This window comes from Tripterygium wilfordii, chromosome 11 (genome assembly GCF_013401445.1).
Source record: "Tripterygium wilfordii isolate XIE 37 chromosome 11, ASM1340144v1, whole genome shotgun sequence".
Lineage (NCBI taxonomy): Eukaryota > Viridiplantae > Streptophyta > Magnoliopsida > Celastrales > Celastraceae > Tripterygium > Tripterygium wilfordii.
Window position 1 is genome coordinate 11,832,213 of NC_052242.1, and position 58,111 is coordinate 11,890,323.

A 58,111-nucleotide genomic window follows, 5' to 3' on the forward strand; every position below is an offset into this window, starting at 1 on the left:
CTATGATTTTTGCCTTATTCGATCGCCCCTGTGCACCTGGTACTTCATAGGTATTTATTATTTAATGTTGTATTTATGGTTCAGTAAGCAGTGCTTAGGGTTTAGGTTTTTCATTCGAGCAGTGCTTAGGGTTTCGATTTTTCATTCGAGCAGTGTAGGGTTCCAGGGTTTGAGTAGGTAATTTGTGGTTCGAGCAGGTTATTTAAGGTTTGAGTAGGTTATTTGTTGTTTGAGTTCAAACTCTATACAAAGGTTCGAGTATGTTGTTTATGTGTTTCAGTAGTTTGTGTTGTTGTTCGAATATTTAAGTTTAGTTGTTAAAGTATTTAGGTTTGGGGTTCGAGTGGTTGATATGTGTTGTTTATGTGTTCGAGTATTTTGTGTTGTTGTTTGAGTATTTTGTTTTATCTGTTCGAGAATTTCATATTTGTTGTTCGAGTATTTCATATTTGTTGTTCGAGTATTTCGTTTTATTGTTCGAGTATTTCAGATTTGTTGTTCGAGTATTTTGTTTTATATGTTCGAGTATTTCAGTTTTCCAACTTTGACCGTCCGTAACTTTTGATCCGCTTGTGTGTTTCCTTACTATAATATGTTTCCGATGACTGATTTTGAAGACCTAAAAATCAACCTAGTGTTCACCCCAGTTGAGATTCGGAAGGAGATCGAAAATGCATCGTTTTGAAGTCCAACGGAGTTGATAGATGTGAAGAACATTTTTTTGTTATACATTTTCTTGTTCGAGTAATACATTTTTTTCTAAATGGAAATGGTGTATATGTTCGAGTAATACTATATTTGGTTCAAGTAATATAACCAACCGTTTCATATGGAAATGTGTGCTATAGACAAATTTCATGACCTTCTCATTCGAAGTTCGATCAATTCCCGTAATCTTGTATGTCTTCTCCAAAAAATCCCCATAGAAAATTGACTCATTCACTACTAAACATTTCCCAATACCACTAATGAATTTATAAATTCCTCTTAAAAATTCCCAGTCTCCACCGTATATAACAACAATGTCAACAACACCCATTTCTGTAAAAGAAAAGTGTAAAATTCATTCATAAACACTTTATAAATCCAAATACTCGAACATATATAATCAACTACTCGAACAGATATGAACAATTACTCGAATAGATATTTCAAATACTCGAACAGAAATTTCAAATACTCGAACATATATTGTAAAATACTCGAATATTTTATTTTAAAAACTATAACATACTGGATAAAATACTCGAACAATTTATTTAAAATGCTCGATCATATGGCATAGTTTACTCAACTGAATATGCTATGTCTAAGATTCAATGTAAGGTAAGAGTGTTCAAAACAAGCCTATATACAATGCGAATTTAATAGGCACTCACTTCGGGTTATAATTGCTGAAAAAGAGGAGAATGCCGACAGATATTATAATTGCTGAAAAAGATGAGAATGCCGACAATGCCCAAGATATAATGAAAGGCAACTCGACCAGAATGCCGAAGAAACACCTGTAAACTTGGTGTGGCAAAGTCAATAGTGGAATATGTGAGGAATGGAGTTTCGAGAAGTTGGGTTTTGGGTTTTCTCAATAAATCTGTGTATTATGGTATGTGAGGGGCATATGTGTGTATTGTGATATGTGATAAGGGTATTTGAGTAAGAAAAATGATAAAAAGGGTTAGTTTTCCAGATTTTAGAAAGGGAAGCACTATTCAAACCCCCTACCTTCAACCCCCTACCTTAGATCTTTAATCAATTTTGTCAAAAGATTTACTGTCTTTCTAGTCTTTCATTTCAACAGTGCTAGGCGGCGCCGGTTGCCCACCAAAACACAAAAAAAAATGATGACAGAAAAAGAAAAACGAAAGAGAAAGAAAGAGAAAGTAGACAAAAGTCACAGAACAGTCCACTAACTTCACACTAGTCTTAATTTGACACCAATTTAAATTTTTGGTTTATTTATTTATTTATTACCTATGTTAATTTAAGCCCTTCAATTGATCCAACGGCTTGAGTCGAAAGCCCGCATAGTTTGCCAATTACGGGTCTGCGCATAGGAGAACTGCTGTGTGTGTGTATATATATATATATAACTTTTCAATTATATCTATCTATCAATTGTATATGGGTATCCATTGTATATTCTCTGTCCTAATATATTCTATGTATAGGATAGAGAATATATTCTCTGTATAGGACAGAGAATCTATTCTCTGTCTGTACATGTGTACACATATATGTCTATAAATTGAGAAGAGTTCGCAGAGTATTTGAAGAAGCTGCAAGAGATAGCAGTAGTGTGTGAGAGAAAAACGAGAGAGAGTCTTAAAGTAGTCTGTTTTTTAGATAAAGAGAGAGTAAACCTATTGTGGATATGGATTACTTTAGTGATATTTTCGACTACCACAAGTCAAGTTGTTCAAGTGAACAGGTAAATACATATACTGATGTAAATTATATTGTTGTTTTTTTGTAAATACTCAGTGTAAATTATATTGTTCGTAGGGTGATTTTATCTCAGCCGAAATAAAGCAAGAAGACGAACATGCGGACGAGATGGTTGATAATATCAAAGTTAACGATAGACGTGAATTTGAAACTGATCAGGTGTTCAAATCGTGACAATCGATGATCGAGTAGGTTCAACAAACTGGACACAAATTGGGATATATTATCATCATTTATAGATCAGATATTGGTGGGTTCGGCAAAAAACACAAATTACAATTCAAATGTGATCGTGGTGGCAATTACCAGAGCAAGAAACCATCAACGAAACAGACTAGCACCAAAAAAATAGAATGTCCGTTCAAATTGAGAGGGAGGAAAATGAAGCTAGACGATGATTGGATGTTGGAGGTGGTGTGTGCGGAGCATAATCATGATCCTGCATTATATATGGAGGGACATCCATACCCCGGTCGGCTTTCTGAATCTGAAATTCAAATTATGGTTGACATGTCTGCACAAAATGCCAAGTCACGAGACATATTGGCGGAGTTGAAAAAGCGAGACCCGAACAACGTGAGCACCATCAAAACCATACATAATGCACGCAAGAAGCACAGGACATATCAGACCAACGTGAGAGATCGGGTCAATCGCAAATGCAAGTTGTGTTCTCATTCCTCAACGATCAAGAATACTTTTTCGATTATCGAGCAAACCATGCAACCAATGAGCTCGAAGATTTGTTCTTCGCACATCCTGGCTCGCTAGATCGATTGCGTGCATTCCCACACGTATTGTTGATGGATGCGACATATCAGACCAACATGTATGGGTTGCCTCTCCTTGAAATTGTTGGTGTTACCTCAACTAGTCATAGCGGTCGCATATTTACACTCAGAAAAAGAGCTCAGTTATACTTGGGCTTTGGAATGTTTGCGATCTGCAATGCATGGATGTACTAGCCCACGAGTTATCGTTACGGATAGAGAGTTGGGGCTGATGAAAGCCTGTGCTCAGGTATTTCCAGAGGCTTCGAAACTACTCTGTAGATGGCATATCTATCAAAGTATTTTAACCAAATGCAAGCCATCAATGCAAGACAACAGAGTTTGGAATGCATTTTACCGCATGTGGACTACGGTGATCGAGTTTGAAAATGAAAACGCGTACATGAGTAATATGGCACGCCTTCAAGTAGTCTTACAGAAGTTCCCGGCAGTGATGAAATATCTGAAAGATGTGTGGCTGACACCATATAAAGAGATGTTTATATCTGCCTGGACAAACAGATATCTGCATTTCGGGAACCACACAACTAATAGGGTTGAGAGTCAGCATGCCAAGCTGAAAAGATATTTGTGCTCGTCACAGTCAGACTTGGAGAGATCCATGTCATGGATTCATCAGGTTATCTTGTCTCAGGACATAGCTATCAAAGCTAGCTTTGAGAGAAGTCTAACCATCATCCAACACCGATTCAATATACCGCACCTTCGGGATTTATGTGGTTTTGTTTCAATCGAGGCGTTGAATTTGACGTTGATTGAGTTTGAGCGATCAAAAGATGTTGGACAGATTGCTTACAAATGCGGATGTCACCTTCGTAGGAGCTATGGACTACCGTGTGCTCACGAACAAGCCATGTACGTGCGCGAAGGTCATACTGTACCGCTTGATGCCATTGATAAATTTTGGAGAAAGCTTGATCTAATGCAATGTTAGTCGATTGAAGAGGATGACATTGACTGTAACGTTGATGTACAAATGTTCACAGAACATTTCAAGCAACAGCCAAGACATGTAAAAGTCAGTTGGCTAAGGAAATTGAGGGAAATATTCAGACCTTCATCAACTTCTCTTCGTGAACCGGCTGTGAAGACCAACATTAGAGGGCGTCCGTCCACAAAGAAAAAGGTAGCCACCAACACTAGTAACAATCCAACAGCATATGTCATTGATGGGAGTGATTTTATTCAGCCTCTGGAGCCTCACAGACACAGTTCCTCATCCGGACACCCCGAATCGAAGATTTTTTAGTACAATTTTTTCCAATCTTATGAATCAGAGAGACACAGTTGCTCCTCAATTTACAATACTCAGTCTCTCTCTACACAGGAAAGTTCGATGTTAAGAAAGGAAAACTACTCTTTACGATCCTATATTGATCAGTTTCCAGCTATACTGCATCCTTACAATTGGGACGTACAAGATGTAAAAGCTTATGAAAATTGCGGCTTTCGATCGATTGCTGTGTGTCTTGGTCATGGGGAAGATGAATGGCCCAATGTTCGGTATAACCTGATGGCAGAGTTGGACGCATTTTGGAAACAATATGTTGAAATACTTAGCGGTGAAGAGAGGGCATACAGTGTTAAACACTCACTGAACTTTTTTCAAGATGATGTTGCAACACCATTTGAGCACTGGATGACAATGTCAGACATGGGTCTATTGATTGCTTCTGCATACAATGTGATATTGCATGTTCTTCATCATGCAGAGAGTTGGACATATCTACCACTACGTACAGCTCCTCCATCACCCTATCTACGCGTTGCCATCGCTATAGGGCACGTAAATGGTAATCACTACGTCAAAGTTGGTTTGACAAGGAATTATCCAATGCCTCCCATCACACCCGAATGGGTTCACCGTAGGCATACTTGTGCAGCTGCATGGGCGACTCCGTATGCCGAACGATTAGATGCGTACATGCACTCATATGGATTCATCAAATCTTCATCGGAAACTTTTATTCATGTACTTGAATAAATTATTGTCTATGTCTTACAAAATTATGAAATTAATATCAACAAAATATAATTTCTCTTTTCTTTACACAAAAATTAAAAAGAAAAATAATAATTAAAAAAAACCAAATAGAAAATCTTAATCAAAGCATTTAAATTAATAAATGTGTATATATATTCTCTGCCCTATATGTGTGTGTAGATATACACACACGTGTGTATGTATGTGAGATGAGACATGACATATACTAAAAAAAAAATCAATAAATAAAAGATGAGACATGACATGATAAATAATGACAACCTAAGGGAGGGGTTTAAAATAGGGGGTTTATTTATTAATTTCCTTTTAAAAAAGTGTATTAGAGCATCTGCATCAGTTTCTCTTAACAGATTCCCTAAAATACAGACAAAATGTCATTTTCCCCTATTTTACAGATTTCCTATCCAATCAACACTGCATCAGATTACCTATCATATTCTCTATTGCATTAAAATAATATTTATTTCTCTTTCCTTTATTTATTCTATTCATATAAATTACTTCTATTTAAAATAATAAATTAATTACATTTAAAACAATATATTAATTAAACTAATAAATTAATGTTATTAAAAATTAGAGAAAAAAATTGAGGAGAGAGAAAGAAGAGAGAGAAAAAGTGAGGAGAGACAGAGGAGAGAGAAAGGAGTGAAAAAGTGAGGAGAGGAGAGAGAAAGAGATGAGTGATGAGAGAGAAAGAAAGGAGTGAGGAGAGAGTGAGGAGAGAGAAAGAAGAGAGAGAGAGAAAGTGAGGAGAGAGAAAGGAGTCAAAATGTGATGAGAGGAGAGAGAAATATATGAGAGAGAAAGAAGAGAGGGAAAGAAAGGAGTGAGGAGAGAGAGAAAAAGTGAGGAGAGAGTGAGGAGAGAGAAAGAGTGAGGAGAGAGAGAGGAGTGAGAAAAAGAGGAGTGAAGAGAGAGAGGAGGGAAAAAATGAGGAGAGAGGAGAAAGTAAAGTAGTAAAAAATGTTATTTTATGTTTAGGGAAGTGAATAGTGGTTCTCTAGATGTAGGGAACTACTGTTCATATTCCGTAAAATAGGGAATCTCTAGGTAATCTGATGCAGAGCTCTATTTTGACAAAATCTCTATAATCTTTCCCTATTTTACAGACAAATTCATGTTTAGGTAATCTGATATGGATGCTCTTAGATTTCAAAAATGGTTTTTGGAAGTGTTACTTTTCTAAAAAACACTCAGAGATTTATAGAGAGACTGTTGCGCTTCAGATCTAGATTTACAGAGAGAGACGACAACAATACCCATTCAGCCACAAATTTTAGCGATGATCTTTCGGAGCTTAGATTGTAGCGATGGGAAGTTCTCTTTGAGATACATGTACCCATCTGAGTACGTAACAGCTGCATCAAATGGAAGTCTAGGGTTTAAATTTGGGGTTTCCTTCTCTTTTTGTTTGTTATTCGGTGGTGTTGGGTGTTTGCTGGTTTGGTGGAGATGGTTTCCTTATTTTGTTTGCCCTGTCTTGATTTTGTCTTCTGCTGGGTTGTTTATTGCCCATGGATGTTTTGTTTCTCAGTTCTTTATCAATAAAAATAATACAAGCTTATCAAAAAAAAATGAAATGGAAGTCATGGAACTGTCAGAGAACGAGAAAGCCAGAAGTTTAAGCAACAAGAAAATTTTCATCTATCAAGGAGAGAGAATACGAAGATCTGGTTTCCGCCATTGATGAGTAGAAGGCGTTTAGGTCTGATCTATCAAGGAGAGAGACTACTGCAGCTTTTGCTGAGTGGGTTTAAAAAGCCACATGTCGATTAATTAATGGATCATGCGCACCACGTAAGCCAAATGTCTTCATTCCCGTCCTTCAACCGGAGCCCCATTTTTCCGACCGTAAATTCGCCGGATTTTACACATTTGGCTAAGACTTCATGGCCGGAGATAAACTAGTTAAAGCAGAAATTAACGCATATATGTATTGTTTAGAGCATGTGCTTGTAATATCAAGCACTCCAAAACCATTCTCTCTCTTCTCCTTTATCCTGCGTGACATAATTTATCTTCTCCTTTATCCTGCGTGGCATAATTTAATTGGATGAGTGAATCCGACAATATACACTATTCATCAACACTTCATACATTCCAACACTTCATACTCACTTTCTCTATTTTCTCTCTCTTCCTTTTCATCACCTCTCTCTTCCTTTTCATCAGCTCTCTTTACTATTCATCAACTATATCCATACTCCAACTCTCAAGTATCCTTTTTCCACAACTAAATTTTCAAGTGTCATTTTTCACCCATTGTGTGCATATAGCGTTATACTTTTCAAAAAAGTAGCATTTCAAGTACTTAAAATACACTCCATTATACCCATTGTGAACATCTAGCACTTAACTTATCAAGAAAGTATCATCTCAAGTACTTCAAAATCATCCCATTGTGGATGCTCTTACAGTTTATACATATCTTATATGGTTAATGACGTAGTACACTTTGGTTTGTTTTGGTTTGTCGCATTTCATGTAAGTACAGTCCTCAAATCGGATGTCCAATCCTTATGAACTAATCGGAAAGATCCAACATGTAAATCCAGTGCTGAGTGTAGAAGGTTTTGATTCATAAAGTTAATTTTTAAATTTGATACAAAACATCATTTTGGTGATTCGTTTGAATTGAAACTAATCCGTCTTTTAGTGACCAAAAATACAATTTACATACATTACTTAATCTTATATTTATACCAAAAACTTTGACTAACCAACCACCACAAAGTCTGGCATTGGAACTGGAAATGACATGATCACATTTGCAACACCAGGAAGAAAGTGGTACATTTGTGCTGTAGGAGACCATTGAAAGGCTGGTAGTCAAAAGTTTGCAATATATGTGAAGCTTCATATGGTTTAAGCTCCATACATAGCTGTGTCACCAACTCATGCAGACCATGACATGTTTTATAATCCTCTGGTGCTCATGTTGTGGACTCCGCTGTTTTTTGAACAAGTGGAGTCCAAACCAATGAACCCTACTTGTTATTTCATTTTCAGAACAGCTCAAAATGCGGTGTCCGCACCTAAGTATTATATATGTATATATATTTGCATGCCAGCTCTAATTGATTATGATAGTCACATTAGTGACTTTAATAAATTGGACACCAAGTCCTATGGATGAGTCGGCTATTGGTGACAAGTCTAAGATGTATTGTAATCAATGAAATTAATAACCTTATCTTTCCTATCTTAAGTCAAGGGTTCGATTTTACTAATGTGAATATTTCATACAAGATGGCGAGGCACAGGCAAGATCCAAAAAACAGTTTTTGTTCTTCAAGAAAGTCTCGCACATCTTGTTTGAAAATTTCGCATGGTATTAGAGCCATTCGTTGTTCTACACGCTGCAACTCTGTTCAGTCAATTACACCATAAATTTCTGACAGTAAAATTGAGTCATTACATCGTTAAGTTCAGTCACCGGGAAGATCATCGGGGGGAACGGGAACGGGAACGGGAACCACTTGACTGCCTCCGAGCAGTTGCAGTGGCTACTTAATAGGGAATGTAAGAAATAAGAATCATACGATTATATATCAAGTACTGCACTTGGTGATTGAAAAAGGAACTTTATTCAACTTAACCAGTCATTACAAGTTGTACATATCTATTACCTATATATATATTATCCTTTTCTTTTTATCTGTTGAAAAAACAAATTCCGAAAAAATGTCATGTTGCTCCATCCGATATCATAGAAGCGAAGACAACTTCTGATTGAGTCCAATATCAAGGCCATTATAAGCAATAGGTGCATACATCCATAGATCATCATGGCTCAAGAGCTGCAAAAGACAGAGTTCAAGAATTAGAAAACATGTTTTATGCAAAAAATTTCTGCAGCATTTTTGTACTAATCAATGCAACATTAACTTTGTTATTACCTTGATTTGGACCTGCAAGAACTTGACATACTGGACTGCCTCTTCAAGCATTGTGCTAATGTCGACCTTTGTTCCGTTAGGAACGAGGTTCTGTAAAATTCTCAGTCGCTCGTTAATTTTCTCTCTCCTTTTCTGTAAGATATGGTAAAACATGTCAAGTTATTGAATCTAATAGGTCGAATATGATTGAACAAGCCATGTGAATCTCAGAACATTCTTGTGCATGCTGAATGAAGCTATCTTACCCTTGCATAAAGGCTTTGAGGATCTGTTGCTGACCCTCTACTGGCCCTTTTTCTCCCGCTAGAATTGGGAGCTTTTGATTCTTTCGCCTCGGAATTCATCCCTTCATTGGACTCCTGAGAAGCATTATCATCCTCAGAATTGTAGCTAGTTCCAGAATTGCTGTCTAATTCATCCTTGTTATTTGGTGAGGGGTTCTGGTTCTTCTTGGACCTTACATTCCTCCTATTCTTCTGCACCTGTATTTAGACATTAAAATAAGAACTATGCCCAGGCCAAAAATAATTCATTTTCAGTTTCAAGCTTCAGAAATTTTCACTTACATCTCTTGATACTCGTGGCTTTTTCTGCAGGTTCTCGTGCAAATTTGTGTTGAAATTGTTTCCTGCATTAATGTGCAAATCTGCATCAATTTTTCTCTTGAGTTGCAATGCCTCGACCGAAACGGCAATAGCTGCAGGGTCACTACCATCCATATGCATACTCATATCTTCATTGTCATAAGATGTTTCTTCAATTACCATGTCAGGGAATGAGAAGACCATTTTTTCCTCATCCATGAAACAGGCATTCGTGGACATCAAAACATCATTAGTAGCCGATGTAATGGAATCCCCAAGAAGAAAGGTTTCATTACTTGAATTGGGAATACTGCTCTGACCAACACTCTGAAAATTGGAGTAAAGAATATTGCAAAAATAGAACAAACTCTCATTAGCATCACCCACACTCACATCAGCATCTGTAGTTGTGGGGCAAAAACTTAACGGGGTCGTCAAGTTCAGTTCCTTATCATGCTCGATAAAATTCGAACAATGACCGAGAAACTGTGACGTGAAATCTTCACAAAGATCTTCTGAGGAGAACATTTTGGTAAAGAATTCCCATTCTCCATCAGGAAAAGCACCTACAGACTCCATTGTGACTTTTCTACGAACAGTTAGAAGGCTTAGAGAAGGAAAATGTGCTTCTGTGTATTGCTTGAAGACAAACACAAAAACTAACATATATATATACCCAATCCCTCCAAAGAATGTTAGTGATGATGCTAAACAGAATTGAATTGTTAACTCCTAATCATTGCTCATTCTGTAGGTCCCAAGTACCAGACCAAGAACAACTCATAGTAGGACCAAGTTCATGCAAATGATTGATTAAAATAAAACCAGAAAATTCAATGGCTTTTAAATATCTGAGACTACTAACACTACGAGAGGGTATAAGGAAAATGTATGTTTAAGAGAAGAAGATGACAAAATGTAGTTTGGTAGTTAGACTAACGAAAGCGAAAGCATGAGGAGGAAGTAATTGAAAATGTCAAGAACGTGGAGAGAGTCTTGTATGTGATCATTATAATAATAAACAAAGAATGAAGCAGCAGGACGGCCGGCTAGAGATCGTGGCGATGAGTCTTTTGGAGATTAGACAGAACTTCGACACGGCGGCCACTGTACTGGTTCTTTGTCTGCCCAGATGGATCCAACTCGAGCTCTTCCTCAGTTTCAAACTCCAAAATATTGTACAACGAAATGAACTGTTAATCTATTTCACTGCTAGCTGCTTCTACTTGTATATCGCCTATCTCTGCTATAAAATGTTTATACATAAAGACGAGTTGTTTGATACAGAAGCCAGCCTTGTAACATGGACACTCAAATGACTTAAATTGTTCTCTTAAATTGTGTCGAATTTCTTTGTCCTTGGTTTTTCCTTGAGATTGTATTTTCTTCTTTGGTAATTAGTACGGATGTAACCATGTATGATAACCTAATGGCTAATTGGTGAATCTTTGGGATCTAGGTCAAATCATCTTATGAATTTGGGATATCATAGGTTTGATTCCCACTAGGAACTAGGAGTTTACCCTTGTGGCGCGTTATGTTTTGACCTAATTATTTATTATTATCACATAAAAAATTTACATGTGTGTAAACCTAACAGTCCGAATTTAGGTATGTTGAGAGAGTGAAGCTATTTTAGTATCAAAAAAGTTACTCTAAGCGAAAAGTATGTGATTAAAAACATTGGAAAATATCGGATGATCGTGGAATGAAGAATATTAGGGATGCAAACGGTCGGTTTTTTGGCATGAATTAATCCGCTATGATTATTTTGGTTATTTCTTAACCGCCCAAAAGAATATGTAAAAGTTACGATCTAAGCGAATAAACAAAGTGAAAAGAGATTTAGGAACAGACACGTACAGATTACCCATGTCAGAAGCAAGAGACCCAGCTGTGAAGATCTTCATCAGAAAAAGAAAACAAGATTAATGATTTAAAGATCCATCTAGATTGCCTGAACTGAGCCACAAACACATACACAACAAAAGAACTCAGCCCCCCCAGATACTCCGCCGATCCTGACGCGGTTTTATTTTATTCCACGACAAGTTCCAACTTCCAACTTTTGATTGTTAAAACAGAGATTCAAATAAAAAAGATGGTTCTTCTTTCTGGAATTTGCGCCGGCCATTGCACGACCCTTTCAAAAGAAGCTTAGAGCCACTCAAAATCCCAAACTATAAGGATCGTAGAAGAGAATATTATCTGCCCAAACCAAACCTCTACAATATTGTGAGGATCAAAATCTCCATAATGTTATTTTTATTATTATTCATTAGTTTCTCCCATGCTTGCACGATTTAAGTTCAAAGAGTTGTCTTTCGCTGTAATTGTGGAAACCTTAACATCATGACCTAGAATGACACCTCTTTTTGTCTTTTTGTCTTTTTGTCTTGGGTCTCTTTTTATTTTTATTTTATATCTAACATCTTTCGACATTTTTACGCCGGACTATATATTCTTATGAGTAGTGCAGTGACAAGAAATCGTATGCCCCATTTCTGCAGGCCCATCACCCTTCGACATGTACGATTCTCCTAACCATGACCTTATTGTATTTCTCGGTTTATGACCTCTTGACTCACCTTGACGTCGACATTCCCGTAACCTCGACCGAGACCTTGGGCTTGTTTGGGAATGCTATGAGGTGCTGTGAGGTGTGGTGTGGTGCTGTGAGTTATAAAACTGTGGTGCTGTGAGGTGAGTTGAAACGTAAAAAACTGTTTAGCGCATCACTTTTAAAACTGTGGTGCGGTGTTGTGAGGTGCGTTTGGCGTATCTAAATTACGGTTATATTAGATGACTAATAATATTAATATAAAATCACTTAAGGTTTACATTGTACATTAATCTAAAATAAAATAATTGACCTAATTTGATTACGTAAGACAATTCAACATATATTGTAAGCGTTTGGGAGTGCTGTGAGGTGTGGTGAGCTGCTGTGAGGTAAAAAGCTGTGGTACTGTGAGGTGAGTTGGAACGCAAAAGCTGTTTGACGTGTCACAAAAAACTGTGGTGCTGTGAGGTGTGTTGTAACTGAACACAGTTGCAACACACTGCCAAACTCATACCTTGACTCTCGGTGTCTCATCACCTCAACCCTAGGTCCTATGTCAGTCCTTTCATATTGATATGACATTCACATTACCTAGTATATCCCCGAAAGTAATCTCGATACTCGAGTCAATCTCGCTCCTGACAGCAAAAGCCTTTATCACAGATATCTCTCCACCATACTTGTTGCATCAGACTTTACTTTTGACACCCCACTGGTAGTGACGAATCCATGATCTAAAGTCTAAACTCACTAGGGGCACAATTAAATAGCGGGGGTCCGGGGGTGGCGCCCTTGAATTTTTTTTGGTTAAACATTAAACAGGCAAATACAAAATACATTTGTAGACATATCTGAGCGGCTTGCCACCTAAGCTAGTCTCAGTTATAAAGATTCATTGATGAATGATGACCAATTCAATCATCTCATCTTGCAAGTGAGCCGTTGGTTGAACGGTAATCACATTACATGTAAAGGATCATCCACCCAGTTGGTAGTGGGTTCGAATCCTAACTCTCCTCAAATCCTTGTTTCAAAAAAAAAACCATCATCTCATCTTTAACTGAAAGATTATTCTCCTTCTCCTTTAAACTCATTTTCCTTCGATCTTTGATTTCTTAGTTCAATTTTTTTTTTTTTTGATAATCTTAGCTCAAGTTGAAGAAGTTATTTTTGTCAATCATTATCAGATTTATTACAAATTTTATGTGGGTAAGGATCCTACTAAACCGCCTCTTCTAATATGTCTAGTGTCTTTAAACCTTATCTCTATCATCATTTTCAACGAGTTCTTAATAAAGTGAAATAAATGTGCACATGCGTTTTTTCGGTCCTCAATTTGTTTTTGGCGTGAATTTCGAAGACGACTTTTATTTAGTCAACGATATTGTACATGCACCTTAGCAGCTAATTAGCTCGTGATTGGATCAAATTTTATTAAGAAATTGATTATGTAAAAGTCTTAATTATACGAAATTTAATACTCCCTCCGTCCCGTTTTAATTGTCCCCTTCAATTTTACACACAGTTTAAGAAAGTGGATTACTCCTCTTCAATTTGACATTTATACCCTCATTTATTGAGTTGGTTGTTAAGCTCTTCTAGCTTTTCAATTTAAGGATAAATAAGGGTAAGATGAGAAAAATGGATGAAATTAGTTTTAATTAATGGAAATGGGCAATTCATTTTGGGACATCCCAAAAAGTAATAGAGAACAATTAAAATAGGACGGAGGGAGTACTAAGAAAGTAATTATTGTTAGAAGACTTCTTTCCTTTAAAAATGAAGGAAAATGATAATGAATGATCTTAGGGCACTCGATAAGGATGAAAAAAAGAAGTGTATTGAATCTGAAAATATATTTATTTTAAATTTAAAAAAAATTAAGAGAGTATTCATGATACCCGTTATCAATATCAAAATACATATTGTGATATGTTGTTGTAGCTAATCCTTAACAAAGCGTCCTTAAGACGACACCCGTTATCAATATCCAAAAATAAATAACGTATCTCGTATTACAGTTGTAATGCCATAAATATTCACAAGCCTAAAACCTCCTATACAATACAATATAGATGTGAAAGGTATATATTGAAATCTCTACACTAAAATTTATACATGTTAATTTATCTACATTATTTGTTGTGGTTTTGTTATGCTTATTATATAATGAAATTTATCTACAGTGCTTATAATATATAATAACCATAACAAAACCACAATAGATGATACAAATAAATGTAGTGCAAATAAATTTCAATATATACTAACCATAATAAAACTACAACAGATAATGCATATAAATTAATGCAAATAAGTTTAGTGCAGAATTGTATCTATACGATTCACAACTCCGATGTGTAAACTTTGAGTCTTGATTTGACATTTAAAATATTCGAATCTCTAAAAATATATTAGATGTAATTCTATGGATCTTAGAGTCTTGTTTTGAATGCCTTGAAAATCGTCTCAATTGGAGCTATAATAAGTGAGTTATGACTATCTGAACACACTAAAGTCAATAACACAGTTCTGATGCGCAAACTTTGAGCCTTGATTTGACATCTAAAATATTTGAATCTCTAAATATGTATTAGATACAATTATGTGGGTTTCAGAGTATTCTTTCGAACATCATAAAAATTATCTTAATCAAAACTCAAACGAGTGAGTTAGCCATCTGAACACATTGATATCAGAAATACATCTCTGATATGCAAACTTTGAGCCTTGATTTAACTTTTAAAATGTTTGAATCTCCATAAATGTATTAGACATAATTCTTTGGGTATTCGAGTCCTCTTTCGAATGCCATAAAAATCATCTCAATCAGAGCTCACAAGTGAGTTATGACTGTCTGATCACACTAACGTCAAAAAGATATTTGATCGTTAAAATTTGGAAGTAAAATAAAGATTGAGGGTACTTTGGTTAATAAAAAAAGATATTCTAAATAATTTGTTCCCAATGGAATAAATCTTATCTGCTTGTAAACTATTTGTTATAAAATTAAAATGGATCTATTGGAATAGAAGTTTGTTTTGAGGCATTAAAACATTTATATAGCAAAGCAAAGTTAAATTATGTCAACAAATATATTCTTACTCAAATTAATCCAAGTTTAGTTATTCTATTGAATTGAATTAAACCTACGAATTAACTTAACTCATTAACATAGAATAACATAATAAAAAATATTGCCAATCATAAAAGTATTCATTTGACCATATTTTTGGAGAATATAGAAGAGCCCGAGTCAATAAATGACACATTTGAATTTTACACGAGTGGAGGATCATTATTCCTACTAAAAGAGACTATACTGTCTATACCACGCAAAATATATATTTATATATTATAAACCATTTACACTAAAATCTAAGCTTCTAAAAATGAGTATTTATTTTTGTGGATGCAGAAATCGAGCTTTCTTACCTTCACATTTCAGTCCAACTAAGGTATTGTGCGCTTTGAACCCTTCTCGAACCCGCAATATTATCTGAAAAATATTCTTATAGCAAAGCAGGCACCACATTAAAGTCATTATTCTATGTACTGGTAGCCATTACCAATGCGCTCCATGTTGCAATAGATAAGGGCGTATAAAATTTTGTGCTCGAGATGGACTTAATTACTGTAGTTATGTACACTTCATTCAACAAGCCAAATTGTTAATGCACACATTGGGGGTGATTTTTTGTCAGTAGGTGCGACGAGATCAGAAAAGTTCGGCAACTCACACTCTCGCCCATTTATCAAAAAACATATGTGGTTTAGGAGTTTGGATACATAAATACCCGGTGAAAATTCACTCTCTAGTGGAGAAAGAATCTATCCAAAGCTGTAACATTTTTTATCAATGAAAATTATTTCTTACTAAAAAAAATGGAAGTAATTAAGTTATAAATAATCTATAATCCCATTATATTTCACACTTATTTTTGATGATTATGTGATAGTGTTGGTTTTCCACATTAATTATTTTGACCAAAAACTATTGGATTCTCTCTAAAAATATCATTAATCAAAAGACAAAAGCGCTTACTGATCATGCATGAAAGTGGATGGATATTGGTGGTAATCAAAACTAATTAATTAATGTAGTATTAGTTAATTAAGTACAACACCAACAACTACAAAAAAAAAGTATTAATTAGGCCCAATCCCTAATAGAATCATTAGGGACTGTTTAAGAGATAAGTACAATAGTCTACTCTTGAAGTCAATGAGGGCTATATTAATATGGACAATATAATATTTAATTCATCCAAATGTCAAATACTAAAAATATTCATTACTTCCTTGAAGTCAATACTATTCTAATTTATTATTAGCATGCCATTTACTTAAATCATTTTTAATTAGAATGAATTATCTACTACAATATTTTAATAAAATGCATAAAAATTAAATTATATTCATTATTGTAAAGAATAAAATAATTAATTAATTAAGGCACTGTCAACTCCACATTCAGTTAGGGAAAAGGCAGTAGTACTCCAAATTAATCTTATTTGGTCTGGTTGATGACTGATAGCCTCATTTATTGTGCAAATTAATTACTATTGATTGTAGGTCCTTCCAACTAGGAAGTCCAAGCATTGTTCATACAATATAGCTGATAAATAGTGACATAATTCTTTTTTATTTATTGACCATAGTTAACTAAATTAATTATTTTATTGATAATTTGTCATTATCAGTCTCTGACGGTGTACATACAAGACAAGTTTTCAACAAAGCATTCTTTAAAAAAGGGAAAATTCTAGCCCGATACCACTTGTGAAACTTTTGAACACTTAAATTCAGTCCAAAAAACTTTATCCCCCAAGGTATCACTAGTATACTAATTACCTTCTTACCCTTGTCTTCTTCCTCTCACAATAACTACATTTCTCTTCTCTTTCTCTCTCCTATCTCCTTACTGTTGTCGATTGGTATCCAACCTAAACTGAAACTCACATCACCATTTGGACTCCCTTCACTGAGATGCACAATGCCCAACCATATTTGGACCAAAACGACCACCAAAAAAAGAGATGAGAGAGAAAACAAATGTAATTATAAGAGAGAGAATGCAATGTGAGAGAGAAAGATGCAAAAATGAGAGAGATGTAGTAGAGAGAAGATGTAGTGAGATGAAAGAGAGATGTAGCATAGAGAGAAAGTAACAAGAGAGAGAAACCATATTAGATTTAAACCATTTGGAAAAAATGACAAAAAAGAAACTAGATAAAATTTAAATGATTTAAATAATTATAAAAAAATACAAAAAATGGACTTATGAGTGATAAAGTTTTTTGGAGTTGACCTAGATATCCAACAATTTTGAAATTGGTATTAATTTGTTATTTTCTATTAAAAACAAAGAAATAAGATAATACAATCGCTTTAAGAAGTGCCCAATGAAGTATGAACGAGCTTGATTAAGAAAATTTAATAATGAATTGGTCTTCAACAAGAGGTATGAATTTGGTCTTATTTATGAAGAAGCAAATTGTGCTACGAAGTAGCATGCATTTGACACTAATATTTGGTTGATTATAATTTTTTTTAAGTCAATTATTTGACTATATTATTAATTTTATTGCGTCTCATAATTCATTTTTTTTTTTCATTTAGCTCTTGGTGCAATATGAAAGGCAAGAAGCCTATGAAACATTGGATATGCTACCCCTCAATATAAAATGTTGATTTTCTCTAATAGATTAAACTTTAGGGGAATTTCACAATAAATTAAGTTAACCCAAAGGAATAGTCGTGCCTAGAAGTGTAATGTGGGCCGGCCTGCCTCAATACGACCCACATGGTGACCCGCTGTCGCGAAGTTGAAAATATTTTTGTACGTTATTAATAGTGTTATAATATAATAAAATTAGTGTTATTAATTGTTGTTACTTAAATAACAATACTAATTAAAATCAAAATATATTAATGTAATATTTTCCTATGACAATTAATATATATTAGATTGAACATTGAACATTTAAGCTTATGACAATTACATTAAATATATTAATTTAAAATACTAATTATTGCAATTGAGTCATTGAGTGGCAATGACTTTGCATGTCCCTGACTTCAGGTTATGGGTTTTAGTCTTACCTCCTCCTAAATATTCATAAAGGAGGTGCGTGGGCTTGGTTTGTGCCTCCTACGTATCATTAGAACAATCATTATTCCGACTTTTTCGTTTATTTCCTCTACGAATGACTCGATCCCATAAATCAATTAATAAAGAGTATTAATATCAATGTCGAGACGCATAAGCTCTTTAAGTACAGTCTAATCACGGACAACTTTTAGTGGAGTAGTGTAGCTTTGTTCAGTAATAACCACATCTTCCAAATCTACAAGCGAACCGTCAGGAATCTAAAGAAGAAAATTGTAATGATGCGCCATTCATATTTCTAAAAATCCAACCTAGTTGAGCAGCTTGGACTCCTCTGGGAAGAAATGTGGTTGCACCTGATATCGGACACCATAACAGATCAACGTATTTGAAGGCATAATGATTGATGATGGAGAGAAATTAGAGAGGTGTGATAGATTATAGAGTTTGTGGTTAAAAATGTTTTAATTGAGTATTAATTGTAGATGTCATGTGGACCATACGTCCTCATAAACTACGCATTTATAGTTGTTATTAATGGTATTTTGATAGTTTAATGTTATTTAATTTTTATTTAAATGAGTTGACAAAATTGCTTCCAAAACTAGAGTTATATTATAGTTGTTATGGGGGCATTGTAGACATTTCAAAACAAAAGAGGCAAGCAAGCTAGCAGTTACTTTACCAGCTGGGCTGGAAATCCCAACCCAGCCCGTGACGCGTAATTCAATTCGGCCGAGCCATCCCAGGCTAACGGGCCTCCGGCCCGTTTGCCACCTCTAGTCTGGCCTTCAGAAATAGGTAGGAAAGACTCCACACACAAGCCGAAAAGTGAGTCTCAGCAAGACAACTCAAGTAAAAGACATTCACGAAATATATATGGTTTATAATTGTTCCCAGCTCAGCTGGCAGTTCTGCATAAATCAGAGACATTCGTTCATATTTCCATGAGGCTGCAACAGCAAAAGATAAGTAGAACCCATATCAAGAAGCATGTTGATCAAGCCATTATGGCTAAAAAGCATTGTGTTCGTCATGGTATAAGTTTATGCTGTAAAGTTTTACATCATACAAATCAGGCGTTAAAATTTGTCATACCCACAAGAAAGAACAGGCACTAGAACTAGTCGCAAACCGGAACCAAATTACAGACACTCGTTTTTGATGGTCACCATTTACAGAACTTCCGCACCAGCAACAAACCATTTATTACCAACAATGCCTCCTTCCTTCAATCAAGCCAAATTGATAGTTCTCTAGCCTTGTGCAAATCTCAAACAACTATTATTACAGTAGGCAAGAAACATGCGGATCTAGCTCACAAGAACAAACAGGGGTTTGTCTCCTAACCTTTCACGACCCTGATATAAGCCAAACAAGCGCATCAGGATATACATTCATACATGTAAATTCAGATGTCAACCTTATTCATGGTTAATGGCCAAACAAAAAATTGCAGAAAAGTTACAATCGATCTAGGCTAAATACGTGAGGTACCAAGAATCTTTAGGAAACAGTATTTACTATGGTTTCAAAAGATTTCTTTTTTCCTTTACCTTGTGCTAAACGTTATATAGTGTGGCTACAAAACACATAAGATTGACACCTTATAAGTTACAGTGTGGCTAAGAGAACAGATGCGATAAGAAATGATTTCATTCTGAAGATAGTCGGGGCAGTTTTGAGGTAGGTGGAAGAGAGAGGCAAAAATAACGTCCCAAGGGCAGTGCAAAAGATATGCCAACCAGAATAGAGGTCATAACTTGAATAATAGCCAATGCAGAGGAGAAATTTTCACTTAACATCAGTGACAGATCCAATGCATGCCCACCCTCAACTTTTGACAAAAAATTATCAAATATACTACTAAATGGTCCAAATTTCAAAATAAGCCCATTTATTTTTAATAAAATCCTAATAGTTTTCTTTTAAAAAAATTATTTAGTAGTTCTTTTGTACATATAGTTGAAGTTTTAGAGATTTGATCTCTTGAACTTGGAAATTAGATAGCAAGATCCTCATATTAATAAGTGAATTTTTTTATTATTTTCTTGTTGACGTGTTAGTAAATAGTCCTAAAAATTTTTCGAACCCCCGTTAACCTCTGCCCTAATTCCTATAAATTCCTAGCACTGCCACTAACCAAGCCCACCCTTAAAACAATTTTCTAGATCCACCCCTGCTTAACATACTCAGTTTGGCTACACAGGAATCATACATTCAATCTCCACTCAACCAATCTTCATAAAAAGAAAAGAAAAGTTATTGAAGCATGAAAAAGAACTAATATAACTGAGATGCTATTAAGTCAGTGGGCACTCTCCCTTAAATGATAACTAGCCACTACAGGGCTAGAAACTAATGTCTCCTAAAAGAAACTTAGACATCCTACATTTCTCAGCTCTATAAAAGCCAAGTGTTAATGAGATCCATTTTTCACTCTCCTTCCGTTTGTAAATCATGGGAATATTATATACAATGCAATATAACAAGCAGAGACTGTGTCACCATTCTTCCCACCACTTTTCCTTTGAAATTTATAACTTCACTTATGACATTTTATTATACATGATATTTTACCATTGTCAAACTTTTACTTAATTTTGTTTTTACATATGTCCTTGATTTTACAGGGATATACGGAGTAGTACACGTCTCCTATTATGAAATTCCTTCATCAAACAATCTTTCATCACTCGAAGACTGAAATACACAGGGTTTTTTTATTCACTGTGGATGGAGATTGAACCCCTACCTAAGTGCAGGATGGGGAGGAGTTTGACCACTTGCTTGGTGGCGCACCACAAGGACTGAAATCCATATTAACATTAGATATAATGCTTAGGACCATAGAACTGCCCGATTGAACATAGTGAGCTATGATAAAGAGAGAATATATTCTCAACAATTTAAAGTTCTAGTCATTAAGTAGGTTACTCGACAAAATTGTCAAGGGCCACACTAAAGCTCAAGGTAAGCCAAAAAAATTGGAGCTATTTCATAACTTAGGTAAAGATTCTCTTAAGATTCAGGACATACCTTGAGCTCTGGTAATTCAATAACACAGGCACACTCGACAACTTCAACCCCAACACGCTCTGCATAAACAAGTGGTATGATGTGAGCAAGCACAGTCTTATAAATCTAACAAGAAAACAAAAGCACTATCTCCATCAAACAGGTAGTGATAACAGAGAAATTGCCCAAGCTGGTAATGTAACAGTGTAAACAACAATGCTTTGTTCAATGTACCCAACGATTGGTACAACCACCCTTATACTTCAGGGGCATGATAGTAACCCTCTTTCCATGTCAATTGATTAAAGCTTCTCCAAATAATAATTCATGCAAAGGAAAACTAAAAAGAATCACCTTCGATACATAATCATATAGACAAGAAAATACATGTGAAAGAGATCATATTTAAGCACTACCGAGTAGCCTGATTGCAGCACACAATGTCCCTCCAGTTGCAATAAGATCATCTATTATCAAAGCACGCTCTCCTGCTTGAACAGCGCCTACATGCATCTCCATTATGTCTGTTCCATACTCCAATGAATATTCTTCCGAAATAACCTCCCCTGACAAGAAATATAAAAACACATGTAAAAATAAGAAACATAAAAAAAAAAGTAGTCAGAAATTGCAGAAAAATATTTACTAAAATGCATATGGCCATTATAGCATTAAGCTCGTTAGAACAGAATACTACTATGTTTCCTTGAGATATATACTAGTGGACATCAGGTTGAGATCAAGAACTTGAAAACTTAAATTTTAATTATGACTGGTCATTAAAAGAATCAACAATTTCCTTTTCCTGGCAAAAGAGATAACATACTTGTGGAGGAACTGCATTCCAGCTTTGTCACTATTTTTCAGAACTATATTCTGGAGTAATACATATGATTAATAGAAATTGTCTTGGAGTCACTATCATTATCTTGAACAATTATAAGTCAGAAAACAGGCATGCTTCAACTAGTAAAGACACAAAGTTACAATTTGAAGGGCTGAATTCTATAAGATTTGAGGATTGTAAAAATAATGGAGTTTATCTTTTATTCTAACGGAGAAAATAAATCGTTGCATTCTAATAAAGCATGCCTGTTTTCTGACTCATAATTTACACTTTATTGATCATACATGATAAAATTCATGAACTTCTTGATCAAGTTATGGATAAACTCATAAAAACAGAAGCACCTGAATCATCATCAAGTTACTGCAACTTATAAAAGAGCTGGAGCTAAGAATAAATTACAATTGCAATTGTGCTCCCAGATTAACTACCACTATCGCATGCTATGCAAACTTCCAAGAACTTAAAAAGAGTAGACAACTTATGAATAGAAATCAGAAAAAGGTACAATGATATACCAGGCAACTTTTTGGGTTTCCTCATGGGGACAAATTTTGCCCCAATAGCCATTGCAATAGGAGGTCCAAATATAAAACCTCTTGCTTCAATACCTGCATCATGCCATCAATGTCAGACAAATGGAAATTTATCCTACTTTCACTATAATTTAAAGGAAAATATGTGGATAGTTAAAAAGTCAACTGAATGATGAATCAGCATAAGTGCATAACTACCATGTCACAATCTTGTATCCTTACTCCATCATCATAATATTATTTAATTAATCTCTTATTATCGTTGTCATGATCACCATCAAACTGACCAAACTCAAACTCGAGGTAGTGGAATTATGGAATTTACCCACAGAACATAAAAAATGTAGATAAAATCAGTTCACAAAAAAATCAATAAGTTTAATATGCATGAATCAGCACACGCCACACACAGTTAAGAAAATTGATAGTACGGTTAGAATTAAACTGAACTACAAATTAATACTTTCTCAGTGTTTTGAAAAATTTTCTTCCCATTCACAAAGAACTACTGAACCTACTTGGGCAAGAGAACTGGACCAACTGGTTCTTCTTTTCAAACAATGGCAAGCTATTGAAACAGAGAAACTGAGCCATGGGGCTCTCTTACACCAGAATTATACAGTAAAAAAAACTAATAAAATTGAAGCAAATCAAGAGGCACAATCAATTTCCATCCGCTACAATATTTTTCTTACTCACTAAAATATGCTCCTAAAGCCATAATATAAGGCTTCCTATAAATGCATGGTTGATTTTAGTTTCGCTGGTTTCCGAACTCTTGAAGCATTGTTTGTTTCTTTTTCTCTAGATAGTCCAGAAAACAGCGTACAGCCACCACCCAACCTTTTCCTTTTTCCTTGCACAGCCTAAACTCCAGCATATGAGCAGCTCTAACACTCTTGGCATTACCTAATAGAACCCTGAACCAGTTGTACAGTAACCCAAAGACATAAGGCTACTTCATCAAAGGAAAAGAATGTTCTCCGTTTCATTTTTATCGTTTTTGCAGTTAGGGAAAAGTATTCAAGTTCAGGTATCTTTTACGCCCTTTCAACTAATACAATATTCAAAGGACAGAGTAAGGACTCTAGGAGATGCTACAAGAAACAAATCTAATTATAGTTCGCCAATTGCTTTATCTGTGAAACAAAAATGTCTTATCTGTGAGAGAACATGGATCACCTGCAACCACAGAGATATCTTTCCCCTTGTACCTCTCAACAAACAAATCAACAGTGTCCTTGAATGCCTTCGGGTCAAGCAGCAAAGTCGTTATATCTTGAAACAGAATCCCTGCCAAAACAAATTTTCACACAAACATTCTCACATAAGCGTTCCGATTAGCCCTATAAACTAAATAATAACTAAAACGCAAAAGCAGAGAGAGAAAGAGCACCCGGTTTAGGGAAATCTGGGATCACGCGAATTGCAGAGGCGATTCCTGCTACACGAGGATCCTTCCCATCTGTGGCACTTCCAGCCATTTTTCGATCTCCCATGGAGTCCCCACTCACTGCTCAGAAGTCGCACACACGCAGAGAGTGAGGGGAGTACAAGAGAGGCGAAGGTTCATATAATGACTAAATCACCCTTTCCTAAATATCTTTGCCTGAACGTCTTTATTACAATAATTACCACTCTTGACCTTAGTATAATTAATGGCGATAAAATATTGAATATGTAAGCAAAGAAAAAAGACAAAACGCAAGTTACCGGAGCACTGTATAGGGACGAGTACGCGGCGGAGACTCCGCGGGAGAGTCAACGGTAAATGAAGACGAAGAGGAGGAGCAACGGTCAGACCGGAAAGTCGGTTTGGCGACGGAGCAGGGAGTCGCTGTGAGTCGAGTAACGGAGGAGAGACAGAAATTGAGGAGTGTAGAAGCACATTTCTCAGCATCGCTTTGGAGTTTACCGGTGACCGGATCGCAAAAAGAATGCGTATACCCAAATCTTTGTTTTTTCTTTTTCTGCTTTCGTTTATCTTATTGCGTGACTACTGACTATGGTATCCGGGTCAGTTTTTTTTACGTAAATTTATTTGAGGTTAAGTCAACTTTTGATCACTAAAAAATATTCAAAGTTTCATTTTGATCACTCAAATAAAACGTTTCAAGTTGATTATCTAAAGATTTTTTTTATACAGTTTGATTCGGACAGATTTGATGAAATTTAGGACAATCAAAAATTGATGGGACACTTTGACAAAATTCTGGAAATTTCAATTGAATAGTAAATAATTATATAAAATAGAAGAAAAAAATAGAAAAATCTTCGAGATCTCTCAACTTACAAACCCAGACAAATCCGCATAATAACAATTTATTAAAAAATAATAACAATTTAAAAATATTTTTGTCACATCAGCATTGTGAACTGAATCATCATGCCGCGTAAGTAAAATTACAGTTTCATTTAACGTTCAAAGTGTCAAATTAGCATTTGACTACCCTAAATTTCATCAAATTTGTCCGAAAGACCAAATTATATCAAAAAAAAATATTTGGATGACCAACTTGAAACGTTTTATCTTTGGGTGATCAAAGTGAAATTTTGAGTATCTTTCAATGATCAAAAGTTTACTTGACTCAATTTATTTGGTTGGTTCTTGGTGGTTCGATCAATTTTTCCATCGATCCTCCCTCATTGATATACATTTGATAATAACCAATTAAACGGATGGTTTGATGATCGATTTAATTTGGTCCCATTTTTTTTTTTTTTTTGGAGAATCCTGCTACCGACTAATAAGTGACTATGAACGTAACATCAACATGAGTCATGCTGATGTGTTTGTCTCTATCAACTCCAAAGTTGAAACCATCAAAGGCGGGGTTCATGGGGGCTGCTGTAGTTCTGTAGGTCTTTTGGGCTTCAAAACATTTTTTATTTATTTTTTAAAAATTATATATGTGTAGTATTTGGTCTAACGATTCCAACGACATATTTTTTGTTCGAAACAAAAATCAAATTCATCGCGATCGAAACATCGAATGTTTTGAGTTTATATTCGACGGTTCAGAATTGTTATGCATTTTTCACATTAAATTTGATTTTTGTTTCGAACAAAAAATATGTCGTTGGAATCGTTACTCCGAATACTACACTTATATAATTTTTTAAAATAAAAATAAAAATATTTTGCAGCTCAAAAAGAGTTACAGCTGGTGCTGCTGTAGTTATTACTACAGCAGCCCCGAGAACTCTCAAAGGCGTATGTAGTCTCGGAATTTCTTGTCTCTCTTGCTTCTTCGAACTGTCTGAACTGTCTGATTCACACGCGGTTATGATTCGGTGAACTTGTTAATTGGCATATAGAGACATCTTTGGTTTCAATACAGACTTCCATTTGTCCAATTCTCTTGTATTATTGGCGGACTATCAAACAACTCAATCATCGATATAGTAACACACTTACATAATGCACATGTAAAAGCTGTGCGCGTCTGTTTGGTTTCAACGCTATTGACATCCTAGACGTAGGCAGCCTTTTATAGAAGAGTAAGTTAGAAGTACCACATCAATAAGATGTGGAATTACTTTCACTTTATAAGGACAATACCTTCCTCATTACACTAAGAAGACATTTTCTTAATTCTAAGTGAGTTGAATTTTGACTTATGGACTTCGACTTGTAGTAGTTAGGCTAAAAATGAATAAAATCGTGCGGATTCAATGTATCTTCAGAAACTAGACAATCCAAAATGAACAATATTGTTGGAGTCTTCACATTAATTAGGGTGTTAAATGGAAACTCCAATTTTAGTTTGGGGAATTGTAGCAAGAAATTGTTGGGGTATTGGCTGATCAATGATCATGCATGCACTCGAATGGGCCTATATATGGGCTGACAACAAAGGAAATGAAACTATGAGGCTGACTAGACCACTGTACTTGATCTTACCCAAAACCCAAAAACCAGAGAAACGTGCCTAATTGGACCACTAAATTTGAAGACACCTAGCATGAATTTCTACTCGTGCAACTTCCCGAAGTAGAGAATTCAAACATGACAACACCATTTTGCTTGCCAAACAAAAAGAAATCTAAATCTTCTATCTTTGAATCTTTACCCAATTGTCAACCCAACCTCTTACAACACTTTTTTTTTCTTCCCTTATCTAATAAACATGGTAAAAGTGATTCTTTGAACATGTCCTACTAATTTTCATGAAATTAATAACCTTAATTCAACGCAAACCCCCCATTCTTGCTTACCAACTCTCCTGCCTTAAAAGGGCATTCAATTAAACGTGTTGAAATGTAAATGGATAAATTATTTAAAAAGTTGAAAATTTGCTTAACAATATTAATTATTAATTGTCCACATCTTTCTAGAACTACAAAAAAATATTAAGGACGTATCCGATACGTACCATTGCTTGATTCCACCAACAACCCACTAATTAACTTCAATTTTATTTCATATTTTTCGGAAGGGTGCAATGCAATACTGCTCTATTCACAGAGATATATATATAATTACTTTGATTATAAATAAATTCTCAACATGTGACTGACTGACTCTGAAAGAAACAGTGAAACTGTGACCCAAAAAAGCACGTGTTTTTCGTTTTTCATTTTTCATGTAGCTAGTTAATGCTGACGTGACATTATTTGTTTAAATTGGCACCGTAGATATAAATTTTCATGTGATTAAATGCATGTGTTCATCTTTCTGGTGGAACAGCATTCTCATAAACTTTTGTGGACCGAGCTAGTGTGAAGATAGCTTGACAACTAGCAAAAGCAAGACTGGAAAATGGAAACGCCAGCTCCTACTATGCACATAACTTGTGATTCTGGTAGACATGCATGTCATGGAAATTTCCACCTACTTTTTACGTTTATTACTTTGCAAAAAGGAAACGAATATTATAAGATCAGATTCTACCTATTAATTTGTTGATGCAAAATATATACACCTCTAATAAGATGCTAACATATGTCATTATGCAGCTTGGGGAAGAGGAGATCGGGTTGGGGAGCATCTTGGCCAACCCAGATGTCACATCGGCCTAGATTCCTCGATATAACCGAACAGTCATAACCCCTGGAACCCTAGAAGATCAAAATACATTGGGGTACCAAGGAGCACTCATCATCGAACATGAAGGAAATCTACAAGAGATCGATAGTGATTCACCTCTATAAATCTCGCCCACAATCAAGTGCAATCAATAATTCAAAATTCATATAAAATGCTAATTGCACTCAGCTAAATTTCTCTCACATTTTCACCACTACTAACTAAAGAGAGAGCTGAAATCTCAATAGTCTTATTGTCTACAGAGCTAACTTGAGCGTCCCCTGAGTTACAACTCGAAGACTTGAAAACTTACATTTTCTACATGTGCAGATACTATACAATCACTTCCTGATCCCTTGGTCTGATAAACCGATATGTCTGTAGAATGGAGCAGCTGATTATCGAGCAATCAAAGAGTCGGTCCGATTTTTCACGTCATCAATAAATGTTATAATTTATAAATCACGTAAAATCGTTGTCTCTTGTGTTGAATTGATTTTAATTTTGATTATTCTTTTTTTTTCCCGTATCTGTTAATCGTATTGATCGTGACCGTTGATATGTTTCCACACAATACCTTATACAGTGAATGTGACAAAATGGAATCAAGACCCCTACTTTTTTTCGGTGACAAATGGCTGCTTCTTTATTTTCTAAAATATCTAACTTGCTTTTCTTCAGAAATTCAAATCCGGCCCATTGATTTCTTTTTTCTGAGTTTGCTATTGGTTGGATGATATGATGATCAATTTGAGGGGTAGCACTAAGGTCTTAAGCATTTGAGGAACCTGGATGATTCCTGTATCTTCCCTTACCGTTTTGAAGGGATTCTAGATAGAGAGGAAACCCATCGGAACGTGCAAGGTAGTAAACATTTCTCCAAATAAAAACAATTTGAAACCGCCTTTATTTGATGTGTATTTTTATTACTAATAATTCCTACCACGTACGTAGATATTTAGCTAACCAAAGCCATCCAAATGTTAACTATAATTCTTAAAAAAAAATGTCAACTATAATTACAAGTCAATTGTTATGTGCATCATTTAGCGGATTTTATATGTATAGAGCCCACGAATTCCTTTGAATTATATATATTCAACTCAATTGTTGAGATAATAGGAATATCAACTCTCGGAGTCTTTATTATTTACGATTGTTATATATAGAAAATTTGGGTTACCAAAATATCTTAATCCACAAATTGTGACATAATCCATCTTTCTCGTACGATATGTTCCAAATCGTACCATAATCCACCAGCTTAACAATTTTTTCTTAAAAAAACCAACGAACACGTAAGTGGTGGGGACATTTTAATTGGCAATTTGGCAGCCGCTCAGTATGTACCAACATCACACGCCGCGAAGGTCGGCCAAAAACAGAAAAGTCTGCCCGGCTGCTGCTTCGTTCGCGTTTCAACTTTGACTTGGAATCAGTCCCGGAAGACTCAACGTGTTGGGCCCCACATATACACATATACAATATACATCCAGTGTACCACTTCCGACCCTCTCTTAATATTTGACCGACTTCACTCACCCCTTGCCCACCAAGATACCTCACATCCTACTTAAAACGTGCACCACTCCCCTCTTTTTTTACTTATTATAATCCTAACCCCATTCTTACTTTCTCTCCACTTGTCACGCAACTTCCATCTCTTTGCTTCTCCACTCCCCCTTATAAATCCAACCACACCGCCCTTCACACTAACTCAACGCTCACATTCATCTTCAACAACCACACAGCACATCTCCTCTCTCTCTCTCCCTCTCCCTCTCGAGCAAATTACAGTACTCTAAGATCAGATATGGCCTTAGAAGCTCTCAATTCTCCAACAACAGCAGGACCTACCTTCCCCTTCGAAGACCCCAAACTGGGAGAGGCATGGGTGAAGCGCAAGCGCTCCAAGCGTCCACGCCTCGACCATGCTCCCACCGAGGAAGAGTATCTGGCTCTCTGTCTTATTATGCTCGCTCGTGGCACCACTGCCTCGCAGCAGCGTCACTCTTCCCCCGCTCCGCCGCTGCCACCAACTGTGACTCTGGATCAGAAGCTTAGTTACAAGTGTAGTGTTTGTAACAAGGTCTTCTCGTCCTACCAAGCGCTCGGTGGACACAAGGCCAGCCACCGGAAGGGAAGCGATGAGCAATCCAATTCCACCACCACCAGCTCCGCCACCGCGGCGTCTAACGGTAGCGGTAGGGTTCACGAGTGTTCTATTTGCCACAAAAGCTTCCCCACCGGCCAGGCCTTGGGAGGCCACAAGCGGTGTCACTATGAAGGCGGCGACAAAGGCGGCCTAAGGGTTTCTGAAGGTGTCAGTTCCACTGACACTAAATCCAATATCACCAACAGCAGCAGCCACCGCGAGTTCGACCTGAATCTCCCCGCCTTGCCGGATTTTTCATCAGGATTCTTCATCTCTCGTCATGACGACGAGGTCGAGAGCCCACACCCCTCGAAGAAGCCCCGTGTTTTGACGCAGCCCAAGATCGAAGTCTAAATCTAGAAGATTCTAGTAGAGATCGATTAGATTCAAGAACCAATTATTTCTTTCTTCGTCGTTTCAATTCCTTTTGTTAGAACGATTATTTTTTTTTCCTCCGCTGTACATAGCAGCAGCATCTCAGTTTGTACTAGCCAGTGATTATTCAATTAATTTATTCTTTTATTAGAAACAAATTTTATTCTCCTCTATTTTTATCAATTAAGTTAAACTGCGCCGGCACGGCTTGGAAAGCCCATAATCTACGCATATGATGCGCTGGCAGAAACGCGTGATCGGGGAGGGCATGACACATGGATATGAGACTTCGTAAGAACACTTTCAATAGTGCAAATTTAATGGAGCAACAAAAATCAATATTGGGTCCCATCTCTATCACACAAAAAATCAAATCAAACACGTCTCTAAATATAGTCAAATCAACAATACACATTTCCCAATATAACCACATAAACAAAACACAAATCCTTATACATTATTATTTCTCATCCAACATGGAAGCCAATAAAATCTTATGCATTCATGTTGTTCACAATAAAATTACAACAAAACACAAAATCTCAATACAACCAAACCAGCAAAACATGTCTCCTAATACAAACATATCAATAAAACATAACATCTCATATATTTTTATTGGCCCAGCAAAAATAACAACATTACAAATGCTCTAATTGGTTTAAACTTCTAGGGTTCATAATTTGAATAACTTTTAGAGTTCATAATTTGAATTTAATGATTTAGGAGATGTGTTACATTACACAAATTTTTTTTTTATTCTTTTTGCTTTTTTTTCATCATGCAAATAAATTTTAGAGAACTGCAAAACCCCTAATAAATCCGACACTGGCGACAATGACGGTTGTACACTGTTAGCAACCACTGTGTATCCAGCTGCAATACCATGAGGTTTTGTGCATGTTAGCTCATAATTAGTGTGTTAGATTCCCTAACTAATTTGTTTAATTAATTAATTATTTATTTATAATTGAAATAAAGATTTAATGGGGAATTAAGGTGGTGGGTGATGAGGATCAGAACAAACAATGGATAAGAAGGTTAGATGGATTCAGTGTGAAAACTGATTAGGAAGGGTGACAGGTGTACTTACTTGTGAATCTGCTCTTTTTGGTTATGTCAAATTTTACTGCCTTATTATATTCCAAGGAAGATAAGAGAAGTTTTGAATCAGTGATGGTTTGTATAAGGCCAGATACGAGATGGGGTTGCGTACATAAAGTTTTGGTTGTTAAAAATAGGGAAGTGAAAAAAATTTGAGGATGTGTTTTACATGTGCCAAATTAACCTTCTCAACATAATCTATCTATCCTATAGTCAGAAAATATAGAGATTTCTATGAATAGCAATGTCCATTTTCACACTTCTTTTGGGGGTTCAATGGAGGAATACTTCTAGAATTAAATTCAAGTTTGACCATATATGAGAATTGGTCCCGAGTTCAAATGTCAAGGTGTGTTGAGTTTTGGTCAAATTTACCCTTACGACAGGTGAAAAATCTTTATTTGTCATATTGATGCTATGCGAACTTACCAAAGGCAAATTGTCCTCCTCAAAAGAAGGCCATAGTTTTTAGAATTTAGTTTATTTCTTTTATTTATTTTTATTTAATGCTTTGTCCCACCACGCTATGCATCAATTCGTATCGATTGAAGCAGAGCATGGTGGGACAATGCAATTTGATAACAAGGATAGCTTCTACTAGATCAATCCACTAAGAATTGAACAAAGTAGAGTTAGAGAAGAATCTCTTATTTTAATTTAATACAACAAAAGTTGGTCTCTAATGAGAGTTTACAATCTTAAATAGTAGAAGGAAAACAAAACTTAAGGAAACCCTAATTAGATAAAACGAAAATTTTAATTAAATAAAAGCAAATAAAAGAAATAAATTAAAATTTAAAAAAACTCTAACCTTCTTCGAGGAAGGGCAATCTGTCTTTGGCGAATTCGCACTGCCTCACACACATCTAAAATAGATAGTCTCAATTGTGGTCATATATCACACTTCCCTTGAAATTTTAGCCCACATAACGTCTGTTTTGCACTTGAAAACTCAAGTCAATTATAATATAATCTCGATTAAATACTATTTATGTCTGGTCTTGACTTGGGGCCAATGTGATAAATTATGCAATGTGATTGTTGCTTTTGCGTGCATCTTTACGCCAGACGGACTCCAGTACAGAAATGGATAAAATTAATACATCGGATATAATTTTAATTTGTTGCAAAAATGGATAGATCCATGACTTCTGTCAAAGATGCCAATCAAAGGTTTTGTCAATATTAACAATTGTCAAATATACAAATAAATATGTAGGATGCTGTAAGTTCAATGTTTTAGAAAAAAATAATAATACCTTGATTAATTGGTTGTTATTAATTAATGTAGAAATTAATAAATTATTAATTTATCAATTAAATAGTATCTCGATTAATTAATAAATTTTTATGATCCCATGATTTTCGCTAGAATTGGTCAGCGAACCGACTCAAGCACGAAAGAGGTATGTTGAAGTGAAACGAAAATGGCGCATCTACATTAATTGGGATACAACCAATCAATGAGAGTAAGCAAACCTATTAGATATAAAACACATTTACCTTTGAAGATCGATGTACCTGTATTTGATGTGTATACTAACAGGGCTTCTAGATGTTACTTACCCAACTCACTATTCAATATTATCCGAGTTGGGTTGTTCGGTTCCTAAGGATACAAGTGACCCGCACGACTTTGTTCCTCTTTAGTCTAACTACTACAAAGCCGAAGCCCATGAATCAAAGTCCAACTCATTTGAGATAGGAAGAAGCCTCGTTGCTTGTTAAGGGTGGGTTTTGGTTTTATTAACCTATTGGTTGAGCAATGTCCAACCGATGTGGGACTTAACCCATAAGAGATCGATTTACCTGTATTTGATGCGTACACAAACAGAGCTTCTAGATGTTATTGACCCAACTCAGTCTTCACTTATGATAGACGTGATTTCAATGGTATTTTAGTAGGATTTTTAGAGCCTCATAATCACGTAAATTGGATCAACTCTTCATGGAAGCTGCTGCTTGTCTCCAAGTTCTTTGCATCCAATAAGATTGACTTGTACGTATAGTATGACTTTTAAGGGACGGCGTTCTGGTTTGGCAGCCACAGAAACAACAAATTAAACCCAGTAAACTCTTAGATATTTATTATACTAAGTCAACCTGCGACTCATGGGTTAGGTTGCAATGTATATAAACCACTCTCTATCAAAAGGTTTGTTAGAGCTTAATTTTCAACATTCATTCTAAGGGGGTGCCGGACCAGTGGGAGTGGGACCCAGGATGATCGCAGCAGTGATGAGTTTGCTTGTGTGTACAGGTGTATATTATTAACATCTCCACATTGGATGGAATCGGATCCACTAGATGATACGTGGCATTCACAGCCACCATTGAGAATGCTATGCCACTCTTCAGTATTTTTAACTTTGTATAAAAATAGATATTATTTTTTCATTTGCCGATTTTGATTAAAATGATATAAAAAAAAAGAAGCAAGAAAAAATGAATCGGATTCAACTTGGTTATTATTATTTCGGCCGAATTTTTGTTTCCTTACATATATTAGTTCTTACATCTCGAATATGGGCCAGCTAGGGAGACTGGGCCAATATTGGGCCAAAAATTTGGGTGTTACACGTGGGAATCCACGTCATAAGGCTGCTAATACATAGGTTTGTCCACTATCTCAAAAGCCAATGACTCATGAGACTAGCTCCATCCAATAACCCTTATAAACCACTCGCAACTCTAACCATTTTCTGTGTGAGAATTTGGTTGGCTTTGGGAATACTTCAACAGGTATGATAATGCAAACCAATAATACTAATGGAATCGAAATAATGATCAGAAGATCCTTTAACTAGAATAAAACAAAATCTTAGTGGAATTATATTTGAATATTTGAGCTAAAAAATCCAATCCTTGTCAGTAGGGGTTTGAAGTTGAAGGGAGGAATCCTAGATTAGAATTGAAACAATTGGGACATAGTGATGTGATCACTATATAAAGTTGAAATACATTGGCAATGGCAAGAGTGAAAGGAAAAAATATATATATATATATATAGTGCAGCTAAACGTTATAGTTAGAAGAAATTGCAGATTTGTTGGATTTGGAGGTCATTGATGCCAAGATTCTAGTTTCAAACTAAGAAAAACAGTATGCTGTCATCAAAATAAAATGCACCACCATCCTCTAAGCCATAATCCTCCAAAACAATTTCAGTAGGCAAACGAATGCACGTAAAAAATTATGCAGAATCCAGTAGGTGGACTTTTGTTGCGCTAGAAAACAGCAAAAAGATCAAGTTTAAAGATGGATTCCCCGGCCTAAACCCAAATGCGAGATCCAACTATGATGGGCTGAGTTCATGAATATGTGCTTCACCAGTCGAATATGATGAAAATGGAATGATTCAAAGAATTATGCAACATATTGTGTGCTTCTGAGGAGAGATTTATAGATATATATATCAATCCGAGGTAGAATAAGTACATGAGTTATTTCAAGGACACAAAATACTACTACTCACGTGGCAAAAACATCGATTGCAAACACAACACATGACACATAAAATAGGTAAGTAACTTAAGTTGCCTGGATGAACACATTACAGAAACAAAGTCCCCGGACAAAGTAACTTGCTACGTGAACTGTCACTGGAACCGGCTGCTAGCAAGCTAAGTTGAACCACCATCTGTAGGATGATTTGGAGGAGGTGAAGGCCTAGGAATAAATGGGTTAATCGGAGTACCATGCTCTATAGGTCCAGGTCTTATGGAAGCCTTCGAACTTGGGACCGGATCAATGGGGTGGTAATCGTCCAGATTCATGCCGTGGTTGATGCTCGTTTCATCATTGCTCAGCTCCTGAAATTTTAGAAGAAGAAATTCATACATCCTGCTTCTAAAAGACTTAACTTGGTATAACAAGTTACTGATTTTTGTTAACAAAATCTGGCATTATCGACAGACGACAGCTTAGTAAAAATAATTTAAGTACTACTTGCTGCATAGCCTGCATTGAGTAATTAAGAGCCAAGAGGGTTATGACTCATGAGCCCAAATTTACTTCATTTTACCTTCAGCTTCCTCCCAGCAATTGTTGTAGTCCTTCTTGAACTATAGCCATTGTTGCCAGTGAATAAAACATCTGAGATAACAAACAAGGGTAACTGTGTCGAGATTTTCGGGAGTTACCAGTAGCAAACTATTACGCTATTAATCCAATCTAAACTACAACATTCAAACAGCTAGGCAGGATTAAATGTGGAAATAAACAATCTAGTTTATGTGATTGATTTCTAAACGGAGATGATTTCAGTTAACCTGAAACAGAAATTTACATCAGAACTGTGTCCACGCTTATCAGAAAACAGAATTGGGTCCACAACTGAAGCCAGAGAACATATCATTTAGCGTCACTGGTAATAGTTTAAACAATGGATCTGATCAATTAAAGAAACTGAAAGACAAAAGCATAAGACATCCATATGTTGTCATCTATAAGACAATATACTAATCATCCTCACATGAAGGGAGGTCCGAATGACAGCAATTCACAACCCATGACAGGAAATATGGTTCAGAATTTAGGACAGCAAATGGTAGAAAGCATACCTTCATAAGTAAAGTTAAGTGAAAATCAACCAGGAAAAAAACATTCTAGCAGGGTCAGAAGAGGAAAAAATGACAAAAAGTCAATAAGGGATCCAATCATATACATAATACGGTCATATTGATGACAAAGATTTCATGTTCAAAAATGAATGAATGCAGTAAAGCCACCACACATTTCAACTAGGCTTGGATTTTACATCAACAAATGATTACAATTGTCCTAATCTGTAAAAACAACCACACTTCAGAAGATGCTGCTGGGTATATAGTGGAAAATTTGCAGCAAAAAGAGATGGCATGCAAGCAAGTATAAGTAAGATCTAAACTTGGGAGACCAATAAGATCAAAAAGAGAAAGAGAAAGTGATTGATTGATTTGTTCATCACATAAATCAGTAAGTTTTGGCTGCAAATTACAAGATCAAACATAGCCACCTAAATTGACCAACAATATCCTTATATATATCCATACTCAATACAAATTACCAAGTGAATCCCAAAACAATATGCATAAGGTCCATTACCTGCAATCGACGAGCTGGTTCTGCTGCTTGATAAATTAAGGAGCATTACAGCTGTCACGATCAGCAAGCACAAAATCCAAGACCCAGAAATCTTCATAATGTTGACCAGAGGAACCCAGAAAATTTCCTCAAGAAAGAAAGTGTATTTGTTGTTGCACTATTCCTTTGTCAAAGAGAAAGAAAGAAAAGGTATTTGAAGAGTATGAACAGTATGCCTTATGTCACCAAGATTGAGCGAACAAGAAAGTCCAGCAGGAAATCCGTGGAGATAAGGAGAGAGTCCACGCGCACCCAATCTTGAAATGTGTATATAAGACAAACATAAATGGGAGGTATAGTAATATTGCAGTATGTGGAATGGAGATCAGTTATGGTGAGTGAGAATAATAAAAGAAAGCATGTGGGATTTCGTTGTCGTACATTGCTGGAGAGAATTCAGACTTCAGAGGAGAGTAAAAAGAAGTAATTGCTTGTTGTAGCAGGAACTGTGGGGAATGAATGAAAAGTCTTTAATGCAGAGAGAAGTGGTGGAATGCGAGCCGTTGGGCATCTGTTTTGAGGTTGCTGACAGCACAGCAATTGCGCCAATTCCTGAACCAACCATCTTTGCGCTTATTTAGTTTTTATGAAACTATTCTGATCACTTCCCACCAAATGGGGCTGTAGCTCATATGGTAGAGCGCTCGCTTCGCATGCGAGAGGCACGGGGTTCGATTCCCCGCAGCTCCATTGTTTTTTTCCACTGCATTAAATGTTGTCAAAGTAGTCTTAATGGGCCAGCACAGTCCAACAACATAAACAGAAAAAGTACCCACAAGAGCAGTCTCGACCCATGTTTTTCTTGTCTGGATTTCCCCAAATTTTGGGTCTTTGCTCCAACTGACTTCGACTTCGCTTCCATGCTTTGAAAGGGCATTTTCCCAGTCAATAATAATGTCATTCATTAAATCATTAGGTTTTTTATAAACCCTTACAATTACATCAATCAAGGACAATATCATTTACTTAAGGACAATATCATTTACTTGAATAATTGATATCCCTCTCTCTTTAGGGGATCCCTATGTTTTTTTTGAAAGGGCGGAAGTACGAAGAACCGTGGAACAAGAACAAATACAAAAAGAGTAGTTTCGTCCATGACATTCCATTTTTGTTTGGCGACACCAACATCAATGGTTCAAATACAGGAGATTCACCAGTGTCACAACCACTAGGCCACCACGAGAATATTTACTCAAAAAAGATTACTGAATTCACACCTTTGCAACTGTAGACGAAGGTAAAGGTGTCGGTTGCAGAAAATCTAATATTTCTATACCGAAGAGCTTTCATGCATCGAATACCTAATTCCAGTGTGCAAGGTACCCGAGAATTTGACTTGAAGACTAGCCAAGTCTAGACAGTTATCATGCAACATAAATATGATCTTTCACTCTGAACAAAATATAAACAGCCGAAGTTACAGCCTTGGCAACATAAAAAAGAAGACACAGCACCTTAAGAAAACACACCATCAAAACCAAGTGACAACGTGTATGATGATTGAACCATTTCGGGGCAAATGGAGATGATCATATCCAGGCATCTAATAAGAGTTAATAGAGAGAAGAAATCAGAACTATGATAAAATTAAGAAATAATTCATACTCCAAACAACTACTACTTTATATCTGGCTCAAATATCAACCAAAAATAATAATAGCAACATTTAGATCTCGTCGATTACATTAGTGGTGGAATGAAAAGGGAACATTGGAAAAAAGAAGAACAGCTAATCCAAGCACTTTCTAGACAATCTCCAACCAACGAAAGATTTCCTCATCATTCAGCGGTACTGGAAAAAAAAAACAACAGAAATGTTAGGAATGGGCTGAACATAACATTACATTGAAACATATCAAATGTTGCTTCAATCATTAAACCAAGTTCTACACCAATTTAATATGCAATTCAGTTACTTATCTAAGAAAACCTTGAGCATTATCGGTTTGGCCATGTGACCAAGAGCATACAACATACAATTTTAGCAAAATACCGAAACCAATAATTTGCTGTAAAAAGTTAGTCAACCAATTTACCTTGATGAAGCCAATTTCCTTGGCATTGCTGCGGAAGCACTGTCTGCAACACATCAGCCCATACTTCCGAATTATCCCATGAGGGTTTCCACACACGCGGCTGAGAAATCAGCAAACATTTTTAAAAAAAATACAAACAGAAAAACAAAAGAACCAATGACCAAATATTCAGCTGCAAAGTGCAAAGAGGAAAACTCAAGAGTTACTTTTTCTTTTGAGGCAGAGAAAAAAAATCAAACAGATAATTGCACACACCATCAAATAAGTAATCATAGAATCTCAAACACTGAGCAAGACAAAACATAAACTGCAAAGATCATCAGAGTCAATAGATTCAAGGAGAATGCAAACTCAACCTATTCATCATAAACAAAACAGCTTCATTACCATGCCTTGACAAAAAAAAAACACCATCCAACTAAAGAAGCATAAAGAACCTAGTAAGAAAACTACAGCAATCGTAGAATAAATCCAACAAATACAAGGGAAAAAAGTAGATACATCAAGATATATGGCCTCCTGAAGTTGTTCTGGAATATACAGGTATATAATAATGAGCAAAAGATCCTTAGAAACAAGTTCATCTATCAGGCTTTATAATTGGATTCCTAAACAGAGTAACATACTCTGGATTAATTCCACAAGATGGCAGCGAAATATTGTAAAAGCTAGCATATGACTATTTTCCAAGTAGACAATCCATACGAAAGGTTAATTGGAGAAATACAGTACGTTAGAGCAAAAACCCAACATACCAAAAAAATTACAAATCAACAAGAAGATTGGCTTCATACAAAGAAAGGAGAAATATCCAAATGAAAATTATTAGATCAAATCATCAAAAACAACGACGTACTCAATAAAAAAAACACGGGTCATATGAAGGTTTAATTCTCAAACAAGATCAAAATCAAGGGCGAATACCAGGCACGAGAACCAGGACCGTAGCTCTTAGGATGCGAATTCCAAACGTTCGAGTGACCCATCGTTGATTTCTCGCTGTTCGAAAGACAGAAAAGAAAACCGTAACTCGCAGCGCCGCAGAGACGAACACAAGAAACTCAAAACCCTAATTGCCTTTTCTTATTTGAAAGAATATTTTATAAGGTAAAGTGAGTCGAGTCGGCAGACACTGCGTTTTGGGCTTGGTCCACGGGCTCACTGCCACATTGTGAGCGTTGTCTTCTGCACGTGGGCCTGTGATGGAATTTTCAAAATCCTTTTTTCTTTAACAAATAAAAGAACTAATCATTATTCTACTCTCTTTTAATTTCTTTGTTTTTTTTAACCAGGGAGGGGCCTTCGAACCCTAGTCACTAAAGTGATACACACTATCCTTATCACTCAACTAATGACTCTGGTGTTCCTTTTATCATTTAATCATGTATATATATATATATATATCAGTGAGTATAAAAACAGTAATACTAGGTAACCCATATAGTGATAGCATATGGGTGCTCAAGTCTCTTAAATGAAATTTTAAAATGTTTAACTCTCAAAATACACGTTAGATTTTTTAAAAAATTACATATTCAGAATCAACGCATAAAACTTTTTCTAACAAGATCTATTATCGATGAGTTTTATCGGGTAAATCTTAATTTCATTATTTTTTTAAATGGAATTTCTTAATTTCATTTTTTTTTGATAAAATTTCAAAAATAAATGAATTCAGAACTAAAACAATGAATTATAGATTATGCTTTAAAAAACAATAGAATCTATATTAAAAAATAAATTTTGGACAATGAATTTTAGGATAAAAGAGTGGAAATAAAAATATTCTATTGATTAAATGAATGGAATAAACTTGTTTGGCTCTCATGGATCACCAAACTAATGGACTACATGTCATTTTTGTAAAATTATTGTTTCATATTTTTCACCTTTTTAATTACAGTATATTCCAAACAAGAAGTTGCAACCTCTGCAGTAATCAAGCTATTCCTCCAATTTTGTAACATGGGATTTCTGCAAAGCCATAGGGAACTTTTGCTTAGAAAACAAGAACTCCAGGTATCAAATGAACAATGGAATTTGTAAAAGGGAAAAGATTCCCCAGAACGTTGCAAGAGCCTTGAAACATTGGACCAATAATGAACTAGATATCAAATGTTTCATTATTTCTTTATGCCATTACTAGTGTCAAAGCAACCTAACTTGTTACAAAAAGCAAGATTTCAAGTCTCAACAGTTTAACACGGGTAAATGATACATTTGATCCCTCATAGATGAGGTGTGTAACAACTCCGTCCTTCACGTTTCAAACATAACAATTTGATCACTAACTCACAAAGACCAATAACACTTTTAACTTAACCCAGCAAATCACAGAGAGAGAACAATTGTCAGGGAATAAAATGACGAGTCACTACCTGAACATTTATCAACTCATTCTCAAGAAAATAGTATGACAAGTTTATTATTCTAGAGCGGAAACATAACCAAAGTTGTTTTCTCCCCATTCTACAATAACAAGAACAACCATCCAAGTTTATCAAAAAAACAAAACAAAAAAAGAACCACCATCCAAACTAGCTTCCATAATCAACAAGCACATCTCTAGAGTATCAACTTCAACTTTTAGATGCTGTTACATAGAAACTTTGATCCTACAAAGACAGACAAGTTTCGACAAGTCGCATGTCAAAGATAGGAACCGTTTTGAACCAACCAATAGAAAAACAGATGATCCAAATAGTATAGTATAATGACAAATGCACTCACCATTACCATCCAAGACGATTGATGTAGACCTTCCACTAGTCACTCAAATTCAAAATACCATTGAATTCATTACAGGAAAACAAAAAAATTAAAGGATGATATTAACATCAGCCAATAATTTGTTCATACTTCAGTTTGTATGGAGAGCACTTTTATTGTCATTTCTGCGGATCAAAATGGATTCTGCAACCGAATCTTTCCAAAATAATTGCGTAAAACTGTGCGAGTCATACTATAAATGGTGGTGGGAACTATGCCCACAAAATAGTCAATAGCATTGAAGTCTAGGGAAGAACATACATCATTTGTTTAACAAAAATAAATACATAAATAAACAGCAAAAGCTATCTATGAATCCAACTTTAAGACTATTATTAAAAACTAGAGTAAGAAATATTTAAGTATGGTGGTGCATATCAGTTCTCTAATAACAAACACTCTTGTCAGAACATATGCTTAGTGATTCAGAGAACCCATTCTAGTGAAAAGGTCATAGCATTTGTACCATAGATGTTCATAGAAATATCATACATAAAAAACCATACGTGAAACAGCACAGCACACCACACCACGATTCAAAACACGGAACACAGTTATACCATACAGGGGTTTTATTTCAATATGAAACAAAGCATGGAAGTACAAGAAGAATCATAACCATTTGGGGGCGGCTAGTATCTACAGATGGTTCATGTGATGATAAAAGGCTCTCATCTATGGAGCCCTTCTTTCTTCTTTATTGTCAAAAAACTTCATCCAAATTTGATTTTTTGGGTACACGGTGACTGGTGTTGTGAACAAAGAGTTTATACAAGACATGGCGCACATGATCAACCGCTGCGACAAATATAAGGAGTGCACCTCGCCCAGCCAAAGAAATCCCAGATGGATCTTTTCTTTTTCCTTCCAAAAGACTGAGACAGCTCTGTTTCGTGTTTTTGCAGCATCTCCCACATTATCTGTATATCCTCATATTCACAAGCCCTCACATCATGCCGCAGCTTCAGTAGCCCTGTTAATTACCCAAAATTTTATGTCATTCATCTGCAACATTTTGAATTACATAAAAAGTAGAGCAAGAAATATTTAAACTACAGTTGAAGGTGGATTGAGGGAAGAGCATATAGAATGACAAACATATTTCAGCAAGGGCATACCGACAGGCCCAAAGAGGAATTATAGGCGAGATGCACTCTTTCTCTATCGAGGACCTACAATTTCCACCAGCATTCCCCCACATAAACAATGACCATAGCAATTAATCCATCTAGGTTAATCTTCTCTCAGTAGATCAAATGATAATTTAATTTCAAAGCAGCCTTTTGGATAGACTACTAGAATGATAACCTGTAAAACAAACAGACGGATCGATGTTGCATGCTAGCTCTGAACCTTAATCAAACTTTGTGCTATTCCACTTAATTTCTAAATGTAAATACAGGGTTTCTCTTCACACTTGTCTGTATCAAACTCATAAACAATCTACAATGACTACGCCCCGCAATTATATAACCAAATTCAGCGATTAGTAATTTTTCAATTAGGTTTTTCTGATCCGATAACCTTCATGATCACAATTCACACACAGGCCGTTCGCCGTTGCATATGAAAAGCTTTGGAAGATCGCGACGGGGTAACAGTATGTTAATCAGAAGTAAGAGAGTTACCTTTCTCGCGGATCCTCAGATGAGTAACGACGTTGATCCAAAGCCTTCTCATAGGAAGCGTCATCTTGTCCCACCAGTCCATTCCACTGGCTCTGCTCCAACGAGAGGGGAGAGAGATCAGAAGGAAGAGCACCTAAAAACTGCACAGAACATAAGGGAACCTCCAGGGATTTCAAAATCCAAATTAAAGTACAAAACTTTAGATAAATCAGATGCTTAATTAATAAGTTAATACAGAATTAGGAATAGAATATTGAAAGTCATGAATTGATGGAGCAACTAACTTTCGGCTTTGAATGCACACTCTTCCTTTTCTTTCTATCTTCTCTTGATCTTCTCTTCTCACTACCGGTTCCAGTTTGGCTGATGTATGACTATCCCCCTCTCGTGCTCGCTCACGTCCCCGGCTGACTCGATCTTACCTTCTAAACGCCCCACGTGTCTCTCCATCAGTGGCAGGGTCTTCGGGATCCAATGCTATTACGAGTGACTCTCCATTGACGTGGAGACCAACGGTTGGCTGTTAAGAAATTGAAAACTTACGGCCTTGTGAATAGATTAGACTCAACTGCCACTGGAGACACGTGTCGGGCGGCTCGTGACTTTCTTGGTCGAGTGGGGAACCTAAACTATTTTCCATTGTAGTGTCGGTGGAAGCATACGCTCATATGAGAGTAAGCATACGCACACATGAGAGCAGGCCACGTGGCATGTACTTAGATCCAACAACCGTATCCGTATGGAATCCACTTAAAAATATCCTAGAGTTATGAGTGGGGACGGCAAAACTCTATCTAGTTTGGACAATCGAATTTATCTGATCCGGAGTAAACAAAATTTGGACATAATTTTTTTATAGAAAATTTTGGACATAAATTATATGTCCGAAATTCGAATCCAAACACATAATTTTTGTCCTGTTTAAAATTGGATCCGGGTCCAAATACAGAAATCTTGTTTGGTTTACTTGTTCGGACTTTAACCTGAATTAGATTATTGTTTGATTTACCTGTCGAAATTTAAACAAATCCTAGTTTGGCTAAATAAGCATATTCAAAATCCAATCCGGATTAAGATTTGAATATAAAAATATTTCATAAATATATGATCTTCTCCAACCTGAACCTGATTTTTGCAAGCACTAGTCGTGATCTCCAATTTAAAATATTATATTAGATTTGTTCTTTATTTAGTTGGAGGGACAATCAACTCATGAAGTCTTGACACAATTTGGTTAAGAGTTAAGACCTAGTTGGTCCACCACCAAAACCACCCGATTTGTTTACATACATAATAATTTTTTGACTTTATTTATTTATTTATGGATTTAAGGTCATAATTAATAAATAATGTATAGAGTTAATGCAAGAGAAAGTTTGCCAATCAGTTTTAGTTTAGTGATCTAGTTATTTATTTATTTAGTTGGAGGGACAATCAAGTCTTCTCCTATACATGTACAAGTGTACAAGTATCTTTGAGGTGCCAGCTTTACTATGAAGCCGGACATTTTGGTCTGAAGCAATCTTTGAACCATATGAAGGTATACCTAAGTCTATTGGCAAGAGTTCACAGAATGTAGGTCATTGTCAAATTGTTGCTCTGATTTTTGTAGTGACCAAAATTCGCATGGCCTCACTAACCATGAAATATGGGTCCAAACCCAATACTTGTATGTCTTACAGGTTCACAAACCGTTTAGGCCCATATGACGTCAAGCCCACAACCCAATTGGCAATAGCAGACATCATCTCATACGTCATCCCTGACATCAAGAATGGGCATCACATCGAACGTCATATCATATGCACATTGACAAAAGAACATCGCAGTCTGACACAAATCTAACTTCTACTTGACAACCTCCAACGTTGCACCAATCAGCAACCCACCAGGCGCCATCAGCCATGCGCCAACTTGACTTGCGCTATATCATCACTTACAAACTAGATTGCAATACGAATGGTACAAATGGTACAAATGATTAGCCTTGTTTGGGAGGTCAGACATTGTTAGGTATGATTACTTTCTCATATAATGTCAAATAAAGCTTGCTTGTACGTTTCACATGACAGCTTTACTCTCCGCTCTCTACATGACACGTGGCCTATCTACATGCCTTTTAGGCATCTAACCTGACAACACCTATCTTTTTATTTTGATATACTACTTTTTGCACTGCTTTTCATAGAGACTTTAGCCAAACATTCGTCTAAAAGGACACAAGCTGCTAGACACAATTTTCAAGATAGATATCATCTATAACTAATCCTCCCACATCTCCGGGATAAGGAGTGCTCATTTACAAGCCCAAACACTAAGCTGACCTTAGACCATTTTTTGAGAAATACTCAGCCCAAACACTATTCTTTGGCCGTTTTACCATCCATAGCCATCTTCTTTGTTTATCCTACTGACTTGACCGTCAGAGCCTCTAAGATCGGCATCCCCCAGTCCGGTCTTGGAGCTTCTCACGGCTCTGTCTCTTGTGAAATTTTACAGGAATCAAAGTTGCAAACAATCCCCACATCATCGACAATTGACTTTACAACAATTGTAGATTTCGGTTCTTACAATTTTCATATGAAACTAGTTCATCTATTTTGCTCATCTGCCTTTGTATCTTTGTTCTAGGAATCAGTATAGATATGCTAATACTTGTATTGGTGGTGAAACTTGAATGGATTGTCATTTACAGTGTTATTTACTATGATTTTGTGGAAATTTAGTTCTTGAACTCTTCATTCTTTGCTTTTTTCTAGTATTTTTTTTTTCTATGGGATAAAGATTAGGTTCTTAAGTGAAGAAAATAAATAACTTAATTAGTCAATAAAACACTCAAAGTATGTTTGGATTGAAGGATTTTAGGGGAAAGGAGTAGAAGGGAAGTGCAGGGAGAGAAATGAAAGTAGAATAGTTTTCCCACTCTCAGATAAATAAAAAAAAGAAAGAAAAGAAAATTAGTTTTGTTTACTATTTATGTTTATTTTTATGTTAAAATATTATGCACAAGGGTAAAATTAGTTAAAAATGAAATCATTTTTGGAGTAATATTTTGGTAAAAATTTATGAAAATCTTCCTCCCATTCTCTTCAAATCTCCCTCCATCCAAAAAAATCTCTTCTTCTGTTATAAGCTAATTGACTGCTATCTAGCACTAGTGCACTACTATATTGAGGTCAATTTCTCTCTTCTTTTATAAGATATGTTGATTTCATGATTCTCTCTAGCATAAGTTTCAAACCCCCCCCCCCCCCCAAATATATGAATCCCTTATTTTTAATGCTGCAGGCATAGCAGCTAGCCATGGTCAAGATTTATTAATTGATCAGAAAATCAGTATCTGGTTTCCCCGGAGGTCACATGATTTTCTGATAACCTTTAGATTAGACATTTATGTCCATTTCATCAGTAATCATATGTAATTTGATCATCGGATATGTGCGATTATGTCATCAAGTTTAGGAACTATTATTCGTCTGCTGCTATTAATCCTTGGCTTAGTCTTTCAGCATTCAGCCTATATGGGGGTTTGTTGGTCAGTTATTACGGTTGCCTGTCCACTGCTTCCTTCATTCTAGACTAAAACCCAGATTCTGAACTCGGTATCACAACTCAAGCAGCAGTTCGGGGGTCCGGCAAGGGAATGGTCATAGGAAGAGTAGAAAGAAATCTCAAATCTGGCATGCATGATTTGGTTGTTTGACTTCCTACTTGCTAAATCTCTCTTTACCTAGTTTGTTTCATGCTGATACACTGGAAACACAGAATTATATATAAATGGATATAAAGGACAGTCCACAGTATGAACTCTGAGTCTCTGACAATATTATAAACAGTTACAAGCAGACCAAATTAAGTAGTAATATGCAGAAGTACTTGGATATGACTGACTCCTTCCATGGAAACATACAGAATATATATATCATAACCCATTTGGTGCTGGTTCTTCTTCACATGTGGAGTATTTTATTTCTTAAGGTGCGGAAAACATGTATAAACATCAGCTTTTGGGTGTTTTGCTTCTGCATGTTCTCGGCATTTCACCTCCGAAGTTGTGCAAATAAACGTCTGCATGCACACCTTGCACTGCAGTTGCAATGACAAACATAGGTCATATATAAGAATTAGATGAAGAAAACTTGTTATAGTACTTTGTTTGTGTATTCTCCAATTCTAATAGGCTAAATATAATTTCTCATCTCTCAACTATACACGTGGTGACATTTTTCACCCTTCAACTATGTAAAAAATAATTATTTTGCAAGGAAATATCCTGGTATACCCTAAGTTGGAAAGATAATCAATTAGGCTACGTTAAGTAGTTATGGAATGAAAATAAATTAACCTATAATTGATGAAAATCAATATCAATATTACAATATCAAACAGACATCGTAATCAAAGGAAATCAAAACCATGGCCACTACCCACTCGACAAAAATAAAAAATACCTGAATTGTCATGGCTTTCTTGTTTGATTCAAGCTGACTTCCTGCGCAATATCAAGAAACCTCCATAGATCTCGGAGAGAAAATAATCAAATATGGTGAAAACAGAAAAAAAAAAAAAAATCGATGCCAAAATAAATAAATTGACGAGATCGTGGATTTACTGAAGTTTTGCAACCTTTTGACAATAACTCTCTGTAAGAAGAAGAAAACAGAGGAGTTGATACATATCATAGAAATATATATATATATTTACCCTTGGAGGCTGCTGCCTTTTGCTTCTCCAAGTTCCTCTCACGAGCCGTCTTTGACTTCTGTCCGTTGCCTCCTCCCATTGCTTTTCTTCACCTTCTCCTAATACCAAACAGCTCTCTTTGGAACAAATAAACAGGCCAGGCAAGAAAATACTGCCATTTATAGGAAACTTAATTATGCAGGTCCAGAGGAGGCCAAAATTATTGTTATATTTTTTATTCCAATTAGAGATTAAAAGGAAAAGAGGAGGAAGTTTCCCTTCACAATTTACATAGAGGATCTTCCACTTCCAATCCCATATACCTATATGTGGATTATAGTCCTCTTTTCACACTGGTCTTTAAAAAGCATGGACTTTCCTTACAAGTTTTCTTCTGATAAGTGATAACTCAGCTGGCCCACCTTGCGTTATCTTATCTATCTTATCCCAGAAAATAAAATAAAATAAAAAAACAGTTTTTTCGCTGCCCGTTTCTCCCATCAACTGGTATATGCTTGAGAGTGTTGAGTTTCAGTAGACTCTAATGTGGATAATATTACATAAATACACAACTGGAGCCTCACTAAAGAACTTGTGGTGGTTCTGCAGATTTCTTCATACACAAAGCACACATAGTGGTGGACCCTACGCACACTAAACCTAATAAATGGTCAATTTCCTCCAATAGTATTTGGGCCATTAAATTTTTGGGCCAATTGTATTTGGGCCATTAAATTAGGGCACGAAAGCGATGTTATTCAAACTTTTGAGGAGGCTGAGTTCGCGTGTTGGAAATAAACCAACGGATTGGAGGATTGAGGACCTAACAAATCAAGAGAATTGTGTGATCTCTTTACTTCAGAACAAAATAACAGAAGAAAGTTTTCTGTGTAAAATACTTTCCTTCTTAATACATGCTTATCCAAAATGAAACACTTACATACATATTTATAGACTAACATAGAAACATCAAGAACTTAGTAATTAATAGATACATGAACATTTTTAACTCCAATACTTATTATGGAAATTATGATGAATGATTCTACTTCCATGACTGGTGACATTCTCCATGTGTGAATTAATTGTCTTGCTTAGAATTCCAACATCCCCCTTTAAGGTAGACAATAGTTATCCCAAGCTTCTTCTTCAACTTGTCAAAGGTAGCAAACTTCAGAGCTTTAGTAAATATGTCAGCCAGCTGATCTTCTGATTTGCAAAACTTCACATTGATATCTCCATTCTTCACCAAGTCACGAATGAAATGATACTTGATCCTAATGTGTTTGCTTTTCCCATGAAAAACTAGATTTTTCGTAAGTGAAATAGCTGACTTGTTATCACAAAACAATGTTGGACCTTCAACTTGATGATGCTTCAATTCTTCTAAAACCCATCTCAACCAAAGTGATTGACTAGCTGTAGATGCCAAAGAGACATATTCCGACTCTGTCGTAGAAAGTGTCACAATAGGTTGTTTCTTTGAAGCCCATGAAATGACACCTGAACCAATGTTAAAAACATAACCAGATGTACTTTTGTTATCATCAACACTGCCACCCCAATCACTATCACAATATCCAACCAAAGTTGAATGATCAACTTTGTTATAAACTATCCCCTCATCAATGGTTCCACAAATATATCTCAGAACTCTTTTTCCAGCTACCCAATGATTTTGCTTTGGTGACTCCATGAACCTGCTTAGCAAACTAACAGAGAACATTAAATCAGGCCTTGTTGCTGTCAAGTACATGAGGCTACGAACAAGACTTCTGTAGAGAGTGCTATCAAAACTTCGGCTGTCGTTGAACTTGCTTAGCTTCAAATGAACTTCCATAGGAGTAATTGCTGGGGTAGCACCTTCCATTCTGAATTTCTTCAATAAATCCTTTGCATACTTCCTTTGTGTGGCAAAAATTCCATCTTCTTGTTGTTTAACTTCAATACCCAAAAAGTAATAAAGTAAGCCCATGTCCGTCATCTCAAATTCATGCGTCATTGCACTTTCAAATTCTTCCATCATTTTAGAATTACTCCCTGTGAAGATCAAGTCGTCAACATACAAACATACCTTGGTCACCCTCCTTGGTGTAAAGAGTACGCTCAAATGGGCATCTTTTGAAACCATTCTTCAACAAATAGCCATCGATTCGACTATACCAAGCCCTTGGCGCTTGCTTGAGTCTATAAAGTGCTTTCTTCAAACAACACACTTTTATTTCGTCACCTTCTTTCACATAACCAGGGGGTTGGTTAATATAGACTTGCTCTTCGAGAAATCCATTCAAGAATGCCGATTTGACGTCCATTTGATGAACTTTCCATCCATTTTGAGCAGCCAAAGCCAGCACCAACCGAATTGTTTCAAGTCTTGCCACAGGGGCAAAGACTTCTTGAAAATCAACACCATATTTTTGTTTGAAACCCTTCACCACCAGCCTAGCTTTGTACTTGTCAACTTCACCTTTGAAATTTATTTTTGTCTTGTATATCCACTTCACATCAATGGCCTTTTTATCTTTTGGAAGCTCCACAAGATCCTAAGTCTTGTTTCTCATAATAGCATCAATTTCTTGATCCATTGCTTGCTGCCACTTCACTTCTTTAGAAGCTTGCTCAAAATTTATTGGATCAGCATCGGCCAAGAGAGCAAAAAACTCAACATTTTCATCTAAAACATCATGGATGCTTCATAAAGCTCTCTTACTCTTTTTGTCTTCAAAGGAGGCGATTCAGAAGAAGATGGAGAAGTTGACCTTGCTGGTGAAGATATTGGAGAACTTGGTGGTGTACTGACCTCTTCACTTTGTACAATAGGAGTTCCAGTTTCTTCATCAAACTCCACGTAAATAGATTTTCGCTTCTCCTTATTTCCATCCCAATCCCATGATTCTTCTTCACTGAAAGTAACATCCCGGCTCACTACAAGCTTTTTGGTAATGAGATTGTAAAGTTTGTATGCCTTTGAATTTTCACTGTACCCAACCAAGATACATTTTTCAGATTTTTCATCCAACTTCTTCCTTCTTTCATCAGGCACATGAGCATACGCAATGCTCCCAAAAATTCTCAAGTGTTCAACACTAGGCTTGCGTCCACTCCAAGCTTCTTGAGGAGTTATATTTGCAAACTTTTGGTAGATGATCGATTCAACAAATAGACTGCACAAGCAACAGCTTCTACCCAGAAAATATTAGGCATCTTTTTGACTTTCAACATGCTTCTAGCCAACTCAACTATAGTGCGATTTTTCCTTTTGGCAACTCCGTTTTGTTGAGGAGTATACCTTGTAGTAAATTGATGCCTTATTCCATTTTCCTTCATAAAAGTTTCGAACTCACCACTCGAATATTCACCTCCACGATCGGAACGAAGAGTCTTCAACTTGTAATCACTTTGCCTTTCAACCAAGGCTTTGAACATCTTGAAATACCCGAACACCTCTGATTTTTCTTTGAGAAAATACACCCAGGTTTTTCTGCTGTGATCATCAATAAATGTGAGAAAATAACGATTTTCTCCAAGTGAAGAAGTGTTCATAGGCCCACATAAATCTGAGTGTACAAGCTCAAGTGGATGTGATGTTCGCCAAGCCTTCCCAACTGGAAAAGAATTTCTGCTATGCTTTCCAAGTATGCAGCCTTCACACACTTTGTCTTGTACTTCAATATTGGACATACCATTAACAATCTTCTTGTTGAACATCAAATAGAGAGTCTTGAAACTCAAATGACCAAAACGATAATGCCATAACCAAGACTTGTCTTTGATAGATGTGTTAAATCAAGAATTAACTCCAACACGAAATTGTAGAGGAAACATGTTGTTGTTGGTCATTCGAACCTTGCCAATGAGAGCATCAAATTTGTCTCTGATTGCACAAATATCTCCTTTGAAATTGATTTGATATCCCTTTTTAAGAAGCTGCCCAACACTCAAGAGATTGTGCTTTAAACGAGGAACAAAAGGCACATGAGAAATACGTCTTGCTCCTTTATTTGTTTAAACTAGTATGTCTCCTTTCCCCATCACTAGAAGCTTCTTGTCATCACCAGTTCTGACTTCATTTTGAACTGTATCATTCAGCTCCACAAAAGCCTTTTTGTTTCTTGTCATGTGGCTGCTGCACCCGCTATCAACATACCATACATCATTAGCAGTAGCTTCTTGAACATTACAAGTGAGGAAAAGTGTCTCATCCTTTTCTTCTTGTTTCTCCAGCATGAAACTAGAATCTCCACCCTTTTCTTCTTCAATTCTCTTCCTGCAATACTTTTTGATATGGCCTTTTCGATGACAATAATGGCACTCAATATTTGCCAAAGTGAATCGTCCTCTTCCTCTTCCTCTATTAGAATATGATGACTCACTCCTTTAAGTAATTTCATGTTCTCGCTGCCGTCCACTTGTGGCTCTTCCTCTTCCTCGTGAATAGACTCATATTGTTTCATGCGAAGCTCATGGGATTGTAATGATCCCAATAAACTCTCCACGGACATTGAATTCAAATCCTTCGATTCTTCAATGGCAGTAACACGAGATTCAAATTTCCGAGTCAAGCTTCGTAGAATCTTCTCATCAACCCTATGATTTTCAAGATTTTCTCCATTAAGTCTCAGTTGATTAACAATCAAAATAACTCGATTGTAAGACTCTTCAATAGATTCAGATTCCTCCATTTTCAAGTTGTCAAACTCGCTACGAAGAGCTTGTTGTCAGACCATCTCCACTTTATCTTCTCCTTTGTAAATCTCATAGAGTTTGGCTCAAGCTGCTTTAGAAGTGACTTGTTTCAATTATGTTCATGATAGCTTCATCCACCGTTTGATAAATGAAATACATGGCCTTGTTGTCCTTCTTGCGATTCGCCTTCAAGTCAACAAGAGCTTGTGGAGTAAGAGTTGCTTCATTGCTTCATTCATCATATCCTGTGTCAGTAATTTCCCACAAATCTTGAGAGATAAACAAAGCCTTCAGCTTCTTGCTCCAATGATTGTAATTCTTGCCATTAAAGAATGGAAGTTGAGGCTGTAGCGTATTGTTGCTGCTGGAAGACATTCTCTTCTTGGATTAAAACACACGGCTTCGATACCAATTTGTTGGAAATAAACCAACGAATTGGAGGATTGAGAACTTAACAAATTAAAAGAATTGTGTGATCTCTTGACTTCAGAACAAAATAACAGAAGAAAGTTTTCTGTGTAAAATACTTTCCTTCTTAATATTTGCTTATCCAAAATGAAACACTTACATGCATATTTATAGACTAACATAGAAGCATCTAGAACTTGGTAATTAATAGATGCGTGAACATTTCTAACTCCAATACTTATTATGGAAATTATGATGAATGATTCTACTTCCATGACTGGTGACATTCTCCATGTGTGAATTAATTGTCTTGCTTAGAATTTCAACATCGCGGAGGGTGACAAAGAAGGAAAAGATGAGAAGGAGATTGAGAAGAGCGAGCTAGAGAAGGTTTTCATGGAGGCCGCGAAGTTTGTTGAGACGCAGGATAAGGACGGCAGATTGGAACACTTAGGGCGCGATGTGGAGATGGAGATGTATGGGCTTCACGAGATAGCTACGGCAGGAACTTGCCGTGAGCCACAGCCTATGGCTCTCAAGGTCTCTGCGCGTGCTAAGTGGTACCAAACTTTTATCTCTGCCTAAAATCTCTGTTTATTTACAGATATGATGGTCTTTTATTTTGCTTGAATGAAAAGCTGCTGGAAAATTGGATTAGGCATTTGTTTAATCCAATTTCATGTGCTAGCAGAATAGTATACCTATTTTTGCTTGTTTGCCTTAACAACTACAATGGAGCTATAAATAGATCAATATCCTTGGGCTATTTGATTGAAAAGTGAGGTCACTAGTATGAAAGAACAAACAAGAAAACAAAATAGGAATTACTATAATGCAGCGTGAAATTCAGTAACTGCGAAGTTTCGAGAGACACTCAAATTGTTGTACATTGTGACATACAGCAATTACACTGCAATTTTTAACTGTTAAAGTCCCTGGCTTTGGTTTGTAGTGAAACAAGCATGAAAACAAAGGGACCAGAAATCAAATATGTAGTTTCCCGACTGTGTATAACTATTCCATGGCTATGAAGCCAAGGAGTAGTGTCCTACAATACCACATTTCTTCAATTTGTAAAATTTTAGATGACGTTCTCTAGTCCCTGAACTTTATATTCATCATGATTCAACTGTGGCTGACAAATCGAAAGGCCTACTACTCATATACTAGTTTACTCGCGTATGAGAAGAATCTTATCCAACTGAGAATGAAAACTTAATCCGGTAAACATTGTAGGGCACTAGGGCCTAACCATTCCAAATTATAGGATCTAGTTTGATTGTTAGTTACAATAACAGGGTTGAGGGATGCTATGTGTGAGTGATGGAGAGCACTGGTTGCATTGTGCAAGGAACGCTTGGCAAAGGCTTGGGAACATCAGTCCAGAGATGGCGATGGAGCAGTATATTGAGCATCTTTCAGAACAAGTTCCTGGATGGATGGAAGAGAATCAAGCTGTAAGTAGTCTTCAATTGCTTAGGCATGGAGCATCTCTGGTAACTTTGAAATTTCTGCTGTGGAAATTGTATGACTTGCTATCAGATGTAATTTCTTTAAGCGTAAAAGTAAACTTGAACCATCAGAAGCAGGAATAGTAATCAATATATCTCCAAAGACTAATACATTTTCAGCCCATCAACTGGAGTTTCCTACTGAAAGGTATTTAAATTGTCTTGTTAGCCTATACATCAGCTTAAGAGTAATCAGTTTACATTTTTTAAACATCTTGGCTTTTGTCGCTGTAATAATTTACTCATCTTAATGACTTCTCCTCCACAGAACTCTAGAAATGAAGTCTTATCCTGACGGATATAGTACTACAGGGGGACTCCAAAATGAACAACATGGTATGATTTTGATTCATCTGTAGCGTTTTTTCTATCTATTTTTTTTTATTTTTTGGGTGTGTTCCTTAAGAGTTATCAGGGATGTTAGATTAAAAGCTTGATTGAACTCCGGTGCCTTAGAAAGTTCTAATTTCTGGGCAAATTATCATTGTTTTGACAGAATAGTCTTTGAATTGACTAAGTATTTAAACAGGGATTTTCCATAATGCAGTTTGAAAAGAAAAAAGAGTGAGGAATGACTCTTTGTCCTTGCAGTCATGTAACTTTTGAAATCTCAGTGACATTAATTCATTTTTATTCAAAGATTTTGATTCTTTTGGCTTTTAAGCTGTATTCCTACAGACATTTAAAAGTGCTGCAGTGCCATATCTTTTGAACTTTTCAGGCCAAAGAATAACCATCAATGATCTGCTGCTTCATCACCCTAACCAGAGGGGCCATTCTTCTTGGACCTGGTATGCTCAATCGGAAAAAATTCTTAGCTCAAGAGTCAAGTCCAGATATAAAAAGGATTGATGAAGTTTATTAAGTTGCTTATTTATCCTAATTTATGGGAATGTTATGTGATTATTTACATTGTATATTGTGCATGTCTGCATGTGACATGTGTATATATATAAAGTTTGTGTTCCCCAATGTAAGGCTATTCGGTGGCTCTCAACAGGAAAATAATAAGCAACCTTTTATGGTTGAGCATCGTATCTCTTTTTAACTTTGTTAAGATTGTTCATGATGTTGAGTCTCACATACTGAAATAAACATCTAATGGATAGGTTATAAGTCCATGTGTTACTTTGGTTTAGTAGAACGTGTTTTAAAGTCGTAAGTTTTGAAAGGTCTTTGAAGGTCCTATCATGGGTTAAGGTTGGACTTGGACTTGAGATGATAGTCAAGTTTGATCAAGGAAGGGAAGTCCATTGGTGTTTCCTAAAGCATGATTGTTTAGTTTGGATGTGGACTGTACATATGTGACTTCTAGTTCCATATGGTGGGCTTGACCCCAACTCACAAGTGAGGGTAAATTTGTTGTAAAAAGTCTCACATTGGTTAAATAAAGATTCAATGGACATATCATAAGTGCATGCGTTCATAAGACGCATTGAATATCTTGTGATGGCTTGGGTTTGTATGTGGGAAAACTAATAATATCTTACATGATAGTCAAGTTTCGGTATGGGAGTCATTCATGTTTCCTAATACACGATCCCTGAAGTTACATCAATGGATTTGATTATTTACTTGGATTGCATAATATATTCTTGGCCAAATATTCAACCTTGGATACTGCATTGTAGTTAGTGCCCCTTACGTTTGAAATTGCTGGAACAGGGAAGTTGTTTTTGTAGGGTTGGAAATAGAGGATATTTATTGCAATTTGCTTTTTGACAGAGCCTATTATTTGTTGAGAGGATATAAGACTCCCTTGTTGAAAATAACGAGACAAAACAGGGATACAATAACAAAACCCATCTAATGGGACACTAGCAACATATGGTATGACTTGATTGCACCCAAATCCTGATCAAGGGCCCGAGCATAGCCTCCAGCCAGTATGACCATAAGCCCCACCACCAACAGCACCAGGCTTCCTACGCCGCCATCACCATACCCTGAACCTGAGCCTGAGCCTAAAGCCGCCGCTGACACCCCCTCCACTTCCATAATCGCCCGACTCGCTCCTTGATCCAAAACATCTGCCCCCACCTCCACCACCAATAACATCGGATCCGCCACCACCAATAGATATATTGTTGAAGCATTATTGCAAAAACTGATTAAATATTAGTTTGAAATTTTACAGAAAAAACGAAATCGATTTATAAATTTGAGATGATGACGGAGTCACGAATTAGGTCGTTCTCTTTAAGACGATTTCGTAACTCTGTCTGTGAATTATGCTAACAGTAAATAGTAACATTGCCCCCAAGATAAAATAGTTCACAATCTCTATGTATGAATGTTTTCTGTACACGAGAAGTCTTTCTCAATTCATATTAAGCCATAAAAGCTTTTTTTATTTCTATCATAAAAATATGAAAAATATGAAAACCAACATTTAATCCAAGTTATAGGGACTTTTTTTTTTTAATTTTTATAATAAAAAAATGAAAACGAATGTTTAATCCAAGAAAATCAGAATGATACAATCTCTAAAGAATGTCGTAACATTTCTTCCCACTGTGTTATACCATTCAACTCATATTCAAAACACACATACTCTCTCTTTTAAATATATACAAACATCAACATATATATAGATAGCTGGAAGGTAGATTTTCGTATTTCAATCTTAAAATATTCATTTTTTTCAATGAGGAAGAAATCATAGGCCTTTGATTGATATAAGTTCCAAATAGTTGAATCTCATGTTATCCCAATACCTTGACAAAGCACCAGACGTTATTTGACGACCAATTTTCATGTCTCTATGGCCTATATATATTAAAATGGTGGGAGTATACAAACACAACTTCTCGACCAACGTTGTTATTTTTTATTGGCAAATAAAACTTTTCGTGCAGTAGATCCACAAGGAGGTCAACTATTGTCTTTGTACACGTAAAAGTTTGGATGACTCTTCAATCTAATCACAAAACCATCACAATATTAAACAACGACACTTAGTGTTTTTGGATTATTTGAACCCCCTCTTCTGTAGGGAAAGTGACCTGCCACCAACTAACTATTGACTTCGATTGCTTTGCTTGCATTATTAGTTATTACTCCCTCTCTCACTCACTCACATTTGCAGCTAATTAAAAACTTCATAATTTGCATGGCAACATCTCAATAAAGCAAAGCAATGCAAAAGGGTAAGGTCTTCCTTAATTTCACTTATGAGCTGTGAGTGACTAATTATGGGTCATTTACATCACATGCAATCATCTTTTTACCATAATTAATACAGCTCTCTAGGGATAATAATTGTGCTTTTGAGATGCTTTCACTAGGATGAGATGAGAGTTGGGACCCTCTGCCCTTTACAGCCACAAAGTTTGTTCCGCCAGAATCTCATGGATTGTGTCAATGGTTAGGAATCTACACTTTTACATCTAAAACTTCGAAACGAAAAAAATGTTTGAGAATCCCAATGTTTTTGTACCAATTATCCAAAATATCGAGATGACCACATATGAATTATGCTAAATCGTGAGTACTAGTCTCACATGATGGATATAAAATTATGTGTGTCTGTCTCAATATTTGAGATAATTGGGATAAAAAAATTAAGATCCATAAAATTGCTAATTTCAAAATTATTATTGGTAAACGTGAAGCTTCAAACCCTTGGACACATGAGCACATGACGAATTGCTAAAGTAGACATTAAAACAATTGGGTTTACCCTAAGCCAGTCCATGAAAATTGAAAGGAATGATCATCGGCCATATTAATTAGCCACAAATTGGTGGAATGTTAGTGTCAAACTAAGCCCATCAAGGACTCGAGGTGGTAGTCCT

The 58,111-nt window shown here is 36.0% G+C and overlaps 7 protein-coding genes and 1 non-coding gene across 8 annotated transcripts; 2 read left to right on the forward strand and 6 right to left on the reverse strand.

The window, feature by feature from the left end:
* Positions 1–8,461: 8,461 nt before the first annotated feature.
* LOC120009775 (transcription factor RSL2-like) lies at positions 8,462–11,054 on the reverse strand. The gene is made up of 4 exons (XM_038860471.1): positions 9,710–11,054; positions 9,389–9,625; positions 9,144–9,275; positions 8,462–9,044 (listed from the first exon to the last, which is right to left on the reverse strand). The coding sequence occupies exons 1-4, from the start codon at positions 10,391–10,393 to the stop codon at positions 8,952–8,954; spliced, it is 1,146 nt and encodes a 381-aa protein (XP_038716399.1). The 5' UTR covers positions 10,394–11,054; the 3' UTR covers positions 8,462–8,951.
* An 8,317-nt stretch (positions 11,055–19,371) lies between these two features.
* On the reverse strand, positions 19,372–24,798 carry LOC120009570 (adenine phosphoribosyltransferase 1-like). Its single transcript, XM_038860211.1, has 7 exons — positions 24,517–24,798; positions 24,200–24,316; positions 23,986–24,096; positions 22,786–22,878; positions 21,837–21,986; positions 21,442–21,500; positions 19,372–19,763 (listed from the first exon to the last, which is right to left on the reverse strand). The coding sequence occupies exons 1-7, from the start codon at positions 24,701–24,703 to the stop codon at positions 19,716–19,718; spliced, it is 765 nt and encodes a 254-aa protein (XP_038716139.1). The 5' UTR covers positions 24,704–24,798; the 3' UTR covers positions 19,372–19,715.
* Positions 24,799–29,536: 4,738 nt separating this feature from the next.
* Positions 29,537–30,527, forward strand: LOC120008434 (zinc finger protein ZAT10-like). Its single transcript, XM_038858751.1, has one exon. The coding sequence runs from the start codon at positions 29,646–29,648 to the stop codon at positions 30,339–30,341; it is 696 nt and encodes a 231-aa protein (XP_038714679.1). The 5' UTR covers positions 29,537–29,645; the 3' UTR covers positions 30,342–30,527.
* Positions 30,528–34,832: 4,305 nt separating this feature from the next.
* On the reverse strand, positions 34,833–37,073 carry LOC120009665. Its single transcript, XM_038860332.1, has 3 exons — positions 36,552–37,073; positions 35,491–35,561; positions 34,833–35,278 (listed from the first exon to the last, which is right to left on the reverse strand). Exons 1-3 carry the CDS (start codon positions 36,646–36,648, stop codon positions 35,090–35,092), a joined length of 357 nt encoding a protein of 118 aa, XP_038716260.1. The 5' UTR covers positions 36,649–37,073; the 3' UTR covers positions 34,833–35,089.
* A 134-nt stretch (positions 37,074–37,207) lies between these two features.
* TRNAA-CGC lies at positions 37,208–37,280 on the forward strand. The gene has a single exon. It is a non-coding gene; the product is annotated as a tRNA-Ala (tRNA).
* Positions 37,281–38,152: 872 nt separating this feature from the next.
* On the reverse strand, positions 38,153–39,712 carry LOC120008969 (40S ribosomal protein S29). The gene is made up of 3 exons (XM_038859379.1): positions 39,554–39,712; positions 38,630–38,729; positions 38,153–38,385 (listed from the first exon to the last, which is right to left on the reverse strand). The coding sequence occupies exons 1-3, from the start codon at positions 39,613–39,615 to the stop codon at positions 38,377–38,379; spliced, it is 171 nt and encodes a 56-aa protein (XP_038715307.1). The 5' UTR covers positions 39,616–39,712; the 3' UTR covers positions 38,153–38,376.
* Positions 39,713–41,838: 2,126 nt separating this feature from the next.
* Positions 41,839–43,473, reverse strand: LOC120008865. The gene is made up of 3 exons (XM_038859228.1): positions 43,311–43,473; positions 43,027–43,166; positions 41,839–42,371 (listed from the first exon to the last, which is right to left on the reverse strand). The coding sequence occupies exons 2-3, from the start codon at positions 43,106–43,108 to the stop codon at positions 42,190–42,192; spliced, it is 264 nt and encodes an 87-aa protein (XP_038715156.1). The 5' UTR covers positions 43,109–43,166; positions 43,311–43,473; the 3' UTR covers positions 41,839–42,189.
* Positions 43,474–46,778: 3,305 nt separating this feature from the next.
* On the reverse strand, positions 46,779–48,004 carry LOC120009691 (uncharacterized protein At2g23090-like). The gene is made up of 3 exons (XM_038860375.1): positions 47,731–48,004; positions 47,478–47,518; positions 46,779–47,112 (listed from the first exon to the last, which is right to left on the reverse strand). Exons 1-3 carry the CDS (start codon positions 47,807–47,809, stop codon positions 46,993–46,995), a joined length of 240 nt encoding a protein of 79 aa, XP_038716303.1. The 5' UTR covers positions 47,810–48,004; the 3' UTR covers positions 46,779–46,992.
* Positions 48,005–58,111: the final 10,107 nt, after the last annotated feature.

Bases quoted from the DNA above. Each gene is read 5' to 3' on its own strand.
- LOC120009570 (XM_038860211.1), bottom strand. From the start codon at position 24,703: ATGCTGAGAAATGTGCTTCTACACTCCTCAATTTCTGTCTCTCCTCCG. The intron at 22,879-23,985 runs GTGATCCATGTT...GGCATGATGCAG, and splicing joins AGATATCTCTGTGGTTGCAG to GTATTGAAGCAAGAGGTTTT. The intron at 21,501-21,836 runs GTAGTGCTTAAA...TTGTTTATGCAG, and splicing joins TGCTGCAATCAGGCTACTCG to AGCGTGTTGGGGTTGAAGTT.
- LOC120009691 (XM_038860375.1), bottom strand. From the start codon at position 47,809: ATGGGAGGAGGCAACGGACAGAAGTCAAAGACGGCTCGTGAGAGGAAC. The intron at 47,519-47,730 runs GTAAATATATAT...GATATTGCGCAG, and splicing joins AAAGGCAGCAGCCTCCAAGG to GAAGTCAGCTTGAATCAAAC. The intron at 47,113-47,477 runs GTATTTTTTATT...TTGCAACTGCAG, and splicing joins AGAAAGCCATGACAATTCAG to TGCAAGGTGTGCATGCAGAC.
- LOC120008434 (XM_038858751.1), top strand. From the start codon at position 29,646: ATGGCCTTAGAAGCTCTCAATTCTCCAACAACAGCAGGACCTACCTTC.
- LOC120009665 (XM_038860332.1), bottom strand. From the start codon at position 36,648: ATGAAGATTTCTGGGTCTTGGATTTTGTGCTTGCTGATCGTGACAGCT. The intron at 35,562-36,551 runs GTAATGGACCTT...TTGTTATCTCAG, and splicing joins AACCAGCTCGTCGATTGCAG to ATGTTTTATTCACTGGCAAC. The intron at 35,279-35,490 runs GTAAAATGAAGT...CTAAAATTTCAG, and splicing joins TTGCTGGGAGGAAGCTGAAG to GAGCTGAGCAATGATGAAAC.
- LOC120009775 (XM_038860471.1), bottom strand. From the start codon at position 10,393: ATGTTAGTTTTTGTGTTTGTCTTCAAGCAATACACAGAAGCACATTTT. The intron at 9,626-9,709 runs GTAAGTGAAAAT...GTCTAAATACAG, and splicing joins AGCCACGAGTATCAAGAGAT to GTGCAGAAGAATAGGAGGAA. The intron at 9,276-9,388 runs GTAAGATAGCTT...CATATCTTACAG, and splicing joins CTCAAAGCCTTTATGCAAGG to AAAAGGAGAGAGAAAATTAA.
- LOC120008865 (XM_038859228.1), bottom strand. From the start codon at position 43,108: ATGGACTGGTGGGACAAGATGACGCTTCCTATGAGAAGGCTTTGGATC. The intron at 42,372-43,026 runs GTAACTCTCTTA...GGTAATTAACAG, and splicing joins TCTGAGGATCCGCGAGAAAG to GGCTACTGAAGCTGCGGCAT.
- LOC120008969 (XM_038859379.1), bottom strand. From the start codon at position 39,615: ATGGGTCACTCGAACGTTTGGAATTCGCATCCTAAGAGCTACGGTCCT. The intron at 38,730-39,553 runs GTATTCGCCCTT...CTGATTTCTCAG, and splicing joins GGTCCTGGTTCTCGTGCCTG to CCGCGTGTGTGGAAACCCTC.